General features: G+C 45.0%; 2 protein-coding genes across 4 annotated transcripts in view; both read right to left on the bottom strand.

Moving 5' to 3' along the window:
- Window positions 1–27,065: 27,065 nt before the first annotated feature.
- On the bottom strand, window positions 27,066–38,829 carry LOC133926650 (autophagy-related protein 2-like). Of its 3 annotated transcripts, XM_062372670.1 has the most exons (13): window positions 38,503–38,826; window positions 36,599–37,635; window positions 35,883–36,031; window positions 34,677–34,933; window positions 31,495–34,572; window positions 31,285–31,397; window positions 30,044–30,236; window positions 29,514–29,627; window positions 29,315–29,422; window positions 28,944–29,076; window positions 28,594–28,796; window positions 28,178–28,374; window positions 27,066–27,656 (listed from the first exon to the last, which is right to left on the bottom strand). In XM_062372670.1, the coding sequence occupies exons 1-13, from the start codon at window positions 38,689–38,691 to the stop codon at window positions 27,596–27,598; spliced, it is 5,832 nt and encodes a 1,943-aa protein (XP_062228654.1). In that variant the 5' UTR covers window positions 38,692–38,826; the 3' UTR covers window positions 27,066–27,595. The 3 variants fall into 3 exon arrangements, 2 of the variants coding, with proteins under 2 accessions (XP_062228654.1, XP_062228655.1); XR_009911135.1 differs by lacking the exons at window positions 27,066–27,656; window positions 28,178–28,374; window positions 28,594–28,796; window positions 28,944–29,076 and having other exon boundaries at window positions 30,044–30,160; window positions 31,339–31,397; window positions 38,503–38,828; XM_062372671.1 differs by lacking the exons at window positions 27,066–27,656; window positions 28,178–28,374; window positions 28,594–28,796; ... (2 more) ...; window positions 29,514–29,627; window positions 31,285–31,397 and having other exon boundaries at window positions 30,050–30,236; window positions 38,503–38,829.
- A 24,055-nt stretch (window positions 38,830–62,884) lies between these two features.
- LOC133926649 (probable flavin-containing monooxygenase 1) overlaps window positions 62,885–72,089 on the bottom strand; it is a 15,546-nt gene continuing 6,341 nt past the window's right edge. The window contains exons 2-4 of the mRNA XM_062372669.1: window positions 64,175–64,409; window positions 63,874–64,049; window positions 62,885–63,750 (exon numbers count right to left, since the gene is read on the bottom strand). Coding sequence (XP_062228653.1) covers window positions 63,022–63,750; window positions 63,874–64,049; window positions 64,175–64,409 — 1,140 coding nt within the window. The 3' untranslated portion in view covers window positions 62,885–63,021. The remainder of the gene's footprint in view (window positions 63,751–63,873; window positions 64,050–64,174; window positions 64,410–72,089) is intronic.

Here is a 72,089-nt window from a genome sequence, read left to right as displayed (position 1 = left end):
CCGACAACGGCCGGCGGTGGGCGGCACAAAGGAGGGAGGCCGGGGTGGCCAATCATCGGGCGCGAAGTCCGGGATGGAGGCCAGGTCCAGGGCGCGGGAGCCCGAGGACTAGGACCGGGCCGGCGGCGCAACAGCGGGCACCCGAGCAGACCCACCGCCGGAGGCAGGCTCCACGGCATCCCCTCAACGGCCCCGGGGGCTAAAGCCGTCTACCGAAGAGGAGAAAGGCGGATCCCGGGCCGAAGCCGTAGGGCTCAGACTTCAGAATCCCCGAGTCCCGGTGGCAGTACCGCGGACCGAAGTCCACATAAGCTCTTTCTTTGTCCCGACCATGTTTGCCCGGATGCTAGTTTGGGGTACTAGCCTTTTTGTTTTCAGGCCGCCGAAGGACCCCGCCGGAGGCCAGAGGCAGCCAGAGGAACCAAGGCCGGCTCCCGCTCCTAGGCCGAGCGTGCCCACGCTAGAGCCAAGCACGCCGGTGGACCTGGAGCCAGCGCCGTCCGAGCCCGCCTCGAGCACTCCGAGGCCGAAGCAAGTGGCCGCGGTGGAGGTGGTCGCGGCGAGGGTGGCGCCAGCATGGCAGTCGTCGGGGACCCCGAGCGCCTCTGTAGAGAGGGCTCGCAAGGGACCCAGCACCCGACCACCGTCAAGCCAGGCCCCGAAACCCCTACCGGATGTGCTCAGAAGCGCTCGAGAGGTTATCGGGCGGCTGGAAGTGGCCGTGGCAGCGGAGCGAGCCAAGCTCGACAGGGACCGCGCCGCCCTCATTGAAGAGATTGGCAGCTGGAAGAGGTCGACAAGCTCATGGAGGCCCGTATTGCCTCAGCCCGTGCAATCCACGAGAGGTCGATGCGCACGATGGCCGAGGAGCAGGAGGCGCTGGAGGAGGCACCCGACGAGGCTGTCGCGGCGTAGGAGAAGGCCAGCAGCATGGAGCGGCAGGCAACCGAACGCGACCAGGCCTAGCGGAGGCGGGACGCGGAGTTGCTCGCTCGGGAGCGGCTGGTCCTTGCTCGGGAGGAGGCGGTCGGCAAGCACGAGAAGTCCGTGCAATCCACCCAGGCAGACTTAGCCGGCCAGAACGATGAGTTTGAGCGTGGTCATGCTGAAATCCTTCGTCGGGAGGAGGAGGTCGCGATCCGTGAGACTGACGTCGAGATCACGACGATGGCTCAGGATGCCCGGGAGCAGCAGATTGCGCTGCGCGAGGTGGAGGCCGCCTTGGCATCGTCGGCCCTCACTGCCCAGGAGGAGTAGGCCGCCAAGTGGGAGGCCGACCTGGCCACCCGGGAACAGGCCGTCCCAGCCTTGGCCGAGCAGGTGAAGCGGGCACAAGCCGAGGCCCCAGCCACCAAGGGCGTCCTGACCAGCGTAGCCGAGGAGATCAGCCTTGAGGAGCGGCTGCAGATCGCGAGGACGAGCTCGAGACTGTCGTGGCCGAGCGGACCAACGTGAAGCTGATGATGCGAGATATCCTTCATCAAGGGCGTCAGCGTGGGCGAGCAAGGGCTAGACAAAGAGACAATCGGCCACCTCGCCCTCGGCTTCAAAGAGATCGCCCGGTGCCTTAAGGCTCTCCCGAGGGCTGTGCAGGAGTTGGCGTCCCGGGAAGGGTGTGCTCTGGCCCAGGCAGTGGCCGAGCACGTCCTCGCCTGCTACCACAGCCGAGACCCTACCTTCTCGCTGGAGCCGCTCCGGCAGGGAGTGGTCGAGGCCGAGGAAGCGGCCGCCCGGGAAGCTGTTCGGGACGTCGCCGCCGAGGTGGCAGTGTGCTTTACACGGGAGCCACCGCCGGAACCGAGCAGCGGCCGCAGCAGCGACGCGTCCTCGCCTCCGTCGGAGCCTGCCGATTAGATTAGATTTTTTGTTTTTTTGAATGTTGTAAATATGGGAGTGATCCCCTCTAGAATGGTTCTTTTTTTTGAAATATAATAGAAGCCTTTCTTCGGGATCGAAACTCCACTTGCTTGTCTTGATGCTTTTCTCTTTTCACTTGATGTCCCGAGAAGTACTTAGCCGGACCTAGCCCGACCTTCCTTCCCCGAGAGTGCAGTCACCCCGACCACTCATCGCACGAGTAGTGGGACCAACCGAGCGTTCAGTCCCTGAGCCCTCGCGAGTCCACAGCTACTAAGTCAAGAGACAAAGGCACGAACTTCCTTGCTCAGGAGATGAGTCAATCCAGCACGGAGCACGCCACGACCCATGAACACTTTTCCACTCTACGACCTCTCAAACAAGTAGGCCGGAGATATGTGTGGGCGGAAATGCGACCAAGAGTCCCCACGGTTTAGTGGTGTCTGGGGTAGGACTGACCAGACCGAGCACCGACAGCCCGCCCCTAGGGTCTACGCGGTCCCGACCACTCTTTGCTCAAGTGGTAGGATTACCCGAGAACCCTAGAGACTTGGTAGTGCCCGGGGTACTGCCAAGCCAGCCGAACACCACGGCCATCATAAAGCACTTCGTTCAGCCATCGCCGTTCATACGGTACACCTGACTACTGTCTGTTTTTGTCGTTCCGGAAAAAGCGAGCACGTGGGCAGGGTTTTGTGCGCGAGGAGACCATCTCGCCCAACAGATTAGAATGCGAGGGTCCCGAGGATAACTCGGGAACAATAGTTTACTGCGTAAGTAAGAATGTAAATTCATATGACTTTAGTCACTCACCGGACGGCTGTCAGCCTTTCGACCGACCGATCCAGGAGGGGTACGCGCTCCGAGCTCGGAGTACCCGGGAACTTGGTTCCCTCATACGGAATGCCCGAGCACTGGAAAGCGGGTGAGAAAGCCAGGGGCTAGGCGGTTCCGACCACTCATGCTCGAGTAGTGGGATTACCCGAGGTCCCCGTAGGCTCGAGCAGCGCCCTGGGCACTGAGGCCCTTGCGATCGGGCTGCTTTATTCTTGATTGTTGATCTGTAAGCTTAAGAAAATAGGAAAATACTTTTTGTTTGGTGCACTATGCCAGTGCGGTACTCATTATAGACTGCTCTCATTTTGACCCGAGACCTCTCGAATACCCGGAGCAGCGAAGTGTACAGACAGAGGCATAACCCAGAGGTCCAATGGTTCGGTGGCGCCCAGGGATAGGACTGCCCAGACCGAGCACCGACAGCCCGCCCCTGGGGTCTAGGCGGTCCTCACCACTTTTTGCTCAAGCGGTAGGATTACCCGAGAACCCCAGAGGCTCGGTGATGCTCGGGGCACTACCATGCGACCGGACACCACAGTCTACCACAACAGACTTAAGTCAGCAGCAGCTGCCTACGCGCATACCGACCGGGATTCATTTTTATCAATGGGAAAAATGAGAGAGCGTGTTTTTCTCACACAATCGAGCATCTCACCAAACATATTAAACATATGGATCCCAGAAAAAAGAACTCAAAAATAAGAGTGTACATTGACAATTTTGTACAGAAGTGGTAACTTACATGGTTGGTTGCAGCCCCCGGCCAACTTGGGCGGGGGGGACCCCCGGCCTGGTTGGCTCGAGCATAAACATGTCTGCCTAGGTATAGAATTTGTGCAGATACTCGATGTTCCATGCGTTTGGGAGCAGTTGCCCATCCTCCGTAGCCAGCCGGAATGAGCCTTGTCGCGGGACACCGATCACGGTAAAGGGGCCTTCCCACATAGGGGACAGTTTATTCTTTCCTTCGCGCGATTGAGCGCGTCGGAGAACTAGATCCCCAACCTCGAGTGACCGGGCCCGGATGTGGCTCTAATGATAACGCCGTAGGCTCTGCTGGTATCTAGCTGCTCGGACGGCGGCGTGTCGTCGGCGCTCCTCCAAGTAGTCGACGTCGTCGCGCCTTCGCTGTTCCTGTTCGCCTTCGGAGTAGGCATTCACCCGAGGGGAGCCAAGAGTGAGCTCGAAGGGGAGGACCGCCTAGGAGCCATAGACGAGGAAGAATGGAGTCTCCCTAGTGGCGCGGCTTGGCGTGGTCCGGTTGACCCATAACACAGCAGGCAGTTCGTTGATCCACCCTTTTCCATGCTTTGCGAGCACGTCGTAGGTCCGGGTTTTGAGCCCCTTCAGTATCTCAGCATTCGCACGCTCGACCTGCCCATTGCTCCGAGGATGAGCGACAGAGGCAAAGCAAAGCTTGATGCCGAGGTCCTCGCAGTAGTCCCCGAACAGGGCACTTGTGAATTGAGTGCCATTATCAGTGATGATTCTGTTCAGGACGCCGAAATGACTTGTGATACCGCGAATGAATTGAAGCGCCGTGTTCTTGGTAACCTTGATAACTGGGATTGCCTTCGGCCACTTGGTGAACTTGTCGATGGCGATGTAGAGGTACTCATGGCCCCCGATTGCTCGAGGGAATGGACCCAGGATGTCCAGCCCCCAGACCGCAAAGGGCCATGACAGGGGGATGGTATGGAGAGCCTGAGCTGGCTGGTGAATCTGATTTGCGTGGAACTGGCATGCCTTACAGCGCCGAACCAACTCGGAAGCGTCCTGGAGAGCTGTAGGCCAGTAGAAACCTTGCAGAAAGGCCTTCCCGACCAGTGTGCGGAACGATGCATGGCCACCGCACTCGCCGTCATGGATCTTAGTGAGGAGCTCACTACCTTCTGCCCGGGTGATGCATTTCAGGAGGACACCATCAGTGCTGCACCGATAGAGATCCCCATCTACTATGGCATAGCATTTGGACTGCCGTGCAATCCTCTCGGCAGAGGCATCATCCCCGGGAAGGATATTTTCTTTCAAGTACCCTTGGATCTCGTCGATCCACGAGGCATCTTGAGAACCACCAGCAAGCGCAGCGCACTCACCGGGCGGCAGCACCCTGACGGGACTTCCCACTAAGGGCGCCGCCTGGGTTCCATCAACTAGGCTCGAGGGTTCCCCTTCGTCCTGGTCGGCAAGCAGGACGGAAGGCCGTGTGAGCCTTTATTCAAAGGCTCCGGCAGGGACGAGCGCCCGGGAAGAGGCCAGGCGAGAGAGGTCATCGGCCATAGCGTTGTCGCGGTGAGATATGTACCGCAGCTCCAGGCCGTCAAAGTGCCTCTCCAGCCTCCTAACTTTCGCCACGTATGCCGCCATCTGAGGATCCGTGCACTGGTATTCTTTGGACACTTGGTTGACCACCAGTTGGGAGTCTCCCTTGACCAGCAGGCGACGAATCCCGAGGCCCACCGCGGCTCGGAGGCCAGCGATGAGGCCCTCATACTCCGCCATGTTGTTGGTTGCTCGGAAATGCAGCTGCACGACGTACCAGAGTACTTCACCCGTTGGGGAGGTGAGAACCACTCCAGCCCCCACGCCTTTCAGCGTGAGGGAGCCGTCAAAGTGCATCACCCAGTACCCGGGCGCATCGTGCCCGGGATATGCGGAGATTTCTGCATGGTCAATCTCGAGGACGGGCGTCCACTCTGCCACAAAGTCAGATAGGGTCTGGCTTTTGATTGCATGGCGGCTGACGAAGTGCAGATCAAACTCTACCAGCTCCACTGCCCACTTGATGATGCGCCCAGTGCCTTCTCGGTTCCGAAGGATCGGCCCTAGTGGATATGTTGTTACCACCAAGACCTTGTGCACCTGGAAGTAGTGGCATAGCTTCCTAGAAGCGACGAGCACGGCATAGAGCAGCTTCTGGGCTTGGGGATACCTTGTTTTGGCGTCTCGGAGGACTTCACTGATGAAGTACACCGGTCGCTGTATGCGGCGGGCCCGGATAGTGGCTTCACCCGAGGGCTTGTCATAGCCCCCGAGCTCAGCGCAGTGGTAGGGGCCGACCGAGCGCTCGGGCTCGACTCCCTGGTTGGGAGGAACCGAGTGCTCGGGCTCGACTCCCAGTCAGGAGGAGCTGCGTGCTCGGGCTCGACTCCCTAGTCGGGAGGAGCCGAGGTCTCGGGCTCGACTCCCTGCTCGGGAGGAGCCACGAGAACTGAAAGCTGCTCGGGGGCGGACAGGAGCTGGGACCCAGCACCTTGCCCCGAGCACTTGTCACGCTCCACCACCAGCACCATGCTCACGACCTGAGAAGTGGCCGAGACGTAGAGCAATAAAGGCTCGCCCTCGGAGGGGGCCACCAGCACGTGTGGTGAGGTGAGATACTTGTTTAAGTCCTGGAAGTCCTGCTCGGCCTCCGGTGTCCAGTCAAAGTAATCGGTCTTCTTCAGGAGTTTGAAGAGGGGGAGCCCTCGCTCCTCGAGCTTGGAGATAAAGTGCCCCAGGGCCGCCATGTAGCCAGCGTGACGCTGGACTTCCTTGAGTCGAGCCGGGGGTCGCATCTGCTCGATGGCCCGGATCTTCTCTGGGTTGGCCTCGATTCCTCGGCTAGAGACCAAAAAACCGAGGAGCTTGCTCGCAGGGACCCTGAAGACGCACTTCTCGGGGTTGATCTTCAAGCGGGTAGTGCAGAGACTGTAGAAAGTCTCGGCCAAATCTTTCAGCAAGGTGGTGCGGTCTCGAGACTTGACCACGAGATCATCGATGTAAGCCTCAACGTTGTGGTCAAACTGCGAATCAAGGGCAATTCGCACGGCACGCTGGAAAGATGATCCAACGTTGCACAAACCAAATGGCATTGACACATAACAATAAGTCCCCACCGGAGTGGTAAAAGAAGTTTTTTCCTCATCCTGTTTGGCCATGCGGATTTGGTGGTAACCCTAATTTGCATCAAAAAAACATAAAAGATCGCACCCCGCAGCGGCATCTACAATTTGATCTATGCGGGGTAAAGGAAAAGGATCTTTCGGACAAGCCTTGTTTAAGTCGGTGTAGTCGACACAAATACGGAGCTTGCCGTTGGCCTTCGGGACGATGACTGGGTTTGCCAGCCACTCTAGGTGGAGGACCTCTCTGATGAAGCCAGCATCAAGAAGCTTGCTGACTTGCTCCCGGATGAATTCCTGGTGCTCGGGCGCCTGCCGCTGGACCTTCTACTTCACCGGCCATGCGTCGGGGCGCACAACAAGGTGGTGCTCGATCACCTCCCTAGGGATCCCAGGCATATTGGACGGCTACCATGCAAACACATTGACGTTAGCCCAGAGGAAGGCGACGAGCGTGCTTTCCTATTTGCCGCCCAGGTCACCACTGATTCGGACGACCTGGGAAGTGTCTTCGCCCACCACGACCTCCTTCGTAGGAACGGAGGCGTCAGCGGCGAGTCGGGGTTTGGATGAAGAGGGTCTCGGGCCCCCTGGGTGTCCTTCGACCTCAGCCCGAGTAGAGACCAAGGCCGAGTAGAGCTGCTCAGCGCAGGAGACAGCGCTGCTGGTCTCGGCGGGCACGGAGATGGGGCCTGCAGGGCCCGGCACCTTAACCGTGAGGTAGGCATAGTGCGTGACCACCATGAACCGAGCGAGCGCCGGGCGCCCGAGGATTGCGTTGTAGGGGAGGGGGACTTCCGCGACATCAAAGATGACGTTCTCCGTCCGGGCAACTCGACCTGCCGTGCCCCGGTGTCACCCCGTAGAATGGAAGCGATGGCTTTAGGCGCCTGGAAGGCACCTGCAGCTTCTCAAATGCCTCCTTGGAAAGGAGTTTTAGGCCTGCACCCCTGTCGATCAGCACTCTGCTGACCTTTAGATTGCAGATGGTAGGGGACACTACCAGGGGTAGTCGCCCCACTCCTGCAATACTCGCGGGGTGGTCCGCCAGGCTGAACATGATCGGAGTGTCCGACCACTTCAAGGGTCTCGTGGCCTCAGTGCTCGGGGACGCTGAGCACACCTCGCGCCGCATGGTTTTAACGCAGTGGCGGGAGGATGGCGTGTACGCGCCTCCATCGATGAAGGCGACGGTGTGCTCGAGCTCCTGGAACTCGAGCTCTTGGTTCTCGGGGGCGGCTCCTTGTGCTCCTTCTGGCGCTGCTCGATAAGGCCTTTGACCGAGCGGCAGTCTGTGAGGTCATGCCACTCAGTCTGGTGGATCTCGCACCACTTTCCCGGCTCGGGCTTCGCGGGAGCGGGAGCCCTTGGGGGAGCAGGAGCCCTTGCGGGAGCGGGCCTTCTATCAGTAGCCGCCCGGCGCGCATCCGGGCCCCCCGCCTGCCTGCGGGCGAGGCCCTCCGCCAGTACAACCGGGGCAGCATCGCGCCTTCTTCCCTTTTTCTTTTCCTGCCTATCAAAGCGGGGAGAACCTGGTTGGTCGGTAGCGAGTTGCTCAGGGCGCGGGACATGCCACGCCCGAGCCTCCGCCGCCTTTGCGCACTTATTGGCCAACGCGAATAGCTCCACGGTGGTTTCGACCTCGTGCGTCCCTAGCTTCTCGAGCATCAGCTCGTCACGGACACCCTGCTGGAATGCAACGATGATGGTGTGGGGGGTTATCCGCAGGATGGTGTTGCGAACCTGGCTAAAGGGCTGTATGAAGCACCTCAGCGTCTCCCCCTCCTGCTGCTTCATGTCATGGAGGTCGCACTCCAGGCTGGGGTGCATGAAAGTGCCCTGAAAGTTAGCCACGAACTGGTGGCAGAGGTCATCCCAGGAGCCGATGGATCCTGGGGTTAAGTTCATAAGCTAAGAACGGGCAGAGCCCCTCAAGGCTACATGGAAATAATTGGCCATCACCTTTTCACTGCCGCTCGCCGCTTGGACGACGATGGTGTAAATCTGGAGGAACTCGATGGAGTCGATGGACCCGTCGTACTTCTACGGTAGTTCTGGCCTGAACTTCGTGGGCCAGTTGACCCGACGGAGCTCGCTGGTGAAGACGCGACATCCAGTGCCGTACCCTGCAGCGCGGGCAGCACCCTGGGGAGGTGAACGTTGACACGCTGGGGAACCCCGGTGGTCATGGGCCGGCATAGAGGAAGCCCTGTCCTCTGCTTCGGCCTCGTGCCGGGACTCCCGATGGCGCTCGAGGGTGACGCACGCATCTTCGGCAGCCCTCCGCTCATTGAGGTGTAAACGGAGGTCTTGAGCTCCGGTTGTGGCCAGGGGGCAGTGCTCCGTCTGGAGGCTCCCCGGCCGGTTCGGGAGCTTTCGGCCAGCACCTGCCGGTGAACCGTGCCCACCAGGGCGGCCACCTCCTGAAGCCAGCGGCCTTCTGGGGTTTCCCCTGCTGCCTGGACAGGCGGGTGCCTGAGGAGTGCTTGCGCAGCAAGCAACGCACTCCCAGGACTGGCGTCGCCAAAGGCGAGCCTGCACCGTAGCGGCGCCCAGCGCTGTCCGGACGTGGATCTCGCAGCAGGAGTGTCTACCACTTGCTGGGGGTTAGGAGGCCCACCTGCAATGGCGGCGGTGGCCCTGTTGGGCCTAGCACTATTGTCCCCACGAGAGGGGAGCGCCATACGGGTAGACCGTGGCTGCTGCAGTTGAGGAGCAGCAGAAACTGGGGCCTCCTGAGCGATGGGCTTCACTTATTCACTGGAGCTGGAGCCGGTGCGTTGGAGACGATGTCCACCTGCCATCTTTTCTGCAGGAAAACAAAACAGATTCAGGGATGCAACCCCCCCCCCCTACCTGGTGCGCCAGCTGTCGGAGGGTGAACTCCTCAAGCGGGGATCCGGAGGGACCCCCTTTGAGATTCGGCCGGGGGGATGATTCTAAACCCGCTTCGTAGGTGAAACAAATGGGAGTAAATGAGATGCAGGTGGAGTGGAATAATTGGATGTAGGAAGGAGTAAATGCTTAGGGGATTTTTAGACAGGTTCGGGCCGCACTGAGCGTAACACCCTACTCCTGTGTGTATGCTATAAATGCTCTGAGAGTGTCCCTCTAAGGATCTGTTGGGTTACAAGAATATTTGTCTAAGTCTAGAGCTTCATGCTCCTTGTTCTTCAGTTGATCTGTCTTCTGTGCTTCGGTGTTCGTCAAGGCTCCTAGACTTGTCCTCTGGTTGGTCCTCTGTTGTCTCGATCTCTCTTTCTCCGGGGAGCCCGCCCCGCTTATATACCCGCCGGGGCGGTAGCGTGCCCAGAAAGGATGGCGCGAGTTCCAAGGTGCCATAAATGGAAAGCAACCATCATGGGCTGCTGCGCGAGGTGACGGGGAGGGTTGAAAATGCGCCCCCGTCCGGACTTGTTCGTCATCATGCCGCTTTTCAACAGGCGCCATGGGGAGGGCCCACCGGCCTGGCGTGCCCGCCCAGTCAGAGCAAGCCTGCCACAGCAGGGCGGCAGGTGGGGTGCATCAAGCTCTGCGACGTTATCCCGAGGCGCGCTGGATGACACACGATGGGACCCGTGCATTAAATGTCCCCACGCCTCCCTGCCAGGCCGTGGCAGGGACTGACAGCAGGCGTGGAGGGAGCAGTTGGAAGTGACAAGCCACGCGCAATCTTAAATGCAGCATCGGGCCTCTCACCAGTTGACACCTCACCGCTGGGCCTCTATGGGGACCACCGGCGAAGGACTTCTCAGGCCCTCAGGGAACTGTGAGTGCTCGGGGGCTACTGTTTGCAGCCCCGAACATCTCTCCTGGATATGCCCTCTCTTGGTCCTCGGGGAACCGAGTGCTCGGGGCCACTATTCACGGCCCCGAGCACTCTCTCCCGGAACTGACTGTTCGGGTCCTCGGGGAACCGAGTGCTCGGGGGCCACTGTTTACGGCCCCGAGCACTCTCTCCCGGAACTGGCTGTTCAGGTCCTCGGGGAACCAAGTGCTCGGGGGCCACTGTTCACGGCCCCAAGCACTCTCTCCCGGAACTTGGCCTTTCTTGTCATCGGGGGAATTGGGTGCTCGGGGACCACTGGGCATGGCCCCGAGCACCCTCTTCTCGATACTTAGTCTTCTCGGGTCATCAGGGAACTTGGGTACTCCGGGACCACTGTTCATGGCCCCGAGCACCCTCTCCCGGAACTTGGTCTTCTTGAACCTCGGGGAGATATCCCCCGAGGGAGGGCGCCACGTGGCACTCTGCTGTTCTGGCCTTGGGACTCGGGGACCCCCGGTTCCTGTGTCACCGACAACCGCTCCTCCACCGTCCGATCTTAGATGTATGGCGTAGAATAGATAGTAGATACCTTTCGCCTTAGATAGATATCGGTCATTGTAACACCCTAATTTTTCCACCTTTAGAAATTTCTTAAAATTTGCTAGAATTTAATATGAGTTTAAATAATTAAAAAGAGCAAAATCCTATTTTATATAAAAGAAAAATATATTTGGCATAGGATATATGAATTAGGCAAATAGGATTTTTATTTGGCTTTTGATGGATTTTATTTGAAGAGGATTTGCTTTGAATTTGAATTTGAAATTCAATTTAGAAAAAAAAGAGAAAAGAATAACCTTCTCGGGATGCCCTTTTCTCCCCCCCCCGGCCCAAACCTTCTTTACGGCTGGCCCAGCACACCCCAGCCAGCCTGCTTACCCCCGCCTCCCTCCCGCCTGGGCCGCGCCCGATCGCCTCGGCCCATTCCCGCGAGCGCCGCCAGCCCGCCACGCCGAAGACGCCTTTGCTCCTGCCGCCTTTGCCATGCACCACCGACATGTGGGCCCGCGTCCCTGTCGTCTTCCTCACGAACTCTCGACCGAGTTCGACCCGAACGTGCTGCGCCGCCACCCTGGAGACCGAATCGAGTACGCCGACGCCCCTGGATGATCCGAGCCGCCTATATAAGCAGAACCCCTCTCCCGAACTCATCTCATCCACAATCCTCCAAGTCCCGCGCCGAATTCGCCGATCTCGAGCCCCACCGCCGCCATCGTCGCCGCCCTTCGGTTGAGCACACCGCCGAGTAGCCCTAGCGCCGTTGAGCTTCACCCGAGCAGCCTAGCAGAGCCGCAGCCGACGACCGAAGCTCTCCCTGCCGTCGTCTTGGCTCCTGTGCCGCCGAAGACCCCTTCCCGACGAGATCCTGAGGCCCTCCGCCGTCCCTTCCGTCGCCGACCGCCTTCCCGTGCCGCCAAGCCCGCGGTAAGCTTCAAAATGAATTCGCCGCCATCTCCTTTTATTCCCCAGCCAACCAGTCGTCCAGAGCCGTCCGATCTGAAACCTAGGGGCCCGATTAGGTCTAAAACTCACCCTTTCGGCTACCAATCACACATCGCCACCTGTCCACTTTAATTTAGTCAGTGTTTGTGCCACACCAGCTGCCACCTCGCTTTGCCAAATCAGCCGATCTGTTTATGTGTCAACCCAGTCACCATGCCACATCGGCAAGTCTGCCCAGTCACCGCCCAGTCAGCAGCCACGCCACGTCATCTAGCCACCTCAGCTGCCACCTAGCCTCTCTGCTGATGTGTCATCCCTGTCACCGTGCCACGTCAGCCAAAGCAGCCCAGTCAATATTTCAAGTTTTTCCAGTACAAAAATAAATCTAATAAATCCTGGAAATTGGTAATTTTTGCAGAAAGACCCCTAGAATTTTTTGTAATAACAAAAGAGCCCTATATTTTTACAGTTAAGTCCCTATACTTTTCCATAATTACAATTAGGCCCCCTATTTTTATAAAAAGGTCCCTAAACTTTTTGTTTAATTCAAAATAAGCCCTTTTCTTTTTCAGATTAAACCTTAGATTTGTTTTAGCCCTAACTTTTTCTCCCCCTCAGGGTCCCGCACTAGAGAGGAGTCCCAATAGTATGGTCTTTCCATAGGTAGTCTTATTCATGTTAGAACCAAGCGTCGATGTAATCGTTAAGGATAATAATATTGTTAGTGTGAGCTTTCTTATGGTACTAAGTGTGCAAGTTGGAGTTTTTGTTTGAGTGCTGATGTGTGCTGTGGAATGCTTTGGCACTTTGTCCACAGACGCATCTTTATTCCTATATAATATAATATAGATGGGTTTCTTTAGTTAAATTATTTTTCCAGACTTGCTTATCTACTCATGTTCCCTTCTTCAACCCTAATCAGATGGTTAACACAATGAGGAGTATTAATACTCAATAAGAGAACAACAACAACCAGAATCCACCTTCGCCCCCTCGAACAACCTTGGAACAACAGATGGCTATGCAAACTCAGATCTTACAAGCTCTAGCTCAAACCATGGTGCATATGCAGCAGCAACAGTCAAACCATGTTCCTCAACCGTATCAACCATCAAGCCTTGGAGAATTCAAAAGAACTCAACCCCCAGTCTTCAGTCATGCAGTGGAACCTATGGATGCAGATGATTGGCTGAAGGATATAGAAAGGAAGCTACATGTTGCTCAGTGCAACGATAGGGGGATGGTTCTCTACGCCTCACGTCAACTCGCGGGTCAAGCCTTAGACTGGTGGGAAGCATACTGCGCTACACATGAAAATCCAGAATCTATGACATGGATGGAGTTTAAATCTAGTTTCTGCCCCCATCACCTGTCATCTGGAGATGTCCGTCTGAAGAAGAAGGAATTCATTAGCCTGAAACAAGGACCAATGACTGTAAGGGAGTACATGACCAAGTTTACTCAACTGTCCAGGTATGCTCCCAACGAAGTGGACACAGAGGAAAAGAAGCAGGAACGTTTTCGGGTCTGAATGATGCCATAGAATATGCTCTAATTCCACAAGAGTTTCCCAATTTCCATGCAATGGTGAACAAAGCTCTAATGGTTGAGCACAAGCTCCGCCAGCTGGATGAGAAGAAGAGGAAGATGTCTTTCCAAGGACAAGGAAGCAACACACGATCTCGTGGAGCAACACAGATGTCTCCGTAAGGCCCTATGTTTCGTTCTAACATTCAGTACCGGACTCAGTCGCAAATCCCTGTTCAGCGCTCCAACTATCAGACGCCCCGATCAACCCCACCAGCTACTCCTCAAGCTAAGAACAGCCCAGCAACTCCTGGCCCAAACAAAGAATGTTTTTATTGTGGAGAGGAAGGGCACTATGTGAATAAATGCCCTAAAAAGGTGCAAGATCTGGCCAGAACCAACAACACCCCAAGGTCAACTCCAGCCTCAGCCCAGTCACGCAGTGGAAGTCAGAACCCCGGTCAGAACAATCGTAGACAACACAATTTTGTTCATGGGAAAGTCAACCATTTCACAGCAGAGGAAGCTATTGATGCTCAGGATGTGGTGTACGGTATGTTCCTCATTAACTCCCGACCTGCATCTGTTTTTTTTTATTCTGGAGCTTTGCATTCCTTTATAACCATTCATTATGTTGCAAAACATGGGTTGCCTATGGTTATGATGAAGAATAATATGTTTATTAGCTCTCCTGGAGGGAAATTGAAGGCAAAATATATATGTCTTAAGATGAGACTTAGCATAAGGGGGGTAGACTCCCTAGCGAATCTCATAGTCTTGGAAACCAATGGCATAGATGTTATCCTTGGAATGGATTGGTTAGCCAAGTTCAACGGAATTATAGAATGTGCCAGAAGGGCAGCTCACATAACTAATGGAGAAGGTACCAAAGTTGAGTTCGTAGCTACTGTACCAGCAGCAGAGGATCGATCTCTCAATTCGCTTGAACGAACATCCATTGATCAGATCAGGGTAGTTTGTGAGTTTCCCGATGTCTTCCCCGATGAATTGCCAGGTATGCCACCTGATCGAGAAGTTGAGTTTGTCTTGAGTTGGTACCTGGTACAGCCCCTATAGCAAAAAGGTCATATAGAATGTCGGCTAACGACCTAGTTGAGTTAAAGAAGCAAATCCAAGAACAGTTAAGTAAAGGTTTTATTAGACCAAGTACCTCACCTTGGGGAGCCCCATTTCTTTTCGTGGATAAGAAGGATTGTAGCCGAAGGATGTGTGTAGATTACAGAGCGCTCAATGAGGTAACCATTAAGAACAAGTACCCGTTGCCCCGGATTGAGGATTTGTTTGATCAGATGAGAGGAACCATAGTGTTCTCCAAGATTGATCTAAGGTCTGGATACTATCAGTTGAAGATTCGACCGTCAGATGTACCAAAGACTGCCTTCAGTACCCGATATGGGCTATACGAGTATACTGTTATGTCATTCGGCTTAACCAATGCCCCAGCCTACTTCATGAATCTCATGAACAAGGTATTTATGGATTATTTGGACAAGTTTGTATTGGTGTTCATTGATGATATTCTAATTTTCTCTAGAAGTGAAGAAGAACATGAAGAACATTTGAGAATTGTGCTGCAGACACTCAGAGAACATCAGATGTATGCCAAGCTTAGCAAGTGTGATTTTTGGTTAGATCAAGTCACATTTCTTGGCCATATCTTAACTGCTGGAGGTGTAGCAGTAGATCCCAGTAAAGTAAAGGATGTATTGAATTGGTTACTACCTACCAATGTGTCAGAGATCAGGAGTTTTCTTGGACTAGTAGGATACTATCGTCGTTTTATAGAAGGGTTCTCTAGGATAGCCCGACCTCTTACCTCTTTGCTTCAGAAAAATGTGGTTTTTAAGTGGAGCCCTGCTTGTCAAGCATGTTTTGAAGAATTGAAGAAGAGATTGACTACGACCCCAGTGCTAGTTCTACCCGACATTAGCAAGAACTTCGATATCTACTGTGATGCTTCACGATAAGGACTTGGATGTGTTCTCATGAAAGAAGATCGAGTCGTGACCTATGCGTCAAGACAATTAAGGAAGCATGAAGAGCAGTACCCTACACATGATTTAGAATTAGCAGTTGTGGTTCATGCATTGAAGCTTTGGAGGCATTATCTCATCAGAAAACGATGTGAAATATACACGGATCATAAGAGGTTAAAATATATTTTCACTCAACCAGATCTAAACCTTCGTCAGCGCAGATGGTTGGAGTTAATTAAGGACTATGATGTGGGGATTCACTACCATCCAGAAAAAGCAAATGTTGTAGCCGATGCTTTGAGCCGGAAGGGTTACAGCAATTCGGTGATGGTTCAAGATAGTCAACCTGGGTTATGGAAAGAGTTTGAGAAGCTCAACCTTGGATTTGTGGAAGATATGGAAACAACCACCATGGAAATAGATTGCACTCTTGAACAAGAAATTCGGAAAAGTCAACTGGAGGACGAGAAGCTCAAAGAAATTAGACAGCTTATTAAGAAGGATACAGCTCCAGGTTTTATGGAAGATAGTCAAGGTACTATATGGTTCAAAAAGAGAATTTGCGTACCTAACCGGGAGGATATTAAAAGGATGATTCTGAGAGAAGCTCACGAATCAGCATATTCTATTAATCCTAGAAGTACCAAGATGTATCATGATCTTAAGGATCGTTATTGGTGGTATGGAATGAAAAGAGAAGTTGCAGAATACGTAGCCCTGTGTGATACTTGCCAGAAAATCAAAGCAGAACATCAGAGACCAGCAGGATTACTGCAACCCTTGAAGATACCTGAATGGAAATGGGAGGAGATTGGTATGGATTTCATTGTCAGATTGCCCCGTACCCAGAATGGATATGATTCTATATGGGTTGTAATTGATCGTTTAACTAAGGTCGCCCATTTTATTCCAGTAAAGACTACATATAGTGGAGCTAGACTAGCAGAGTTGTATATGTCGAGAATAGTATATTTGCATGGAGTACCAAAGAAGATTGTTTCGGATAGAGGAACTCAGTTTACCTCCAAGTTTTGGCAGAAGCTACATGAGTCTATGGACACAAAGTTGAATTTTAGTTCTTCCTATCACCCTCAAACAGATGGTCAGACAGAAAGGGTAAATCAGATACTAGAGGATATGCTGAGAGTGTGTGCTCTAAAGTATGGTAAGATTTGGGACAAAAGTCTGTCATATGCAAAGTTCTCATATAACAACAGTTATCAGACAAGCCTCCAAATGTCCCCATTTGAAGCCTTGTATGGAAGGAAATGTAGAACACCGCTGTTATGGAATGAGACAGGAGAAAGTCAGGTTTTTGGTCCAGAGGTTCTACGAGATGCAGAAAAGCAAGTTTAGATAATTCGAGAAAATCTGAGGATTGCACAATCCAGACAGAAAAGTTATGCTGATAACAGGCGAAGAGAATTGGTTTTCGAAATTGGAGATTTCGTCTATCTTAAGGTTTCGCCTATAAGAGGTCTTCGTAGGTTTAAGGTTAAAGGAAAGTTATCACCAAGATTCATTGGACCCTTCAAGATATTGGATAAGAGAGGAGAAGTAGCTTATCAGTTGGAATTACCACCTCAACTGTCAGATGTGCATGATGTCTTTCATGTTTCCCAGTTGAAGAAGTGTCTTCGAGTGCCGGAGGAACAATTACCAATGGAGGAACTGGATGTTCAGGAAGATCTCTCCTATACAGAGTATCCTGAGAAGATTCTTGAGAGATCGGAAAGAGTAACCAGAACCAAGATAATACCAATGTGCAAAGTGCAATGGAGTCACCACTCGGAAGATGAAGCAACTTGGGAAAGAGAAGAAGATCTGAAGGCGGAGTTTCCTCATCTCTTCTCTACTCCATGTGAATCTCGAGGGCGAGATTCATTCCAAGGGGGGTAGGTTTGTAACACCCTAATTTTTCCACCTTTAGAAATTTCTTAAAATTTGCTAGAATTTAATATGAGTTTAAATAATTAAAAAGAGTAAAATCCTATTTTATATAAAAGAAAAAAAATATTTGACATAGGATATAATTGATTATTATGCATTCATGCTGAATTAGGCAAATAGGATTTTTATTTGGCTTTTGATGGATTTTATTTGAAGAGGATTTGCTTTGAATTTGAATTTGAAATTGAATGTAGAAAAAAAAGAGAAAAGAATAACCTTCTCGGGCTGCCCTTTCCTTCCCCCCCCCCCTCGGCCCAAACCTTCCTTTTGGCCTGGCCCAGCACACCCCAGCCGGCCTGCTTAGCCCCGCCTCCCTCCCGCCTGGGCCGCGCCCGACCGCCTCGGCCCATTCCCGCGCGCGCTGCTAGCCCGCCGTGCCAAAGACTCCTTTACTCCTGCCGCCTTCGCCGTGCGCCACCGACATGGGGGCCCGCGTCCCTGTCGTCTTCCTCGCGGACTCTCGACCAAATCCGACCCGAACGCGCTGCGCCGCCGCCCTGGAAACCGAATCGAGTACGCCGACGCCCCTGGATGACCCGAGCCGCCTATATAAGCAAAACCCCTCTCCCGAACTCATCTCATCCCAAATCCGTCGAGTCCCGAGCCGAATTCGCCGATGTCGAGCCCCACCGCCGCTATTGTCCCCGCCCTTCGGTTGAGCACGCCGCTGAGCAGCCCTAGCGCCATTGAGCTTCACCCGAGCAGCCTAGCAGAGCCGCGGCCGACCACCGAAGCTCTCCCCGCCGTAACCTTGGCTCCTGCGCCGCCGGAGACCCCTTCCCGACGAGATCCCGAGGCCCTCCGCCGTCCCTTCCGTTGCCGACCGCCTTCCCGTGCCGCCAAGCCCGCGGTAAGCTTCAAAATGGATTCCCTACGCTCTCCTAGTTCTGTTCCACCGCTTGCCGTCACCGCCGGCAGATCGGAGCGTCGTCTGACGTGTACTCTGGCCGTCCGCCGTCGTGAGCCCTAGGTCGCCGCCATCTCCTTTTCTTCCCCAGCCAACCAGTCGTCCAGAGCCGTCCGATCTGAAACCTAGGGGCCAGATTAGATCTAAAACTCACCCTTTCGGCCACTAATCACACACCGCCACCTGTCCACTTTAATCTAGTCAACGTTTGTGCCACACCAGCTGCCACCTCGCTTTGCCAAATCAGCCAATCTGTTTATGTGTCAACCCAGTCACCATGCCACATCGGCAAGTCTGCCCAGTCACCACCCAGTCAGCAGCCACGCCACGTCATCTAGCCACCTCAGCTGCCACCTAGCCTCTCTCCTGATGTGTCATCCCTGTCACCATGCCACGTCAGCCAAAGCAGCTCAGTCAATATTTCAAGCTTTTCCAGTACAAAAATAAATCTAATAAATCCTAGAAATTGGTAATTTTGCAGAAAGATCCCTAGACTTTTCTGTAATAACAAAAGAGCCCTATCTTTTTATAGTTAAGTCCCTATACTTTTCCATAATTACAATTAGGTCCCTATTTTTACAAAAAGGTCCCTAAACTTTCCGTTTAATTCAAAATAAGCCCTTTTCTTTCTCAGATTAAACCCTAGATTTGTTTTAGCCCTAACTTTTTCGTTGTAGCTCCGTTTTAAGCGATTCTTGCACCGATAGATTCATTTTTCAGTGCTCTTTCTTTCTAGACAGATTTTATCTCGTTGTTCTTTTGATTTGTGCTCTGTTTTTAGTGTATCTTGTTTTTTTGTTTGTCAATTATTATGCGATTAGCCGACAACACCCCGGATCAATTTGAGGAACATCAAGACCAGGAGCAAGAATACACTGAGCAGCAGCAAGGAGAAGGCAAGTGTCCTTGATCATATTGAACCTATATTTTTAAATGTTTTGGTTTTAATAAACTGCATGCAATGTCTGTAAATATGATGGGTAGTCACCTATGTTATGGTTTTCTCTAGATTTTCCCTTATCATCCCTTGGAACCTAGATGGTTTATGGTTAGGTGTCTTTTATGGGTAGATTGCTTAGCCATGCTTTTGGGATGTTGAGAAGTGTCATAATCTTGACTAATGAACAAATACAACAATGGTCGTTAATGTGTTAATAGTCTAGCAACATGGAACCTTAGGCCTTGAGCAAAGTGGTTTTGATGGTTATCATGGTTATGATGTTGGTTTAGTGTTTGCTCAAGTAACCTAAGTAAGGACCGGTTCGTGGAGCGACAACCCAAGAAGCAACGTACCAACCACGAGGTTGATATGGGTAAGGTGTGACATACTGATTAGAGTCTATCCAGTGTGTGTTGGGTCAGCACAAAAGGGGGCTTCTGGATAGGAGCTTAGCTTGCGTAAAGCCTGGCGGTGAAACCTAGTGGGCAGACACATACTGGATTAGTCTCTGGTTAGTGGAAAGTGTCATACAGTGATTCTTGGCGGCACACCACTAGCGTGTGTTAAGTGTCTTGCAAACACGGTAACATGGAATTCACCGACTCATGGGAAAAGATAGACAACCTCTACAGAGTGTAAAACTGTTATAACAGTCGTGCTCACGGATATGAGAGACTTGATCCTCACATGATTAGAGGGTGATGGTTATGGTTCTGGTACAGGGAGTACTAGTTGGTTATGGTTTTGGTACAGGGAGTATTAGATGGTTTTGGATAAAGTACAGGGAGTACTACACGGTTATGGTGTGCAAGGTGGGGAGCCTTGTATGCCGGATGCTGAACTGTTTGGGTTACATTCATTTAATAACTGCTTAATGTTTTTGAGTCCAAATGTGTTTTCATTACTCGCATTTACGCAAATATACCATGTGTTAGCCTATTCTTGATATAAGCCTACATGTCATTACTTTTTCACACTTGCTGAGTACTCTATGTGCTCACCCTTGCTTTCTCCTACAAAAATAATATGCTGCTCAGTGGAAGATTTTGAGGATTTCCAAGACGACAATCTGGTGTTCTAAGGAGCGTGTCTTTCAGTCGGTGCCTATGGAGTGCTTGGTCGCCGATGTTTTCGTCCCGCTGCCGTCGTTTAGATGCTGTCGTTTAGTTTAATTTTTGAGGTTGTTTAGGTGAAGTCTTTATTCTGTAAAAAGTGAACGTTTATTTAATAAAAGTATTGTTTTTACTACTTCGCCTATGACGCCCTTATGTGTGTTAAACTTTCTAGGCACACATAAGCCGTACTTGGTTTTGTCTGTTAAAACCGGGTGTGATAGTCATCCGATTGAAATCGTGCGCGTAGGATTTAATTAGTTTCGCGCCGAGTCAGCAATCCTAGTCAGCATCCACGTAGGCGTTTTTGTCCTACGTGGCAGTCCAGTCGGCATTTTTCCACCGAGTCAGCAACCCATTCATCCAGTGACGTCAGGGATTACGCAATAAACCTAATTTTCCTTTAGAAAAATAATTCACGATAATCTGAATATTTCGAAAATAGGTTTTTTATGTTTAGAAAAATCCAAAAATTAGAAAATGCTTTATATAAATGTTTAATATGTTTTTAATAGGTTTTAATTCTATTTTAATTCTAAAAAACAGTTTTAAGGTTAGAATAAATGTTTTTATTTTGGAAAATAGTTTATAAAATATATATTAATTTTGATAATGTTTTAAGCATGTTTTTTTAGTAAAATAAATTCTTTTAACATGTTTTGTTGCATATAAATTAGCTTTATTTCCAGAAAAATGCAAATAAATTCTATAAAATTACTTTAATCAATTTTATGCTATAAAACAATTCTAGAAAATTTTGAATACATTTTTTTGGCCTTTTAAAAATTAGGTTTAATTCCAGAAAATTTTGTCATTTTAGTCGCTTAGAATCGTTTAGCCATAGTTTTCGCTTCGTTGCTCTTATTTGGACGGTTCTTGCGTCCAAATCTTCCTAAAATCGTGATATAGCTTGTTCTAGTGTTTTTTTATGTGTTTGCTTTGCTTAGTGTTTGTTCTTAGTGGTGCTTGTTTGCTCTCTTGTAGAGGAGTTCGTTCTGAAGGCGTTTGAGAGTATCCAGGATCAGGATTTCGGGGATTTCGAGCAACTCAACAGAGAAGGCAAGTGTCCTTGAGCATTTTGCGCCTATTTTTTTATAAATTTTTGTTTTACGAATTGCATGCTCGTCAAACATGATATCTCATTGTTAGGGTTTACTAGTTTTCCTCAATCTTCCTTGTAGCCATAGATTGGCTTTTATGTTATGGGTAGAATGTGCTTAGTTGTGTTGGCTCATGGGTAGCATAGGAAAATTATGTTTTGGATAATAATGATGAACTTTGGTAAATGCGCTTAGTCTAATATAGTAGTGTCTGGGCAAGTTTGGCATGATTGTTGGCCTATCGATGTGTTCTAGGAAAGAATGTTGGATTTTTGGATAATTGGTTATTTCCCTATGTTGGATGATTGCGGTCTTGCCCAAACCATGTTAAGGACCGGTTCGTGGAGCGACCACCCATGAAAACAGTACAACCACAAGTGTGGTATGGGACTGGCCTAGCTTAGTAATTCGCTATTCTCTCAGCATGGTAAAGATCATTTGATGGTATGAGGACGGAAGGGTGTACTTCCTGGAACTGTAAGGCGCTAGAGGGGGTTTCTGGGGTAGAGGGTGTGCTCCACTTATGTAGGACAGTGAAACCTTAGCGGGTCAACACATGCTGAGAGAGGCATTGGAAAGGCTTTGCAGTGGAATCCTGGCCATACACTTCGGAAGTGTGTAAGTGTTTGATCAACAAGGGCAAAAAGGAGGACACGTCTTGTGGGTAAAGTGTACGACCTCTGCAAAGTGAAAACTGATATATCAGCTATGCTCATGGTCATGAGCGGTATGGACTCCTCACATGATTAGTCGGGTGGTTCACGGGTTGGTTTTGGGTTGGATCTGGTGGATCACAGTGGTGGGAACAGTGATTCCAGTTAGCTTTGTGTACAGGTGGTTAGAACCTCGGTTTTGGAGCAAAGTGGTCGGAACCTTGGCTCTTGTCTTAAAGAATTATTTACATAGCAACAGGTTACTTCTATAACTGTTTTACTACTAAAATAGTATTTATGCAAATAAACCCTTGAGTTAAACCTATCTTAACGTTTGGTCCACATATCATATTTTTCCCACATATACTCACACTTGCTCTCTCCCCCATAATCTTGTTGCTGCTCAGAAGGTGAAGTCTACGAGGAATTCCCAGAAGATGGAGCTGAGTTCTAAGCATGTGACTTTTCGGTCGATTGCCTGTGGAGTTGGATGTCGTGCTAAGTTTATTTCCACTCCTTTTAATCTTCTTTTGGACCCTTGGGTCATTAATGTAATAAAGTAACATTGTAATATTAGATATTGTGTCTGCTACTCACTTATGACGTCACTACGTGTATGTAACTTGATCCTATCATACATATAGTTTACATTCGGTTTGGTCTGAAAACCGGGTGTGACAATACAAAAGCTCCATGCCAACCTTAAGCCATTGGAATTATTACATGTGGATTTATTTGGACCAACCATATATGTAAGTATTGGAGGTAATAGCTATTGTCTTGTCGTTGTTGATGATTTTTCTATATATACTTATTTATTCCTTTTACATGATAAGACTATTGTATTTAACACTTTTAGAAGTTTTGCTAAGAGGGACAAAAAATAAATTTGAGTTCAAGGTTAAGAAAGTGAGAAGTGATAATGGCTTCGATTTTATGAACACAAAGGTTGATAATTTTTGTGAAGAGAAGGGAATCAAGTATGAATTCTCAGCCATGTATACTCCGGAGCAAAATGGAGTAGTTGAAAGGAAAAATTAGACTCTAATTGATATGACAAGATCAATACTTTTGGAATATAATGTTTCGGACAATTTTTGGGCTGAAACTATTAATACCGATTGCCATTCATTAAATAGATTTATATAGTCATCGATTATTGAAGATGATTCCATATAAGCTTCTTATTGGAAGAAAACCAATATCTCATATTTTCAGGTATTTACATGCAAATGCTACATTCTAAAGAAATATACTTGTTTATCAAAATTCCAAAGAAAATGTGATGTAGGATTCTTACTTGGTTATTCCTCAAATAGCAAAGCTTATCGTGTCTACAACCAAAATTCCAGTCTGGTTGCAGAGACACATGATGTTGAATTTGATGAAACTTATGGATCTCAAGAAGAGCCAGAGAATTTGGATGATGTAGGTAATGAGGGCTTGAGAAGAGCTATTAAGAACATGTCAAAAGGTGATATCAAGCCAAAAGATGAAGGTGAACAAGAGGATGATCCATCTACCTCAATTCGGGTCATTCCATCTACTTCCACTACAGAAAAAAAAGGTGGGCGCCGGTCACCACCTCGTCGCCGACGTCTCCGTGACTCCAGCCTGCGCGCACCGCCTCCGTGCTTCCTCTCCCTCTCTATAATTAGAAGGCTCGTCTCTCTCTCTCTCTCTCTCTCTCTCTCTCTCTCTCTCTCTCTCCCTCTTTCTCCATTTTCCTCACCACAGCACTGCCGCCATCACCATTGTCGCTGCTGTGACCTCTTCGCCACCCATTTGCCGTCGACGTGCTGCTAGAGAGCACCGGGGGGCCTTCACCGTCCTTGTGCCGCTGTCCAATCGCCGGGAGCCCGATGGGAGCCTGTCTGCGCCAATAGCCGAGAAGCAGCGCCGCCACCTCTTCGACGAGTCACCGGCCGCCGTCCCGCTTCTCATCGTTTTTTAGCACAGTGAGCACCCCAAGCCCCTAGCACCCCCTCCTAGATAGCGTGTAGGTGTCCCCGTGCTCTCCCTTAGCTGTTTGTCGTGCGACGCCATGCATAGCTTCCGCCACCGTGCTTGCGCTCACCGACGTGTTTCTGCTCGGTATTGTGGTCCGGCCATCGTGCCGTGATGCTTAGAGGCACCGCGACCTCTTTTCTTTGCAGGATTGGCCCCTCCCCGTACAAGGGAGGTGTTGTCCAATTGCGTCGCGCTGCTGTCTCTTCTCTAGCGGCGATCTAGTGTCGTTCTCGTCCTTGGCCGCCGTCGAGATGCTCCCTGCCAAGTTTGTCGTATCACGTAGAAGGTTGGCATCCGCTCGTCGTCGTGAAGCTCCGGCGAAAACCAAACCCTAGCGACCTTCCGGCGCTGAAATCCCTCACCGTTGGTAGATTCCCCCCCTTTCACCGCCACGCGCCCGCGCGAGCGTGCAGCCGGGCCGTCACCCGCGCGCGCGTGGAAATCTGCCTCGGGCCTTGGCTCAGCCTGGCTTGGCCCAGTGGCCGGCCTCGCCGACCCAGCCACCAGACGGGCCGCTTGGTAGGCCGGCCTGCCTCTGAGGCCCGTTACCTAGCCAGCCCAAAACCCGAGCGTGCCTGCACAGTGCGAGCCCAGCACTGTGCAGCCCGGCTCGTCCAAACCCAAACCCACCCATCCAGACCCATTTAGGCTCGGATCTAGCCCATTCGGCCCAAACCTGTAATATTCATGTGGGTCGCATCGGTCACTATTCATGGGTGCCAGATTACTGTTCAGTGGGCCCCACCTATGGGTCCCACCCATGAACAGTGCCATTTATTAATTTCCCGATTTAAATTCTGATTAAATCTTCCGGGAGCCATAACTTCTTCGTTCTAGCTCCGATTTCGGCGATTCTTTCGCCAAAATTCATCTAAAATTGAGATCTACTCGTCTATAATGCTATGGTATCCATTATAGCTCAATTGTCTTTCCATTTGGTGTTAATTGATTCTTCTTTAGTATCACCATTATTGGTCGTAGTGCGATTTCATGGAAACAAGAGTTCTGCGAGTGTTACGCAGGAAGCATCAGGAGTGAGGAGGATCCCGATTACAATCAAGACTTCGAAGAAAATTTTAGAGAAGGCAAGTCATATCTTCTTGATCATATTGAACCTATGTTTTCAAATAATATACATGATCAACTAAAACCGAACTTATCATCGCATGTGCTATGTATTACGCTTTTACAAACTACTTGCAATAATTAATCCTATCAAACACATGTCATATCTTAAATATTATGATCCAAAATACATATCACCCTAGAATTACCTATCGTTATCTATATTAACGTCGGACGACGCATTGATTTCTAGCATGCTTAGGATTGAATACGTCTTCTCGGAGATGTCGCTTTTGAAACACCTCTCCTCGGAGACAAGATTTACTATTATCAATGACAACTCGTATACCATGAATCTTCGATGGTTGTGAATTCCTTAATGGGTGTGAAATCCTTGATGTCGTGTGAGATATGGAGGGTGATGTGTAAAAATGGGTGAAAACCGTTCTGGCGCGGGCAAGTAGAGTAGTTCTCTAAGGAGGATGCTCTTAGGGGCTTGAGTTACATGATGGTATTCATTGCCCATGAAGATGCCTAGCCCAGCCGCTTAAGGACCGAGTCTTACGCCATCATGCTTAGCCACCCCCGTGCAACCATGCGTCTTGTATGGGTAGGACTTGACCTTTTTTCACTAGACTGAGTTGGGCATCATACAAGGAGGCTGAGAGCAATGAGCAGCCAAGGGTCCATCTATCCCGCTGTTTGGAGGTTTCAGGGACCGACTTAGGCTTAAAAAGGGATGCTGGCCTTTGGAACATGCAGCTCTGGGACTTAGCGTGTCTCGTGGAAAAACCCGGCAGGAAAGGTGTTTGGAGAGTTTCGGTATGATTCGCTCCTCCGCTTGCAACGGTTGGAGGCTGAGCATATCACGTGGGTAAAACTGTACAACCTCTGCAGAGTGTAGATCTATTCGAATAGCCGTGTCCATGGTTATGGATATGGTCACGCTTGAATAGACTCGGGGTGCGTGAGTTTTGATGAGTGAGTGTGTGGACTAGATGTCCGTGTGATGAGGTTCCTGGCTCACTCCGCCACAAGCTGTGTGGTACTAGAGGTACACCAGAAGTGATAAAAGGGACTGCGGAGTGAGGTATAGCCCCTCCAAGGACCGAGAAACCCCAGATACAGCTCGTTGCAGATTTTTGAACTAGCTAAAATGTTTTGAAGTCGATCGTAGTTGATACAATTGGTAATCTGCATAAGCTGCTTTACACTTAAATCTAAATCGTAAAGCTTATCCTTAATAAACCCTCTATGCATCTATCAACACCTTGAAGTAGTATAGGGCTTGTTGAGTACCTTCCGTACTCACTCTTGCTGTCATTCAAATGAAGATCCCAATGCTGACTTCGCTGCAGGTGAAGTTGGGGATGAAAAATAGTTTCCGAAGTCGTGTTCGCACCCTCGCTGCTTGTGGCTTGGGCTATTGCTTCTGTTGTGTGTTTTGCTGGCTGCTAGACCAGACTTGTAATATTCAGTATAGATTGTAAGCTTATTGTATCCAAAACCTTACTATTTACATACAAAGTTGACTGTAATACTACAACTGTTACACTATACGTATTAGCTAGTAATCTAGGGATCGATACAGGAGACACAGGAGATTCCGGTAACAGAGGTCTTACAGTGCCAGATCTGTGGGAGTCGAGCACAAGGACAGACGCCAGATGCTAAGCAACGATAGCTGCACGTGCGTGTATGCGGGTGAGGAGAGGAGGATAAAAAGCTTGCGTGAGATCAAACTGTCAGCGCAAGTCAAAGATAGAACGAGTAGCAGAAGAAAACTGACAGATGAGCGAAGGGCAAACTTAAAAATTCACCACAAACTTTTTAAGTAGTAAAGATTTATCGAGATGATGGCACAGGCCATGGATGACACATTTGTTTTCTTTTCGTTTTTATTTTTTTAAAGGAAAAAGAGGTGACAAAGCAATTACTCTGACACACACAAGCCTGTCGTTCAGCTCATTGCAACAGCTCAAAATATGATACGAATATTTACACTTGCAAAGCTTGAGAACTTATTGTCAGCGGTTTCGCAAGCTAACATGCACACAACCGAAGCAAATGATATATACTATATATATTTACATCAGCACAACTCACAGAGCAACCAAATTATGTACAGCGGAGCCAGTCCTGACGACCCCAGGTCATCTTCCTAAGCTAAGCGAAGTGGTTACAAAACTTCCACCACCGGCCTGGGGTGGATTATAACCGTTGTGTGTGTTAATTTACATGATGTCTGTCCTACCAGCTGTACACCTGCACAGACGGATCAAAACCTCCGTAAGAACACGGTAAATGATGCTGCTGGTTCAAACAGGTAGGATTTCTGACTGATTGGGAGTCTCGCACTGTACACGATTGACCATCGCCATTGGATGAGATTGCAACACAGGTGCTCAACCGGAGGGAGACGATGTATGTCATGCAAAAGAATGAAGGACCAGTGAGTGATCCCGCCTCTTCTTCTCATGAAGCCTACGATTTAGAAGGTCCGTGGTATTTGTACATAGATTCTTTCTTGTGCTCAGGATCAAGGCTGCAAATGTGAGAAGAAGTTTAGCTAATAGAAATTAGCAGCACAGGACATGTTACTTGAATTAATTCAAGACAGACCATAATGGATTCTTCCCAACTAATGTTTCAAGATCACTGAATTTAGCCAGATTACTACTCTGCAAGACCCCAGGCTGCTAAACCATAACTCCTGGAGTTACCCAGAAAAATGAGCATATATCGAGATAAGGAGCACCTTGAGCTCCTTGTCAAATTGTTTTTGATAAAAAAAATAATTTATTCGAAAGAGCAACTAGTTTGATTAGTGTAGAAATATATGGATATATGGTTAATCCTGCACTTCTACAAAACATCAAAACTATTCCTGAACTTTGTTGATTCAGTGACTAAACAATCCAGTTCTGTTAACTTCGTTACTTTAGCACAAAAAAATCAACGTTGAGTTGAAGACAGACATTAACCAATTTACTCCAATATGATCATGCACTGACTCTGTATCTTTATACTGTTTTAACTGAGATTTGAGATTGAGCAAAGATTGACCTGTTCCTCAGCCCAAGAAGTGCATAATGTACAGCACGAGCAGATGCCGATACTGGTGCTACTGCAGCAGCTGGTGCCCCACAGATTGCCGTGGCCAGGGCTGATCCGGCACCAGCCCCACGATTATAAACTTTAATAGGATTCCCAATCAAAGCAGAGGTAGTCCTTCCGAGCCCATCAGTTAAACTTTCATACGCCTGCACAAAGTTTCAGCTAATATTAATAACAATAGGCACCTCTGGGCTACATACTGTACATGTTCAGATATTCATGGGAATCAATTTCAGAGTTTGTTCCAAGCTACAAGTATATAGTGGCCTCTAAGTGATGCAAAGAGTTAAACACCACATCCCAAAGAAAAATAGCTGTACGTACTGAAGATTCAAATTGTCATGCAATGCAGAGGAATCCAGTACCTGTTTTATCCCTTGTTGCGCACTTTCAGGCTGGTTAGCTCTTATGTTATCTTTTGTTCTGTTTGCTTCACATGAGGCTAAAGGTGGTGGAACAGCTGAAAGGGCACGTTCCGTCTTCACAAGCATATCATGAGCTCCCGCAGCCAAATGGACACCAAGCCCTACAGCTTCAATGGAGACACTTCTTATAAAAGCAACAGCACCTGTCAAACAAGATGTCATGAGAACCGTCATCGTTTGTGGTAATAGAAGATGAGTGTCATCGTCAAGTGTTTCACAGTACCATCACATAATCACAGTTCCAACACAAATATTAGCCAATATATTTTATACACTATTATCAGTCTTACCTCTTTGCATTCCCTTGAGCAACTTTCGGTCCTTCTTGTAGCTTTTGATTGGCAAAGAAACCAACTTCTTAGTCCCTGAACTGACAGCAACTAATGATCTTATTGGAGGAAGCCCTTTTAACAATTTATGGACCTAAACAAACAACACAGGTTTCAATTCAGGCCACAATATGATTTTATTTACAAGTCGATGCAGATTTAATATTGTCTCCTTATTTGCACTTATATATGTGTGTCCACACATGGAGCAGTGCAAATTTCAACTCTTTCTTTTCTGACGCTGCATGCATTAAGTTTTTACTTGTTCGGTGTTTGTGCATGCAAAAAGCATACATCTCCAAAAGTACAGGTGCGCATGGGGAGACAAGGACCTGATTTTTTGAAATGTCCTCCAGCCACTCCGCAGCTACTGTCTCACATATGCTGTTCCATCCGTAAACGCCCATTGCTGAAACATGCTTAAGCCTCAAATCAATTCCCTGGAGGGAGACATTTCAAGTCAGGGTCATATATCGATAATCAGCAGAAGATTTCTTGCTTCAGAAATATATTTTCTTCATAAAGAATTACCTTCCATGGAAGAATGTTGAGAAGCTCTGCATAGTTTCCTTTGCCTAGTGCAATTGGATCAAACTGACGTGGTATATAATTAATGTGCAGAACAAGAGGCTTTACATCAAATTTCTGGCATCAGAGAGAAAAATCAGATCACAATATTGTAACTAAACACAAACAGGCTTGCAGTACCAGAAGAAATATTAAATAAGGGGGATGAAATTTATGATTGATAATTGGCTCATGAATGAAAAAAAATACATAATCTTTTAGACTTTTTAGTGTAACACCTGAGGCCCAAAGTTTGCTATGCAAGATTAGCAACTTGCTTGGGCTTTTGTCCTCACTTCACCGAAAACGGTTAATTTAACTACTACTTTTGGGACATGATTTTATGCTAGTGCTACTCACACATGCGCCGCATGGGCAGGAAGCAAATTGGACCAGAGTGTTACAGTGAGTGCAAGTAATTATCATGTGAATCATATCAAGTCCCATGAGGCCATGAGTGGACAAAAGAAAAGTGTTGATAAACTTGAAAATACCTGAAAGAAAGGAAGTAATGCCTCATCCACAATTGTATTGCTTCCATAGCTTGTGCTCTCCACATCACCAGCCTCATTTTTGCAATGCAGATGAGGGTTGTTGTTACATGGATCATTCTGGAAGAAATTGATTAGGAAGTTAAGTTGCCCTTGATCAAGATGTAACTGTAGAGGTAAAATCTCGAGATATAGCCTGCAAAAATTAGGATAATGCAAAAGAAGATGATTAATTGTATCAAGAAAGCATTAAAAAATGTGAAAGGGGGACATCTGAAACTTGACAGTCTTTTTTAATAATCTAAAGGCTGCCATTACATTGCGATATTAGTTTGATTGAGCTGTCCCCATTCGATGCAAAATTTATTCAGGAGTTTCATAATCATATGTACAGAGCAACCCCCAATATTGATTCAAACCAAATAAAAAATTCACCTGATCATATCCAGTTAATACATTACAAAAACTACTCTTTGACTGAAACTAACTACTCCAGATAAGATATTTTGGGCATGCTTGGATGCATAGGTTTGGTTCCCTTGCCTAAAGTTCTTCTAGGCCAGGTGACCAAGGATCTCCTTGCTTTGGCTCTGCTCCACAAGCAAGGTTTTTCTTGCCCAACCTTACTCACTAGCAAGTTCAGGCAAGGTCGGGCAAAAAAACGGCGGTTCATCCCTCAGATTTGTTGGATTTGATTTGGTTGGTGGCTAGTTGTTTTGGTTAGATTCTAGTATGGTCGGCTCTCTTAAATAATAACCATGGCATATTATTTCAGAATAAGCAATAAAGAAGTCCCCAAGGCCCCTTACGCCCTCCAACACCTGGACCCTCCCCTCCTCCCTCTTGTCTCCTATAACATGGCAGGCAGGGTGCCACCGTGGCACCTGGAGGGCGATGCTTCAAGCATCAACCTCCAGTGAGTCACGACTACACCCTCTGATGCCTAGGCTCTACCACATATGTTCATCATGATACAAAAAGACAAATTAGAGAAGTACATTTTGTCTTATTCCAGCACTGATCTGCAACCACTGCTTAGGTTCTTTAACTACGATCTACCTGATCAAAGAATGTCTTCCTGTCGGTATGGATGATATAGATAACCTATCCTTGCAGTTCTCTTTATTTTTTTAATCCATTGAGTAGGGGGAACTTGGTATGGATTAACAGAAAAAAGCAAAGTATCTTCTCCATGAGATTAAATGATTAATTCAGTCTGTATGTCCAAAAGTAACTTCATTTACCTATAATCTTCCAAAGGAGCCTGTGGCTCGGGCCTTACAGACTCCAGTTCTAACCTGAATGCACTGGAGCAAGATTCTCTTGGGTAATCCTTTGAGTTGTAACATCCAAGAACCTTTTTTAATAACGAGAAGAAATTTTTTTAAAAAAAGAACATTAGCCATGGGACTAAATCAAGTTTGTAACAATCATGTGGAGATGAACAGGCATACCGTTTTCCATGGAGCATGCAAACTTTGATCACAAAGATTTAAGTCCTGAGCAGAAATAGATAGCTTAGAAATAGAAACATCCCCATCTGGAAACATATCAAGTTGGATGCTGAGCCCTGTCATGATAAATTCTAAACAAGAACTCCTATCTCTTCCATTTGTGCGTAGGCAGCTACTCGCATCTTTCTGTGGTAATAACCAGTCATCTCCAGCATACATCCGCCACTTAACATCTATATCATGAATAAGAACCTTTCCTTTCAGATTACAAGATTCATCAGGATTCAGGCTCGAAACAGCAGGACTCCCTTCTTGTCGAAGTACTTGCTCTCCTTGTTTGTTGTTATTTTTCAAAACATGGTTCTCAACTATTGTCAAGGGAACATTGTTATACCACCCACCATTTTCATTCTCCAGGGTTTTACGAGCATCACCACCAGACGTATATTGATGCACTTCATTACATAGAGTTGATGATGATGGATGTTGAAGTTCAGGCATATAATAAGAATCAATAATTTGATCAGGGCAGTTCTGTTTTAGTGGTATTTGAGTAATATTGGCTTCCGGAGTAACTAACGATGATTTAAGAAAAATGTGCGGAGAAGTAGCCATATTCAGCTCAAACCCATCATCCATTTCACTGCTACTAAATGAATGATGGCAATTGCTCTCCCAAAAATCATTGTTCATGTAGCCCTCTGTGTAAAAAGCATTCTCAATTATATCATCAAGCAGTCCATCTGACCGGCACTCTCCAGAGTCTGCCAAATTTTCCAAACTGCTCTCTGGCTTGTCAGAGGCTATGTTTTGCTTGTTTGCCTGTTGGACACTATTCCACCTAGATTGTAGATGAACTAAAGCATCCCGCATATCCGGACCATATAGCTGCTGGAGTTGGGATCCCAAACGAGCAAGACCATATGTTGTATCACGACAAGTACCAATATCAAATTGGGAATCAAATATTTCCAACTTCCAAAAGGAAGAATCAATTCTTAGAGAAGCTTCAATGAATGTGTTATGGGCAATCTTGGCATAACCTGCTCGGCGAAGGTAATCTACATCATAACCGCAAGTGACATCTTTTGAGCTGGATGATCCACAAATGAGAAGCCCAAGATCACGCAACTGAATATCAAAATCAGTAGCGGCAGCGTCTGATACAGATTTGTTATGAAGTTTAAATGATGATGCAGCTAAAAGGCATGAGAAAAACTTGCAGTCCACTGTTTCAGCATTGAGAGCCGAATTTTTTAAGTGAGGTTCATAGCTCACAGCAACATCAACCAACTCAAGAAAGAATGATGATGAATAAGGTTCACCAGCCTGAGAACTCTTTACTGTGTCACTATCATCTGACCGTTCAGTTCCATCTGAACCTGAACTGAACAGCAGGCATATTGCATTGATCCAATCCATACGGCCACCAGGTGCCACAATTGTCCCAGAACGAACATCAACAGAAGTGTAATTTTCTTGTAGCTTTGGGTTCCTGATGTGGATCACGGAACAGCCAGCAGTCCCAGTAGACAATACATTGGTCCCTTCACCATCACCCCGCCTGCAGGCAGAGTCCTTACAAGCAACTAAAAGAAAATATTTGCCTTCTTCACAGCTTCTAACATCCTTACCACTCATAGAACCCCAAAGCTCACCTTCACAATGATTCACCCAAAGAAAACTGGCATTGTTGACTCCTCCAACATTTGAAAAGGATAAAACAGAAAAATCCGAAACAGACAACTTAAAAGAATTCCAGGAACCTTCTAGTTCTGCCTGTAACAAAGGACCAACTTTCACAGTTTCATCCAATTCAGTGCAAATTTCCAAGATGCTGCATTCAAAAATAACAGATGTTTGAATGGAAATTTCATTGATTGGAACAGATTTGCCCTTGCCATTATCAGAAATGCTCATTTCTCCATCTGATACCCCATCAAGGACATGATCTAGCAGCTTATTTAGTAGCTCACAATCCTTTTTACTGAGTTGCACTGAAACACAAGAAAGTTGAACATGCAATAAGAGCTCAGTGCTCTTAAGGAGTTCCTGGCGTATACTAGATCCTGACTCTTCAAGATCTTGTGAAGTTGTAGAAGAGGAAACACCAGCCCATTTGCTGTTCTGTTTTTTAGTATTCTTTTGATCATGCAGCTTAGGTAAACTCCATGCTTTGTTCACCATCTCAGGGTCAGTTACAGGATATTTTCTCCAGATCACTACGACGCCGAAGTCATTATAATTGGCTCCAGTAACAGAAAAAATCTTTATAGTAGAGAAAGTTTGACTACTCAAAGAACAGATTCTACCATCCAACACATTACTGGCAGGTTTAACCAAATAGATGTCGAAGTTCCCTGTAGCCAAATGGATTGAAGCATATGGCGTGCCTTGATGAACCTCATCAAGCATTTCATTTCGAGGTTGAGATGGAGTTTCTCTCATGTTCAGACATGACGAGTGGTCGATAACCAGGAACTTATCCAGGATGGATGGGTGGCTTAAATCCCACGAAAAATCAGACGGAAAGCAAAGGATGATTCTTGCCGGTGACAGGGATATCTGAACCTTTAGGCTTCCAGTTGAGAACACATTTGTGCTAGTAGTCAATCTGCTTCCTTTTTCATTACCATGCGTATGAATTTTATGCTCTCCGTGCAACAAACCAGACTCAATTTTACTGATAAAATTCAATAGCATGTATATTGTATGGAAGTGCACCCAGAAAATCAGAGGAGCCAAACAGATCGACAGAGAAGTTGAGCTTACTAAGTTGCCATCTTGATCTGCGGTATTGACATCATAATGAAATGTGCACTTGCCAAAAGTTTTTAGCAATTCAACTTTAGTGAGTTCACTTGAATTATTGCCACAGAGTTCAGAGGTTTCCACCCAGTAATCACCAGCAGCAAACAGGCATTGAGGGAGGGCAGCTTGAACTTCTTGGCACAAGTTATTATTCAAGAAAAGGCTACCAAGGTGTGAATGGTCTGAATCATTGTGTCCTGCACGGTAGTATTCATCAAGCTTCATATGGGCAATTGATGCCTTGAACCTTAAATTTTTGGGATATGTCTGCAGACATCAAAAAGAAAAATATTCAGCATCATGCTTAATGACACTACAATGATGCATGAACTAAGAATATGTGCTACTGTACCAGTACGAACAAAAAATACCTGCAGATCAAGATGAATGTTTTGAAACTTGGCTTCGAGATGGTGCATATTTAAGCTGGAAGCAGTAGAAGGAGATATAATTGATTTCCCAAAATGTGCAGATGAAAAGCAGCTCGAAAACATTTCGGAATTTCTCATATCATCTAGCATACTGACAGGAACACTGGAATTGTCAATATCCATGCCATCATCACTGAACAAAAGAAGAACAGATACCTCCACAATGGAAGCCTGTAAGGTCTTCTCGATTGGTTGTTCTGTTAGGAAATGAGAAGTAAATTAATTAAAAATCATATATATGGAAGATCTGATAATTTAAGCAGGAAAAGGTAAAACAAGAACTTGGTTTGACAACAGAAATACATGCTACAACTTTCTTCATGCTTGTGGTACTAACCAATGGCCATAGCAAGAAGATGTTAGTCTTAAGTCACGTTTGTTGCTATTCATAATACGAAAGTGTAGTGAATACCAGAAGCGGGTGAACTTAGAACTTGGTATAAATATGTTGTTTTTGAAAGCCGGTATTTTTTGCTTTGAGAGCAAACCCTTGAGTAAAGGTGGGCTTTCAGTCTATTTCAATCAATCAGTTCACTCAATTCAGTTAGTTAAAATCTGGTTTTCAATTTACAACACTAGTTTGAAAAGGCAAAATACTTACTTTAACAACACCCTCAATTTAACCAGTGGTCACCAAAAAAATGTTGTTTTGGTGTACATGGTAAACGAATTCTATGTTTGACCACAATATCACCATACATGTTTAGATTATAGCATGTACTACCATACATGTTCAGATTATAGCATGTACAGATTTGTCTCAACAAATAGTTTCATGATATCATAATTTTATTTGGTTTTAAACATGTACGTCGATAGAAATTGATAGTCAAAGATGTCTTTTGGAGACCATGTCCCTGTCCAAAATGTCACCTTATATCATATATTTTCTTAGTAGTGAAACATCATCCTATTTAATATGGATAGGTTCAAGAGTAAAAGGAATGGCAGCCCAAGGAGCTACATTATCCATTCATAACCAAATCCGCAAAAAAGTATCAGAAGAAGGAAAAAAACAAGAGAAAAACAAGTAGGATAAGAACCACAAATTCCTAACGGCATACCATGCTTCTAGCAAGAAGAGAGGATAATATGGTATAACCAATAGAAAATTGAAAGTCGTACACCAAAAGTTCAAATGAATACCTTTAGGAACTTGATCAGATCCAGAAGCTAAAGTAGATGCAAAACTTATGGCATTGAATACTGAACATGTCCAGTCCCATATACCACTATTTCCTAAATTAGACTGGGAGTTCCTCAATTCCTCGAAACATTCAAAGAATTGATCGATGCTGTCCAAAATAACAAGAGATTAGTAAAGCAATTAGACATGTTCAAATCCTTTTTAAAGTAACCTGCTTCCTCAAGAATGTAAAAAAACAAACAAAGTTAGCAAATAGCAAGAAATTCTTATGAAAGAATAACTTAAACTGTTAAAGCAAAGGGAAAATTATGCTAAGGACAAAAAAGAGGATTAGCGACCCTGAAAACTCCAGGCTACATGCCAAAGGTGCAGAGAAATATTCTAGCAAGTGATGCCAATGGCCCTCTTCAAGTTGCACTTTTGATGAATACAGAACTTCTAAAAGGTGAAGTGAAGAACAATTCTGGAAAGAATATAGCAGTAAGTACATGCTGCAATGGCCACTAAATGAAAACGAATGGAAGCAAAAGCTGGTTATAACCGGAAAGCATAAGCAGAACAATGGGAATAATTATGAAAATCCTACAGCTGATTTAATATTCACAAAAGAAAATAAAATTGTGGCATAGAAATATCAATTTTTGACAATGATATGGCAAAAGCAATGTCGAGGTGATCTACAACAGTTGTCGTTAAATATTGTGCAGAAACAAACCTTTCGTCACAATCTGAACCAGGGTCACCTTGATCCTCATGGGCAACAGGCTCCATCCAGTCTGTTATCACATGTGCCCTTGTAAGGAAAGAATCCTGAAATTTATCTTGCCTGCTTTGAGAAAATACGCTCTGTGCTAAATGTTCCCTGCTAACAATAACAGAATCTGAATCTGGTTTCAGAGAGCTTGATGCAGATGAACACAAGGCAGATCTGGAGGAGTTTATAGACATATTTGCAGTATTATTGGCACAATTCTGTTCATCTACTGGCTTGCTTTGCAGAGAATCCCACACATTCATGATCCACCGGATACTGCTGATCTGTAATCGTAATTCCAATGAATCAACAGATACATCTGCATCAATTTTCTCAAGGTTCAAGCATCCATTACTCCATGGGATGCTTAAGTTCAGCTTCCCCGAGAATCCACCAATGGGACCTGTCAAGACTGCAGTAGTACTATGGTCTGCTGAAATGGCAGCTGTGCTTCTATCTGGATCATTCTGAAGCAGTGCATCGACGTCATCCATCTTCAAAAACTCAATGACCGCCTTATGGAAAGTTACAAAATTATTTAGTTTAACAAGACCATCTGTCGAAAGAAGAGTTCCAAATTCTGCCTCTTTAATTCGGAAAACCAGAGATCGATTAGTTCCCGAGACCCTGTTATCCAAACTGGTATGAGGATCAAATACAACATAAACATTTTTTAACTTGATATTAAAGCTTGTCAGAAACCATTTGACGGCATTGGCTATTCTCTTGACACCTTCATCCACATCTCGAGATACAGAAGTGGAACGCTGATTACTATCAGATTCATTTCTTTGGGTCTTGAGCGATGTCTGTGTGTCACTGGTACTACCAGAGACAGGGCATTCAGTATCTACAGGAGCAACTTCACTTGCAACAGATGGAGCAAGCACAAGCTCCAATTCTTCCACAACAATCTCACAACTCTTGACTGGTAGAGGGAATCTAACTAGGAGGGATTTTATCGATCCTTCTTTCAGCATGATAGCAGATCCTGACAACTGAAATAGTAAAGAAAATTAACTGAAATTTCATCTTAAGACAGGAACCAAACAATTTAAATTCACAGGTTTCACAAATTTGTTTTCTTTGCATCCCACATAAGAGAGGACTGCAGTACGCTAAGTACAACAATGAATCAAGTTAGAAGAAAGGAGTGAATATCTTGAAGCTACACAAACAGCACCTAACTTCATACCCTAATTGGGCGCATACAAAGCTTGACTCTTTCTGCTAACTTGATATTAACACTAGCCACACTTAGAATTTACAATATTACACACTTTCTGTTCTAACAAATTTCAAGTTACTCTGCCTTAAATAAATGAACTACAAATGAGCACTAAGATGCATAACCCCTTATGCTCCTCCCAAACCCTAATACTCCAGCTGGGCCATACACGAAGCTATAAACTGAGCTCACAAACCCCTACTAAACTAAATATGAGACCAAAAAGTACATTGAATCAAAATCGACACCCGGAGTCGCCAGTCTCCACACCAAAGTAAAACATTACAGCTAAATGTCTTCCTCCACCCGTCCTTCACTCTGCCACAAAAAATTGGCAAATCCTCGCCTGAATACTAACCACAATTCGAGCCTACTCCAAGGCCAATCGCGATCAAAACCAAATAAAACTAAATTCAGCCGGCAATCAAATCAGCGATTCCTCGGCTCACCGCAAAGGTCTCGCCTTTTCCATGAGAATTCGATCACCCCCCACCCCAAACATGCGGGCGCCAATCGCTTCAGCATCATCATCACAAAACCCAGCCCGCCGCGCCCAATGGAAAACAGACAGCACCGCCCCAACTCACAGGCTGCGGGAATCGATAAGAAGGGGGGGGGGGGGGCACCAGGCACGCACCTTGCTGTTGATGAATTCGGCGTTGAGCGCGAGGTCGTTGAGCTGGAGCGTGCCGCGGGTGAGCTGGAGGTCGAACTGATCGAGGTCGAGGTCGCCGAGGATCAGATCCCCTAGCCGCTTCTTCAGCAGCGACTTGCACAGACGCTTCAGCAGCGTGTCCAGCCGCATACCAGACAGCAGCCCCATCATCTCCCCTCCGCCGCGGCGGCGGTCGGCGGGGAGGGGTCGCCGACTCGCCGGGTAGAGGTGGACAGCAGAAGGAAGCGAGAGCAGTTCTGGGGTTGCTTGGGTCGTTTTTTACGAAGTAGACCCTGCGTGGGGCGAGTTGTTGCGTACGGCCGCCGGGAAAAGGTAGTAATTGCTCCCGCCGCCCGGGTTGTTCCACTGGCCGGTGGGACCGGCCGAGTTGGGCTGCAGGGAGGGTTACAGTTCAGCCTGTTTCGTTTGCGCCGAGCAGTTTGTTTTCGCTATAACTAGATGAAATCAGACAGGATAAATCACCTGATCGTTTTTTTATATTTTTTCTGGTTTTTTTTATTTTTAGGACTTACGTGAAAACCGAGTCAAAACTGTTTTGTTATTTTTCTGACCATATTATCGGTATCTTATTTTTAATCGGGAATTTCTCGTTGTGATTCTTGTTTTTCTAATGAGTTCAAACTTCACAAATCACAATGTAACCTATAGGCTAAGTCTAGTCGGGCAGCCTAAATTTCACCTCAACATTCTCGGGATTATGTCTATTTGTGACTTAGTGAATTTTTATGACTGTGTAGTTTTAAGTACTCGAGTTATACATCATGATTACTTTTCAGTTGAGACTTATATTATTAAATAGTCTATGTGTGTATGGTATGAATTAATTTAGATTGTGTAAATTAATTATGTGTCGTATCGATGTTTGAAGTCATAGTTTTACAGGTTGATGTTCCCAATTTGAATTATCGGTTCCTGATCGATACCGACGTGTTTCTATTCGGATTGGTTCGTTTTCGATATCTCGACATTTCTGAGTTCGTACCCATTTATGGTTTCCCATATTTGAGAGCAAATGTGAAACTGAAAATAGTGAGTGGGTTTTCCGACCATTCATATCTGTTTTATCTCTATTTATAACTGGATCGGTTTTGAAGAGCTTTTTTTTAAGGCCATCTCCAACCATTCTCCCTTCATTTCGTTCCCTTCCTGATTTTCTTCCTCGTTCACATTTTCTTTATTTTTTTTCATCTCTAATAGCTTTCCTTCGAAGGAATACGCGAAGGGAAAGAAAAGAGAATCATAAGTTGAAAGGAATGGTCTTGGGAATCCCTCCGTAAAGAGAAACTATTGCAGTGTTGAAGGGAACGAAAATCCTTTCGCGAAGCGAATCCGTTGAAGATGGTCTAAGAAAATGATATTTTTAAGAGCTCATAAAAAAGATACTTAGTGGATAACTATTTGTTGTTTTAAAGGGTTGTTTGAGGGGATTATTGCGTTCAATACCTACACAAGTCAAATCCAGACCATATTTGTAAAAACTAGATGAGCTTTTAAGGAGGGACTGGATACATCAACGAACTTTCATTTAGAAATGTCAATAATTAAATGGAAGGTCTCACACTTTAGTTGATGGTGTTCTAACGGTCCATTGACAAGAGGTTAGGTTTTGAGGGTTGGCGGTGAAGAGGTTAGGTTGTGGGGATTAGGTGTGCATCAGGCGTAGAGGGAAGGCTTTGGGCGGCAGGGCAAACCAATGGTGGCAGTGGACAGTACACTGCCAATCGTGGTGGTGGAGGATCAACGACGGGAGAGACCAATCAGCAGCACATCGAAGACATGTTAATGTAGTAGGGATGGGCCGGGGACCAGTGGTATGTGGTGCTGGTGGCGAGGAAGGCCAAGTAGAAGCTCATCGGAGATGGTTTAACGTAGTAGGGATGACCGTCATGGATTTAGCGACTCCACCACAAAGACGAGAGTATGAGGGTGGGGTTAGGGAGCTAGCCAACATCGTAGTGAAGAAGACTGATGTGAGGAAGAAGAAAGAAGAGAGCCATGTGATGTTGATCCATCTTCTAACATTGATTGGTTGAATTTTGTTTTCAGACGATTAAGGAGGATAGGCGCTCATAAATAAACTATGATAAGTAGGGTGGCCACAATGGAACACTCTTGCAGTAATGAAAATCACGTAATTTGCCCTATTTATCATCAGGGCAGATCTCGCTTGATTAAAGGGCATTCAGTTGAATGCCCAAAATTTTTAGTAAATAATTAAGCATATATATGTGTATTTAATATATGTATAGGTATGTAATTAATTTGCTGTATATGGCTAGGTTCACTTGCACTTGCTCAGTTTTATGATATGAACTTCTCAAATAAGTATTTGATATCTCTTAGTTACCGACTCAAACTTTTTATTGAAGATATATATATAGATAAAAGGTTTAGAAAGGTGAAAAATCTTAGGAGCTTTCAGTCATGCTTGTTAAAAGACATAAGAGTATCATGTATCCTATTATATATAAGCTTCTCAAGTTTGTGTTAGAAACTTCTTAAGTTAGTATTAGTTTTTTCATGGCAACTGGTGGTATTGAGAGGATACTTTTAGCAATAAATTATGCAAAGAATAAGCTAAGAAAAATAATAGAGGACTAATTATTGAATGACTGTTTAGTTACATTCATTGGACGCTAGTTTTTCAGGCAAGTCATGAGATCCTGATGCTGCACATCCAATCTATGAAGTGTGCGCAGTTATTGTGTAATTTGTATAACTATTTGCGTTTGTCTCTAATATAAATACTTTATATTATATTATAGAGTTTAATATTATGAATCTTTTCTTTTCCATTAAATACTTTATGTGTACTGTTAAAGTTTGAATGCCCAATCCAAAACTCTTGGTACCACTGTTTATCATCATCAAGTGTTGTACTCCACATATTTCAAGTTATAGGTTGGAGTACTCCATTAAAGATAGCGAATATTTTTCCTTTTATTGTTTTAAAAAGCATTATCAGAATTCAGAACAAATATTATCATAAACCTAATTCTCATAATAAAAAGGGAGCGATATTACCAGGGGAGTTGTCCAATAAGAAACCTTCTGAGGGTGCAAACAAAACAATGGTGGGTCACTTTTTACGCAAGGGATAGAAAGAAAGGGAATCCGAAAGAAAGGTGGTGAGGTGGACAGGATACCGTGCAGGCGAAGAATTGTGCGCAACAGGGACGGGGGCCGCCGTTTCCCTTCTCGAGTCAGGATGGCGTACGCCTCCTCTCGTCGGCCGCAGGGTGTGGGCCCCGGCGCATGGTCCACCAAATGGGCCCATCGGAATATTTGATTTGGCCTTGTGTTGTTTTGAACTTTTTTAAATAATTATATTTTGTTGAAAAATTGTAAAAATAATAATAAAATTGATATTTGTAGAAATATGTACCTGTCAGCATGTGAAGTACAGACTAGAGATTTGTTGGCACTTCACGTGTCAATATACTACGTTGCAGTGAGCCTTATGGCCTGTCACCATCTCTATCCATTATTAATGACTCTACTATTAGTATAAGTTTTGAGCTGATCCGTCATTACTATTTTTAGTTGTCATTAATAATCTCTCATTAGTAACATATCTTGATCGGATCCTAACCTGGATCAAATTGTAAAAATAATAATAAAATCGATATTTGTAGAAATAGGTATCTGTCGGCACGTGGAGTACTGACTAGAGATTTTTTGGCACTCTGCGGCCAACATGCTACATGGCAGTGGGCCTTAGGGCCTGTCCGCATTCGCGTTACGACAGATGTTGTGTCCCGCAGACGATATTCAAATAAAAATTCATAACTTTTTTATATTACTTTGGATGGAGATAATTTGTATAAAAAGTTGTACATATCGATGATATCTATAACTTTGTAATTGAACATTTTTCTATTAAATTTGTTTAAGATAGACATACCTAAAAAAATGGCTAGAAATTCTAATCTAGTTTTTCAAATTTATAGTCATTGTTTGGACATCTAAATGAATTTAATAAAAAGTATTCAACTATAAAGTTATATATATCATTGATAGGCATATTTTTTATACAAAGATCATCTTTATCCGATATCATATGAAAAGGTTATGAATTTTTCTTTGAATATCATTTATGAATAAGACTTGTCACCAAAAGGAGTGCCAACAAACTCTAAGGCCTATTATCACGTAACATGTCGACACGCGGAGTACCGGCAGATATATTTCTACAAATATCAGGTTTTTGATATTATTTTAATTTTCTAATAAAATAATATTTTTTTAAAAAATTATGTTGTTTTCCCATGCCAGCCCAGCCGAGTAGTCCGGAGGCATGTAAAAAGTCATTGAATGTTCATCCTAAAATTAGGATGTGGATGAAAACACGACTATATATTACTCTATTAGAATATGTACGATATTGCCACCTCAACTATATGAAACATAGGCATTGTCGTAGTATCTAAAATCCTAGGCGGGGGAGAAAGAGAGAGTGGTGTTTAAGAAAAAAATGGAGAGAGTGTAGCTGTGTAGAGGCATGTAGAGGTAGTGAACTCAAAAGTCCCGCGGAGTTGCATAGAATAACCAATATTGGAGAGGTTGTTTTTAGTATTATCTCTAGATTACGTGGAGTTTTCAAGACAACAACATTCTACGGGATCTTCACTGAAAAATGGTTAAAATAAACCTAAAGACTAAATTTCGAGAGTACATGCTCTTATCGCGCAACATGCACGCTTAGATCGGTTGAACATTTAGTATCAGAGGTCCAGTGCTGTTGCATGTATAGAAAGTGAAAGATGATAAAATTGCTGATGTTATTCACATGTAACTCTATTTTAAAATTTTAAAAAACTATAGTTTTCAAACCGAGCATCTAAATTAAAATCCGATCGCACCATTGTGTTTCATGCAATAAGAGCTTCAAAACTAGACTTCAGTTGAGTATATTTTGATGATATTTTTTTCTAACATCAACTTTGTATAAAAAAGTGCTTCTGTGTGCATTATAATTTGCTTATGATTTTTAAAAACTTGATCATGACTATACAAAAAATTGCTTATTCGTCAAAATATTTTTCTCAAATCTGTACCCAGTTATGCTAATTTTGCTTTTCAAATTCACATAATTTGCTTTTCTGAATTGCTTGTAATTTGGAACTAATATGTTTTTTATGAGTTTACACGGATTTGAGTCTTTCAAATTGAAACAATTTGCTTTCTGGATTTTCTGAACTGCTTGGGTGCACCTCTCTTCTTTGCTGCTATGTCCTGCTAGTCTTTGTTAGGATTACTAAAAATAGAAAAGATGGTTAGATGAAATGCTTTTTCACAGTATATGAAATGCTTTTCTATAGTATATAAAATACTTTTTCAATATATATGATTTTTTCCTGTGGACAGACAAATTCGTTTTTTCTCAGGTATTATCGCGGGTGTGCTCTGCGTGTGTCATGCTAATTTGTCCTAATTAGGAAAATAATTAATTAAATATTTTCTTAATTAAAGGTGTGCATGCTATCCACTTATAGCATGGACAGTCAGTATTTAGTCGTGTCCTAAAATGAAACCCACCCGTAGTGTAGATGTGGATGAGGTCGGGGATATGGAGGGCGACGAGAATATATAATTATTACATATGTTTAACATATCTTTAAAAGGATATGTGAGGATTGTTTGTATCTTATTAGATACAGGAATGATCCTACACAATTCGAGTCGAATATATCTAAAGTATCTAAGTAGAATCATACTCTAGATTCCCCAATTATATAAGGCAGAGAGAGGGTATGTTCCAGATAAAAAAAAACCACCAAACCATCGATTCTCACATTAAGCCACTAGTCGCGCCTTCAGATCTTCGCGAAACCCTACAAGACTAGTTTATTAGAAGACCAATATTCATTAAAGATCCAAGCAGAAGCAATCCCCTATAATTAATTAGGTCTTGAGCTGTAGACACAACCAAATTCGTCTATTTCTTAGCGTATTTTGTGATTAAAAATAATCAATACAAAATATGACGTAGGGCTATTATCTAACTAAAAAGTTGCACTTATATAAACTTTGTATCGCTCTATACGATATACTTAGACGACTAACGTATAACCCTATCCTTTCATATCATAAAATAAACTTGCAACCGAGTATCAAATCCTGAACATAGGGCGGTGGCACGATGGTGCGAAGCAGAGCATGCAGACGTAGGCGCACAGTGGCGCGGAGCCCGTAATCACCGGCGATCTGTAGATTGGTGATTGCGGGGAGTGAGCGATGGTCTGCACATCCTCCCATCAAAATATTTGTCATCATCATCATATTTTCTCCATCTCTTTGTTGCTGCTTCATTTCTATTTGAACCAGGATATTTCCTCCTTCAATCTAAGAAGCACAAGTTGCTGAAAATAAAAAATAATAATTACAGTTTAGATTTTTATAAAGACTTCTAAAGCACAGCTAAACCATTCATTATGTTTTCACGTGCATAGCATGTGCAGCTTACTAAGTAACTGTCAAAAGGTAAAACAGAGCGTGTTTACCTCGTTAGTTACAGTCACACGTGACCAAATAAGTATTTTTACCAAATATCCATCTTATTTTGGTTCACAACGATGGACAGCATGTTGAACCAGAATTAACTATACAAAATTGTTATTTATCTGTCGACAGATTTAAAAGATAAAAATCTATCGAATTTTCATACCATCGGATTCACGTGAAGATTCATGCACCCTTCTTCTATAGAAGCTTCTCTACCTCTTTGGCGAGATATTCTTCTCCGGTGAAGTTAGGGTTTTAGGTCGGGGTTCAGGGATGAGAGAGGTGCACTCTTCTTCACCATGGCCCGGCTATAAAGGGATGACCAAGAAGGTCACGAGGGTGGGTGACAAGGCGGTGGGGCGCTGTTAGACGCGGATGGTGGAGGACCTTTGGTTAGGGGTGGAGGTGGCGATACAGGAATCGTTGGTCAGGGTAGTGCTGTCTAAATGGGTTTGTGAAAATGCATCTATGCCCCCTATATGGGTTTTGGCTAATTGAAGACAAACAATTAAGGGACTAACGTGTTTATTGAGGTTATGAATAGGTTATAGTCCCGATGGAGAAGTTAAACGACAATGACGTCCTAAAAAAAAAGAGAAGCGGCATGTAGTTACTCAATAGGTTTTAATTCGCTTTATTTTTGAATTTGAGTTTAGGAATGTCGTTCTATCAAGAGCGATGCGTATTGATAGTTTTGATGGTGACTTAGTGCTCATGATATCTTTTTAGAATCAAAAATTGAGCGACACAATAATCTGCAGACACCGGGAAAGTTCTGTTTTGTCTGAATTCGGAGACTCTAGGTTGGACCGGATACTCTGGATTCTGGACAACAGCTCAGAATCTCCGGGTCGAGCTTCGAGTCAGACTCTCGGGATAGGTTTAATGTTTAACCCGGAGTTTCCGGGTTGGCCCAGATACTCAGGGTCACCGGAGTCTCCGAACTTTACTCTTACAGAGGGTCTCGATTAGAGCCTAAATGTTTAACCCGGAGCCTCCAGGTTGACCCGGATACTCCAGGTTCTGTGTTCATCCGAACCCTCCGGGTAGGGTTCCGACCAGGCTAGTGGTTGTGCGTTGTGTGCCAACCTGGAGTCTTCGGGTTGACCCGGATACTCCAGGTCAGTTCAAAAAGCACAATAACGACTAGTTTTTGAGAGGATGGTATAAATACCCCCTCACCCTATCCTTCATTTGCTGCTAAACAACTCGTGGACAAACTCATTTATAGCCATTCAATAGCCCTCATAACTCCTGTAAAGCCTTAAATCTTTGAACATTTGAAGAGTGTGGTTGGAAGAGTGAGACTAAAGAGCTAGTGAGCTGAAATCCAATCTTAAGCACTTGAGTTCATCGCCAAGCTGTCGATCCACGTTCTTTACTCTTGGAGCCTTGAGCTCCTAGACGGGCGTTGTCCTGAGAGCACCCAAGTTTGTGGAGCGCCCCGAAAAGTTTGTATTACCCTAACGATTTGAGTAAGAAACCCTAACTTGATCTTGGTGGTTGCTTAGGTGAGGAAAGGGTTGAAAGAGATCCGGCTCTTTGTGAGCTCCTCAACGGAGATGTAGGCACTTCTTTGTGGAGTGGCCGAATTTCAGGATACAAATTCTTATCTCCTTTATTTTTTGCACATTTTCTTGTTTTAGTTGATTTTTGGGCAATTTGCCCTGATCTACTTGCTTGTGAGCGTTTAGTTGCAAGCTGTTGATCAATAGGTCTTTAGACATCTATTAGAACATGTGGTAACTCATAGGCTAAATTAGGTTTTCTAGTTCTTAGTTTTTTTTATTTCCTGATCAGGCCTGAGTATCCAGGTTCACTCGGAGTATCCGGGTCTGTATAACCCAAAGTCTCTGGATTTACCCGGAGTATCCGTACCCTTTAATGCGCTGTGAAGTTTTAAATTTCAGGAAACGCCTATTCACCCTCCTCTAGACGACATCTCATACATTCAATTGGTATCATAGCCTAACCTCTTTCAAGGCTTCACCGCTTGGAGGATTAGAAGATGTCGGCATCCGAGGAAAAGAGCTCGAAGAGTCCAAAGGATGACATTTTGACATCGGGCAACGAGGGAAGGGAGTAGCAATTGAATTCAATTAAGATAAATTGAATGCATCTAATTCTTATATATCTGTGCCATCCGGGTGCGCACTGTATTTTGATGGTACACATTATGCCGCTTGGAGACACAAAATGAAATTGCATTTAATTTCTCTTCATCAAAGTATTTGGAAGATTGTTTGCACAGGTTGCGATTTGCCGGATGAAGCTAAAGGGCTCACTCCTGAACAAGAGCAAGGCATTCACCGCAATGCACAAGCTGCAAGTGTATTGCTTAGCGCCTTGAGCTCTGAGGAGATCAATAAGGTGGACAGGCTTGAGGAGGCTAAAACAATATGTGACATACTCCAAGTCGCACATGAAGGAACCACAAACATGAGAGAGTCTAAGATAGAGTTTCTTGAGGGAAAATTAGGAAGATTTGTGATGGATGATGATGAAACCCCTCAAGCAATATATGATTGCATGATGGTGTTGGTGAACAAAAATAGAGGCATTGGAAGTGAAGAGCTAGATGATCACAAGGTTGCGAGAAGATTGCTAAGAGCCTTTGCACCACGAAACCCCACCTTGGGGACTCTTATCTGAGAAATATTAGGGCATTTGCAAATACCTCCCTGATTTTTTATTTTTTGCAAGGATGCCACTAGAATGACAGTTTTAATGGTATTTTTGCATTTTTTTTCTAGTGGTAAGCTTGCAATAACACCAGGAGTAGTGATTTCTTTGCAATTATCTCAATAAGATATTACAAGAGGCTTACACCAAGCGATGTGCTCGGAAGAATCCTTGCTCATAAGCTTATGGAGGAGGAAGCAAATGAAGTAAAAAATCTTGTTAAGCAAAGCTCCACCTCCAAGAACAAAGAAGTAGCATTCTAGGTAAGCAAGAGCAAGCAAGTTGAATGATCAAGCTCAAGTGAAGATGAGAGCTTGGATGATGAAGAAATAGCCTTCTTTGTAAGAAAATTCAAGAAATTCATAAAGAAGGGTGGCTCTGGCAAGTACAAGAGAGATATGCCCATGAGAAGAACATGCATGAGGGATTACCATGAGTGTGGTGAAGTTGGTCATTTCATCGTTGATTGTCTAAACAAGAAGAACAGCAAAGATAAGGATGAGAAAAAGAACAATACCTTCAAGAAGGACAAGTACAAGATCCACAAGAAGAAGTACTCGTGTCAAGCTTACATCAGCGAGGAGTGGGACTCCAACTTTGATGATGAAGGAGTCGCCACTATTGCCATTCGCTCTTCTATACCAACAAAATCACTTTTTGGTGATATGAGCGACGACGATGACACTCCCAAGTGTTTCATGGCAAAAGTGCGTAAGGTAAAATCGCAATTCAAGCTCCTAGATAGTGATAGTGATTGTGAAAGCATGCTTAAAGGTCTTAGTAAAAATACCATGTCTAAAATAAAAGAACTAATGGAAACAATAGAGAGTCAAGAGGAGATCCTTGAGAAGCAAGATGTCTTTCTCATCCTTGAAAATGAGGGAAACTTTGAACTTGAGGAGCTCCTTGCTAAAAAGAGGAAGAAGGTTGAGGTGACCAAGCAACTAAGCTTGGCCAATGAATCTGTTGCTAGTCTTGAGAGTAGAAATGTTACACTTTAAGAGAATTTTAAATATTTGGATGAATCTCATAAAACTATTGAAGTGCAATTTGATGCTCTTAAGAGTAGCACTCTCACCTCTAATGATGCAACCTTACTCTCTAGTGCTTCCCCTAGTAATGGTTGCTCTCGTTGTTACAATATTAATATAAATACTTGTGCTACTAATGTTCAATCTTTGCAAGTGTTGAAAAAAGAAAATAAGAGGCTAAACACCTTGGTTAAGTATGGGTGCATTAAGACATACAAATCCAAAGATACACTATACAAAATCATTGAGACCAAGGACAATAGGCAAAAGAGAGGTCTTGAATTTGATATGTATACAAGCAAGCAAAGTGGGGGTGTGGTGATTAATGGCAAAGAGTGACTCAAGTTCATCAAGGGAAGCAAGCAAAATAGTCTCACCGCACAAGCCAAACAATCCAAATGCCATGCACCTCAATCTATATTTTACACATCTTATGTGTTTAAGAGGAATCACTGTGGTAAAGTGGTTATTCTATATGTTGGTACTTGCACAAAAGATTGAGTGGTGAAAAGAAATGTGTGGGTACCAAAAGTGCTTGTGACTAACATGAAATGACTCGAACAAATTTGGGTACCTAAAACAAAGGCTTAAATTTTTTTTAGGCATACTCCTTTAGTGGATCAAGTTAGGTGCTAGATAGTGGATGCACATATCATATGACCGGAGAGGAGGAGATGTTCTCATCATTTGAAGAAAATGAAGGATCTCATGAAAATATTATTTTTTTATGATGGGAAAGGAGAGATAATTGGTTTAGATAAAATTTCCATTTACAATGATCATTCTATCTCAAATATTTGTTAGTTAAATCCCTGGTTATAACTTTCTGAGATAGGCTATAATTGTCTTTTTACTAATGAGGGTGTGACCATCTCTAGAAGGGATGACACCTCAATAGCCTTCACCAGTAAGTGGAAAGGTAAACTTTATCTTGTTGGTTTTTCAATGGATGAAGTGAGATCTAAAACTTGCTTGATTGCTAAGTCTAGCATGTGTTAGCTATGACATCGCCGACTAGTCCATGTTGGAATGAGGAATTTGTCTAAACTTCTAAATAGGGAACACATCCTTAGACTAATAAATATTTCTTTTGAGAAAGATAGAATTTGTAGTGCATGTCAAGCGGGAAAGCAAATTGGAGCTCCTCACCCTGCCAAGAATGTGACGACGACCATAAGGTCATTGGAACTCCTTTATATGAATTTATTCGTACCAATAGAATATATACGTATTGGCGGTAACAAATATGGTTTGATTATTATTGATGACTAGTCTCATTTCACTTGGGTATTCTTTTTGCATGACAAAACTGAAACATAAGCTATACTCAAGAAATTTGTGAGAAGAGCTCAAAACGAATTTGATGTGAAGATCAAGAGGGTGAGAAGTGACAATGAAAGCGAATTCAAGAATACACAAGTTAAAGAATTCCTTGATAAAGAATAGATCAAGCATGAGTTCTCGGCACCTTACTCCCCTCAACAAAATAGGGTTATCAAGAGAAAGCATATGACTCTTATAAAGTCAGCAAGGACAATACTTGATGAATACAAGATTTCGGATCAATTTTGGGTATATGTCGTCAACACCACATGTCATGTCATCAACCGGTTGTATCTCCACAAGATCTTGAAGAAGACCGCTTATGAGCTTCTAACCGGTAACAAGCCTAATATTTCATACTTCAGAGTTTTTGGTGGAAAATGCTTTATTCTAAATAAGAAAGTAAGAAGTTCCAAATTTGCTTCTAAATTAGATGAATGTTTCTTGCTTGGTTATGAATCAAATGCCTACTCATACCGTGTTTTCAACAAAACCACCGGTTGTGTTGAACTTGCGCGTGACATGATATTTGATGAATCTAACGGCTCCCAAGTGGAGCAAGTTGATCCCAATATTTAAGGAGATGAATAAATTCCAAACAAGGTGATAAAGAAGATGGCACTATGTGAAATTAAGCCTCAAGATCCCCAAAAACTACAAATAGCCAATAATGATCAAGTTCATCCATCTTCATCAACTCAAGTGGAGCCATCTACATCAACTCAAGATCAAGACCAAGGTTAAGATCAAGATCAAACTCATGATGACTCTTACAAATTCCTCAATGATAATGAAGTGGAAGATATTCAACCCCAATCCCAAGTACCACACTCAAGAGTTCATCAAAGTATCCAAAGAGATCACTCCATCGACAACATATTTGGTGATATACAAAAGGGAGTAACCACTCATTCTAGAATTGTAATTTTTTGTGAATATTCCTCTTTGGAGCCTTTGAAGGTAGATGATGCATTTGGAGATCTGGATTGGGTGATGGCTATGCAAGAAGAGCTCAACAACTTCAAGAGAAAAAAAAGTATGGTCATTGGTGGAAAGATTCAATCAAAACGTGATTGACAGCAAATGGGTCTTCCGCAATAAGCAAGATGAGAACATGATCGTGATAAAGAACAAGGCAATGTTGGTTGCTCAAGGCTTCACACAAAATCAAAGGTTTGAATTTTGGTGAGACTTATGCTCCCGTAGCTAGGCTTGAGTCTAGTCAAATATTAGTTGCCTATGCAACTTACCATGATTTCAAGGTATATCAAATGGATGTGAAGAGCGTTTTTCTTAATGGACCAATCTCCGCATTGGTTTATGTAGAGCAACCACCCGGATTTGAATATCCTAAGTATCCTCATCATGTGTATAAACTCCATAAGGTGTTCTATGTGCTTAGGCAAGCACATAGAGCATGGTATGAATGTCTTACGAATTTTCTTATAAAAAAAGCTTTGAAATAGACAAAGCTGATTCTACTCTTTTCACTAAAAATATTGATAATGATTTATTTGTTTATCAAATATATGTCGATGATATTATATCTGGTTCTACTAACAAAATGTTTTGTGAAGAGTTTAGTAGGATTATGACTAGGAGGTTTGAAATGTCAATGATGGGAGAGTTGAAGTTCTTTCTAATATTTTAAATCAAAAAACTCAAGGAAGGGACCTTCATATGTCAAATCAAGTACATTAAAGATATGCTCAAGGAGTTTGATATGGAGAATGCGAAGTCTATCAAGACTCCCAAGCAAGCCAATGGACATCTCAACCTCAATGAAGAAGGGAAGGGCGTGGATCAAAAGGTATATCGCTTCATGATAAGATCTTTGATTTACCTTTGTGCATCTAGACCTGATATTATGCTTAGTGTGTGCATGTCTGCAAGATTTCAAGCCGCTCCAAAAAAGTGTCATTTAGTGGCCGTTAAGAGAGTTCTTTGATATTTGGTTTATACTCCTTACCTTGGCTTATGGTATCCTAAAGGTTCATCTTTTGAACTCATTGGCTATTCGGATTCTTATTATGTGGTTGCAAAGTGGATAGGAAGAGCACCTGAGGGACTTACCCATGCCCATACGTCGAGGAGCATCGCGACAAGCTCCTCCGGTTTAGCCAAGGAGCATCGCGACGAGCTCCTCCGCCAATTGCCCATGCCCATACGCCTTCTGTGTGTGGCGGAGTTGGCCCTCATGGATCTCCCTGGGTGCGAGCAGAGTTGGCACTCATGGATCTCCCTGGGTGCGAGTAGCAAAGACACTGCGATGCTGGCGAGCTGAACCAGCCACAGCACCAGGCCACCACTCGCGTGTGCCGTTCCCGCATGCAACTGCCACTCGCGTGCGTGCTACTGACGAGCATGCCGCACGTGCCGCGCTGCCGTCATACTCGTCGCGCCACTGGCCCACGCCGCCACGTCCTCCGTCGCCCGCACGCGAATCGTCCTGGCCGCATAGGGTGTCCTTCCGTCGCCGTGCGGGCTCCCGTCCCGCAGCTCCACCACGTCGCACGCAGCTCGCACCTTAAACTTCCACTAGAGATCCCTCCACCCCGGCCGGCTTTCCATGCCCTCTTGCGCTTCCGGTGAGCCCCATCTCTGCCAACCACCTTCCCCGGCTCACTCCCTCCCTTTGGCTGATTCCCTCTAGCTTCGCCCCTCTCCGGCACCCCTCTCCCCTCCAAAGATGCTGACGAGAGAGGGGAAATGGGTGAGGCGGGAGGCCAAGGGTAGAAGTGTCCTTTCACCACCCCCTCTCTCTCCTCTCAAGCTAGAAAAGATTATTTTAATCCGGGCGGTCTGTTGTGGACCAAGCCATGTTTTTGCGGTGCGACTGGGACAAAAATGAGGAGTGCAGTGTGGTGTGGACCAAATCACGTTTTATCAGTGTCTCAGGGACAAAAATCCCTATTCAAATGCAGTACACATCAATGTTAAGTGGTAGATCTGCTCTTGCAATGAAGCAGTATAGCTCTTTTTGAGCATTGGCAGAATCATACTCCCAATGACAAACAGAGTTGTTAGAGTTGTATTTCAGCACCGTCTGCTTCATGACTGCTCCACTCATTCACTTGCAAATTCTGGGGTGCCTCATCAAGTGTCATGTTCCACCTAATAAATTTACAGATAATTCATGTTTGCAAATATAACACCTAGCATACCATACACTTACCCGTCTTTCTCTCTTAAAATCCTTTCGAAGTCTTGCAAACTTTGAAAGTAGCGGCTCTTGATCTTTTAGACCCGATATTTACTAATGTGTGTGCACTTGTAAATCCTGACGACGGAGTTGCTGGTGCATGTGAACCAGTTGGAGGTTCACTGCCAGGTCATTCTTCACCTGCAGCACTGCTATTAAAGGGGTCGTAGTCCCCTACAAGTCATTGAAGAAAAAAAATCATGATCAATGGCCGTATTATCATGATCATGAACACTGGTGTCCATGATCAATGTTGAGTTGTACTAAAAAAATTAAATATTTGGAGTTAGAAATAATCAAATAATAAAATAAAGAATAGAATAAACAAGAAATAATAGTTATAAAAAAATCACGAAGATTTTTTCAAAACACCAAGATGACGGTGTTGAAATTTCTCAAATTTTTGCAACAATTCAAACTAATTTTGCTGAATTATCACAAATTATCAAGAACTTTGAGACAAAAATGAGAGTAGAATATAAGAGAGCAAATATTGTTAATGGTGTGGAATGGAAGGGAAGGGTGTTGCTTTATTTATATGTGAAAATAGTGATTTTTACAAAAAAACAAATTGGAGTCCAAACAGTCATAAAATGGCTAGAAAATTAAAAAATAATAGGTTAACTGGTTGCCGGGCACAACCCATTCAATCCATTAACCTGGGCGTGCCCCTCGTGCCGCCCTTATCTTGCCAGGCCAGCCTCAGGCGCCAACGGCTAGTGGTCGGGCCAAGCCTACTGGGCAGGTTGTGCCATGCCTGGGCTGGTCGTGCCTCAACGTGCCTAGCTGGGGCCGCTAGCGTGCCGGGCCAAGCCATGCCCGTACCATCCTGAGCCTGTGGCCACACCATCACAACTGGGTCGTACCATGCCAGCACGATGTGCCACGCGCTTGGCCCAGGCACGGCCCATATCCGTGTGTGCCGGCCTAAGTTAGCACGGGTCATGTTGTGCCTAGACCATACCTACAGTGACAGGCCTGGAGCCGGCCCAATAGACACGGCCTATTAAGCTATCTTTAGTTGAGGATGGAGGTGGTAGTGAGGAGCTCAATGAAGGGCCGCATTGATGCTGAGGACAACGACGAGGAGGCAGTGAGGGGGGGGGGGAGACACATGGTGGGGACAGGGCTGGTGGTGGTGGAGGTGTGTGGTGGAATGAGTGGGGGTTGGGGATAGAGTTCTTTTATATGACATATTTTTGGATGGAGATCTAGTTGGGAAACGGGCAGGCTATGCTAGCCTAAAAGAAATTTTTTCTACTGCATTCACTCAAGAAATCTTGCTAGTAGGAGATCATAGATCGTTACCGCTCGACGCGCAGTGCAGCGGAAGAAGAGTTGGACTAGACTGGTCCAACGTCGTGTGCGTCAAACTCCTTGACTAGCTTCTTGATCAGATCCGCGACCAGCCTCGCACAGGTGGTCACACTCCTCGACCAACTCCGAGCAAGTGGTGGTGCTCCTCGACCAACTCCGAGCAAGTGGTCGTGCTCCTCGACCAACTCATCATGGTTGGCGACCAGTCCCAAACACGTCGCATTCAACTCGCCGAGAAGTCCAGCACCATAATAGCAGTAGCGCCTCTATGATATCCACACATACTGGGCAGAAACACTGAGCGCAGATGTGCTAGCACCGCACATGTGGCTGGGGTTTTGGAAGATCGTGTGGAAGGCTGTGGCTAGGGTTTCGAAGTGGCTCAACCCAGCACACCCTACCCACGCCTCTCCTTATATAGAGCTCGCCAATGGACTCTCACGTTGAAAGCCCTTTAGGACTTTAACTTCTTATAGATCACAATCCAATCAAAAACCCATAGATGAATCCAATTCTCATGTTTTGTTCTAACCTATTAAGTGTGTGACCCGTTAGGTTTATGTACAAACGGCTACGACTCGGAAACCCTTTCCAAACCGAAATCAATAGCGGTCTCTAGTAGGACATGTTGACTCCCAAGTATACACAAAAGATCATATCGGCTGAACCTTGATATATATGTGCACCGATTCGTTCGCCTCATGATACCAGTCAAGCTCAAGGTGAGATACGTGTCACCTTTGTGATAGCTCGACCATTCACTTGATCAAGTAGTAGATTCATCATGATTAACTCTTTAATTATATTGGCATGGTCATGTGCTCTCTCAATCCAACTACTTCGAGGGGCCTAGAGATATCTCTCCTGTTATCAAAGATGGGCTAATTCCATCTTGATCGCTCATACCCTTGACATATTTCATGATAAACCCGAAAACTACCTTTATGACTATCTAGTTACAAAATAGCATTTGACAGCTTCAAAGTATGTGATGATACATTCTGGGAATCAATGATGATCTCAGGTCTAAGGATCCTGTAGGTACACCATTTGAGATAACAACTGATGGCATATTATAAATAATAATCCCAACAGTATCTCAAGGTGGGTCTATCCAGCATCATATTCTCTAACATAAATATCCATATTATTGATCTGGTATCTCTATACCTATGATCCATGAAATGTTTTCATCAATCAATACATGTGCTGATTTTATGTATCATCGCAATGATATGCGACCAAGGATCAACTAAGAATAACATCATGATATAAACAAAGAGTTTTATGAACAAGTCATATATTTGCCAATCAACATAAACGTTAGTCATTCTTGGAATAACACATTATCCGGTAGTACATGAATATAGACAAGTGATACAATCATCTCTATGATTGCCTCTAGGACATATCACCTTCAATCTTCCACTTGCACTAAAGTCAATCATGTAAGTATATAATAGCCATAGCTCTCATGTGCGCCTCATGGTTGAGCCGTGGGAGTGGCTTTGTCAACGGATCAGAAAAAATTAAATACGTGTGCACCTTGCATATCTTCACGTCACCCCGATCTAAAATCTCCCGAATAAGGTGATAGCGCTGTAGTATGTGCATGAACTTCTGATATGACCTAGGTTCTTTGGCTTGCACAATGGCTCCACTATTGTCACAATAGAGATCCATTGGACTAAAAGCACTAGGCACCACACCTAACTCAAAACAAACTTTCTGATCCAAACAACATCCTTTGCAACTTCAAAAGCTACAATATACTCAGCCTCCGTCGTGGAATCGACCACCATTTCTTGCTTAGAACTCTTCCAACTCACTGCTCCTCCATTGAGGCAAAACACAAAACCATATTGCGATCTTGAATCGTCCTTGTCGGTTTGGAAGCTTTCATCGGTGTAACCATTTACAATGAGCTCTTCCTCACGTCCATAGACTAGGAACATACTCATAGTTCTTCTCAAGTATTTGAGAATATTCTTTACTGTTACCTAGTGAGCTTTACTCGAGTTTGATTGGTATCTACTTGTAACACTTAGAGCATAGGTGACATCTGGGCGTGTACAAAGCATGACATACATGATGGATCTAATAGCGGAAGAATACGGGATCGCACTCATCCTCTCGAGCTCATCGGAGGTCGAAGGACACTGACTCTTGCTGAGAGTGATGCCATGTGACATTGGCAAGAAACCTTTTTTGGAATCCTGCATATTGAACCTTTTCAATACCTTGTCAATGTATGTACTTTGGCTTAATCCAACCAGCTTTCTTGACCTATCTCTATAGATCCTTATGCCCAATATGTATGCTGCCTCTCCTAGATCTTTCATTGAAAAACTCTTTTGCAACAAAGATTTGACTGCATCAAGCATTGGAATATCATTCTTGATCAATAATATGTCATCTACATATAAGACAAAAAACAAAAGTGTACTCCCACTAGCCTTTTTGTAAACACAAGGCTCTTCTTCATTCTTAATGAAACTAAACCCTTTGACCACTTCATCCAAACGAAGATTCCAACTCCGAGAAGTTTGCTTCAACTCATAGATGGACTTTTGTAGGTTGTATATCTTCTTAGCATTTTTCGGATCGACAAAACCTTTAGGTTGTGTCATGTACACATCCTCACTTAGGTTTTCATTAAGGAAAGCCGTTTTGACATCCATCTGCCATATCTCATAGTCATAATATGCGGCAATTGCTAGGATGATCCGGATAGACTTTAGCATTACGACGAGCAAAAATGTTTCATCATAATCAACACCTTGAATCTGCCTGAAACCTTTTGCCATCAATCGTGCCTTATAGATATGAACATTTCCATTGACGTCTATCTTTTTCTTAAAACCCATTTGCACTCACTTGCTTTGACACCATCAGGTGAATCAACCAAGTTCCATACTTGATTATCGTGCTTGGATTCTATTTCGGATCTCATGGACCCAAGCCATCTCTCAGAGTCCGGTCCCACCATCGCTTCCGAGTAAGTCTTAGGTTCATAATTGTCTAACAATAATATATTGCATTGCTCCATTGTTAGGAACATAAACCTCTCAGGTGCGTGACTGATCCTTTCCAATTGTCGTGGGGCTGGTCTCTCTGTAACATGTTCTATAATATCCAATTATGGTTTAGTAGGAGCTGAAATACTTTTTGACGGTTCCCGAATCTCTTCGAGTTGCACCATTCTCCCACTGATATTCCTTGAGAGAAACTCTTTGTCCAGAAAAACACCATTTCAGGCGACAAACACTTTGCCTTCTTACTGGTTATAAAAGTAATATCCTTTGGTTTCACTAGGATACCCCACAAAGAAGCATTTATCGGATTTGGGAGTGAGCTTATCTGACATCAAACGTTTTACATAGGCCTCACAACCCCAGATCTTACGGAAAGACAACCCGGGATGCTTTCCGATCCATATCTCATATGATGTCTTATCTATAGCTTTAGATGGAATCCTATATAAAGTGAACGTAGCAATTTCTAGAGCGTATCCCCAGAAGGATAATGGAAGATCAGATTGGCTCATCATGGACCAGACCATGTCCAACAAAGTTCCCCCGTTTGGACACTCCATTCCATTGAAGCATCCCCGGTGGAGTCAATTGTGGAGCAATTCCACATTGCTTTCGATGATCACGAAACTCATGGCTCAAATATTCACCTCCATGATTAGATCACAGAAATTTAATTGTCTTGCCAAGTTGATTTTGTGCTTCATTATGAAACTCCTTGAACTTTTCAAAGGACTCAGAATTGTGCCTCATTAGGTAGATGTAACCATATCTACTAATGTTATCAGTAAAAGTAATAAAGTACTGAAGACCACCTCTAGTGATAGAGCTCATTGGTCCACATACATCAGTATGTACAAGGGCCAACAACTCACTCGACCTCTCTCTTTGATGGGTGAAAGGCGCCTTAGTCATCTTGCCAAGTAAACAAAATTTGCATGTATCAAATGATTCAAAATCAAATGAATCAAGAAGACCATCTTTATGGAGCCTCTGCATGAGTTTCTCATTTATATACCTAAGTGATAATGCTAAGTAAAAGTGGACTTCAAATCATTAAGCCAAAGCTTGTTCGTTTTAATATTATAGATAGGGACATCCTCAAGATCTAGAATATACAATCTATTCATCAATGGACAATTACCATAGAGCATACCATTCAAATAAATCGAATAACACTTGTTCTTTATTATGAAATCATATCTATCTTCTTCCAAACATAAAGAAGAGATAATGTTTTTGCATACGGCAGGAATATAATAACAATTATTTAATTCCAAAACTAATCCTGAGGGTAGCGATAAGGAATAAACACCGACAGCCAATGTAGTAACTTTTGCACTATTGCCGACACGAGCATCCATCTCGCCTCTCTCACACTTCCTAGTCCTTTTCAGTACTTGCAACGATTTGCAAGTATGTATCATCGATCCGGTATCAAATACCCATGAATCTTTAGGACGAGTAGCAATATTAATTTCAATAACATTTATACCTGAAGTGGAAGACTTACTTCCCTTCTTCTTCTTGAGTTCTTCCAAGTATAGCTTGCAGTTCCTCTGCCAATGGCCAGGCTTATGGCAGTGGTGGCAAGCATTATAAGTAGTAGGGCCAACCTTGGACTTTTCAACAGGCTTAGTCTTTGAGCTCGAGATCTAATCTTATGCTTTTGCCTTGGCCTTGCGTTTTCTCTTCTTGTTATCCTTCTAAACCATCATCACATGACTAGAGTTTTTCTTAATGCTTTCCTCAGTAGTCTTAAGCATCACATGCAATTCGGCCATGCTCTTCTCTATGCTATTCATATGAAAAATCAAAGTGAACGGCTCAAAGCTCGCAGGGAGCGACTGGAGAATCACATCAGTGGCCAACTCAGGACTAAGGGGAAAACCAAGTTTTTCTAGGCCCTCAATATAACCAATCATCTTGATTACATAGGCACTAACTGCACTGCCTTCTGTCAACTTGCACACAAACAAGGACTTGGAGGTGTTGAACCTCTCGGCCCTAGCTTGTTCTTAAACATGCCTCGGAGTCCCACAATCATATTATAAGCATCCGCGTTCTTATATTGCTTCTGAAGCTTAGAGGACATGGTGGCAAGTATGAGACAACTAACATCGAGTGAATCATTGGTATGCTTCTTATAAGCCCTCCGATCCGCAGCAGATGCATTATCAGCTAGTTCATCAGGATAGGGAACCTCTAGAACATAATTTTTTTCTCTTGTTTGAGAATAATTCTCAGATTTCTATACCAATCAATAAAGTTTGTTCCAGATAGTTTTTCTTTTTCAATAATCGAACGCAAATTAAAATTGGAATCGACGTTAACAGTAGGTGCCATAATCTACAATAGAAATAAATATGCAAAGTTTAGCACTATATTTATGTAATCTTTCGTTAAACAATTTAACAAAAGATACTCCCATTATATGTTTTGAAATTGTTTCCCTCTAACGACATATAGTGGAACAAGATCCATATTCAACTAGGTTCTAGTGAGCTTTGGCATCACTGCTAGAAACTTAGATGACATAGGTAAGCAACATCTTGCTAATCACATTCCTATGTGACTCTTGTTTGTCGGGTGGCATCAAATACCCCGGTCCCAACACTATGAATAAAGCCCTAAAACATTTTGATAGCTTTGTTAAGTAAACTAATACTATGCGTGTGGATGTCCGACATCCACCCTAACTGGTTAAGATAAAAGATGGTACCATGCTTTAGCAGACCTACCAAATAATGATCAAAACCTAAGTAGGTGCAGCGATTGGAAGGACATCAATTATTCTTAATTTTTCTGAGGGAAACTATTCCATCATGTAAACATATTCATCTCATAGAAAACATGAATAAAAAGCATGATAGGAACATAAATAAGCATCACAGGCAATCATTGTGACATAGTATGTCCCCTTCACATGGTGATCTCTATTGCCATGGTCCATGTCCTCCGATTCATCATGCTTCGAGTCTTCATAGTTATGTATTAGTCTATTACACCTAATAGGACTAGACAAAATTACATTAGAATATGAAGCATCACATGTCGGCACGCATGCCGTTATACAATAATATAACAGCCTTGGATTGCAATTAACCATGACACGTAGATCATAAAAATTACAAACATGCATCACATACATAATGAGGCCATACTAGTCACAACATTATCTGCAAAAAACGAGTTAAGCATGGAATCGAATCTAATGTTGCAATGTTAACATGTTATCTTTATAAGCCCTAGGGGTCCTGCTAGCTGGTTAGCGGGTGGGGGTTGAGGGGAAGCCACCCCCATAGGTTTCAAGGCAGCGCCCTGAAAACCTCTCAGAAATTCATAGATCGTATCTATGAAATCGCTATGAAAATCTCATCGGATTGATCATATCAAGCCGATTCCGAGTCATTCACAATGCCTTAATTTTCATTGGATCAATTATATTGATCATCGCGTGTGGTTTTCTGGAAACGACGACAACACGTACAACCTCGATCTGCTGTTCTCCCGACCACTAAGCGGCGCGCGCTGTCAACCCCGATGGTGATTCCAGCTCGTAGGGGCAAGTCACACGCGCGGCCAGGTGGGAGACCGAGCTAATCTTTTTGGTGGTATGGTTCCATCGACTCGTACCTCATCTGATCCCAATTACACAAAACCGTATAGCGATCGATCCATCATATGAACCGATCACTAAAATAATAGATCCAATCTATTACTACAATATATCACATATATGTGGTCGACCCAGACCAAAAACTATGCAAGATTGCTCCGATACCATTGTTTGGAAACGGGCAGGCTATGCTACCTAAAACAAAAAAATTTCTACCGCATCCACCCAGAAAATCATGCTAGTAGGAGATCATAGATCGTTACCGCTTGACGTGTAGTGTACCCCTTAGCCCTTTCACTAGTGGTTACTCTCGATCCGAAGCACCCCTTTTCCATTCAAACTCCTTAAGCAGCTTCTCAATCATATCTGCGACCAGCCCCGCGCAGGTGGTCATGCTCCTCGACCAACTCCGAGCAGGTGGTAGTGCTCCTCGACCAACTCCGAGCAGGTGGTCGTGCTCCTCGACCAACTCGTCACGGTTGGCGACCAGTCCTGAACACGTTGTGTTCAACTCGTTGAGAAGATCAGCACGACAATAGCAGCAGCGCCTCTATGGTATCTATACGTACTGAGCAAAAACGTCGAGCACCGGTGTGCTCGCACTGCACACGCGGCTAGGGTTTTGGAAGATCGTGTGAAAGGCTGTGGCTAGGGTTTCGAAGTGGCTCAACCCAGTACACCCTACCCACGCCTCTTCTTATATAGAGCTTGCCAATGAACTCCCACATTGAAAGCTATTTATGACTCTAACTTCTTATAGATCACAATCCAATCAAAAACCCATATACAAATTCAATTCGCATGTTTTGTTCCAACCCATTAAGTGTGTGACCTGTTAGGTTCATGCACAAATGACTACGACTCAGAAACTCTTTCCAAACCGAAATCAATAGCGGACCCTAGCAAGACATGTTGACTCCCGAGTATACATAAAAGATCATACCGGCTGAACCTTGATATACACATGCATCGATCCCTTCACCTCACGATACCAGGCAAGCTCAAGGCGAGATACGTGCCATCCTTATGATAGTTCGATCATTCACTCGATCAAGTAGTTGATTCATCATAATTAATATAATCATATTGGCATAGCCATACACTTTCTTAATCCAACTACCTCGAGGGGCCCAGAGATATCTCTGTCGTTATCAAAGATGGGTAAATTCTATCTTGATCGCTCATACCCCACGACATATTTCATTATAAACCCAAAAACTAACTTTATGACTACACAATTACGGAATAGCGTTTGACAACATCAAAATATGTAACTACACATTCTTGAATTAACGACGATCTCAGATCTAAGGATCCTACAGGTACAACAATTGAGATAACAACTGATAGCACATTATATATGTCAAGGTGATTCTATCTAAAATCATGTTCTCTAATATAAATATTCACACTATTGATCTGGTATCTTTATATCTATGATTTTTGAAACATGATTATCAATTAATACATGTGCTGATCTTTTGTATCATCACAATGATATACGACCAGGAATTGACTAAGAATAACATCATGATATAAATAAAGAGTTTAATAAATAAATCACATACTTATCAATCAATATAAACTATAGTCATTTTTAGAATAACATATTATTCATATAAATATAGATATATGATATAATTATCACTATAATTACCTCTAAAATATATCACATCTAGATCTAACGGGTCAAAAAAGACATATTTTTGCTCAATCTTTCAACAGATGACAAAGTGCTGACGGATTCCCCGAACCGAGCTCTCTCTGCTTTCACTGGATGCCAGCGTAGTCCGCGGGGCCATACGGCTGCAACCACTCTGCGAGGAGCCCGTCCTTCCTCCTCGCGCTATACCCCATGTCCCGGCACAGCTGGTCGTGGTACCACGTCGTGACGGTGTGGATGCACGACTTGAGGAAGAAGTCGCCGCTGCGCTGCCTCGCCCACCGCCCCCACTGTGCCCACTCCGCCACGCTCCGCTCCATGTCCTGGACGCTGGGCAGGCGGACGGCGCCGTCGAGCAGGTGCGCCACCCACTTGGCCATCATCTCGTACGGGTATATGCTCGCCCCGCTCTCCGCGTACCCGACGACCGCCAACTGCGGGATCCGCGGGTGCACGCAGTGCCTGTAGAGAGGGAGGACGGCGTCGTCCGAGCAAGCCCCTGCCGCGACGATCTCGCTGAACCAGGGCGACGCGAACACGTCCTGCAGCGGCCGGTCGGCGTCGAAGCCGGTGGCGAGGATGACCACGTCGGCAACGACGAGCTTGCCGGTGTCACCACCGTCCAGCACCAGGCCCTCGTCGCAGAAGCTGAAGGAGTCGCACCTCCTGAGCACGACGCTGCCATCGTCCACCCTGTCGTAGAACCTGTCAGGGAGTGTGCCTAACCGCCAACCCAGGCTCGATCGCGCGAGGCTGTAGTCAGGCACCATCCCGTGCTTTCGCATCGGGATGCGCGTTTTGTAGTAGGTCTCGGCCAGCTTCAATAGCAGCCATCTCTGGAGAAACAAATGTGGTTAGGTGACATAGGTCTCGTATAGTCGTATGGAACAGAATAGTTGGATTCTCGCGTTCCAAACAGGGCCTCGATCGGGTATGAATATGGTGGCCTCAAGTCTTACCAGTGGAGTCAACATGGTGGCGAGAAGGCTCAGAGCAAATCCCTCTCCGGGCTTGCGAACCATGAGCTCGGCCAACCGGGTCGAGGTCACCGTCACGGATTTTACGCGCTGGGCAACCTGGGGATCCACCATCCAATGGGCGCTCCTGTAAATCATTGTGCATGGGTGCCTGGTACCTGACAGACACAATGCTCAGAGAATGCACGGACGTAAGCTTCTTAGCCTGCTCATGATTTTTGAGGATGTCATATGCAAAAACGTATTGCAAAACCAAATTAGCAGGCATCTCGTTCGACCTCACCGTTGGCCTCGGCGCACTGTGCGACGGTGTCCATGGCTGACTTGCCCGCACCGACCACGGCGACGCGCTTGCCTCTGACAAGCTCGGCGGCGTCCGCGTGCGCCATGCTTGAGTAGTCCATGGAGTGGAGCACTCGCCCGTGGAACACTTCGGGGCCTCTCCCTTGCGGAAACGTGGGGATCTTTGCGACGCCATACCTCCCGACACACAGGATAAGGAAATCAAACCTGTACGTCTGTCTAACATGGGATCAAATTGAGGCTTTCTCTTTCCCTGAGATATATTGGCGATTCGATTCCCAACTTTCTCGCCATATTAGTGCTAGGGTGAACGTGTCTCCTCTAGGCGAGTTCTTTTTAAAAGGGATCAAGATTGCTAAGAGTTGCAAAGTGCTAAGATAGATGTTATTACTACAGAAAAATATTATCAGTGTCAATTCATAATTAGTATTATTGTCGGTTTTCGAATCAGCATTGCAAACTCGGTAGTGATAATCAGCCTCCAGATCGAGTTTTTTCAGGACTAAAAAACTAAAAAAAATCTCACCTACACCACCCACATTCTATATGGGCATGGTCGCACAAAGATATAAGTCATACGATTTTCATATGAACTATGTGCGTGTGGTTCGTAGGAGTCAAATCAGTAACCTCTCACCTTACATGAAACATCTTTACCATCTCATCTATCACTGATTGATAAGAGTAATATGATATTTTTTTTCTTTTGACACTTCTTATCCAAAGATTTTGATAATTATTTAGGCATCAAAATGTTCAAATGAAAAATTGTCAACTATAAAGTTATAGATATCATCAAGAGCTACAGCTTTTTTTATAAATATTTTTCATCCAACTACATATGAATTTTCTATTATTTTTTTAATATCTAACTAAAAGCATGCAAGCCGATACTTGTTTTCTACTGCTTCAATGTGAACCAAATTAAGCATTGCGTATATTACCATTCACTATATAATTACAATCATTAGACATGATTATTTGCCTAAGTTATATTTTTATATTATTGTGTTGGTAGCTAAGTCACCAAACCAGGAAAAGTCTCCGACCAAGAGAAAGAGCCGAAGACAGCGAGATGCTACACGTGTTTATGGGGAGATATATAGTCTCATTCGTGCATGGCATTAGTTACATGCCAACCTATTTATAGCCCGTACTTAACAACTTTATACCATAATTTACAGTATTACCCCTCTAACTGCCACATTTCCAGCATATTCGAGGGTATTTTGGTATCATTAAGTACATTTGCACATTTATAATGATACCTCAGATCGCTACATGGGCTTCGACGGACGCTGCACCTTCACCTAAGCCCCCATAAGGCCAATCGCACATAGGCCTTAAGGGCATCTTCGATCAGTCTTGATGCTGCATCCTGAGTCACCCTTTAGTCTCCGTCGGAAGGTCCACCAGAGACTTCGCATGTGCTGTTACTCAGCGTCACAGGTTGACCTTCAGTCTTCGTCTAATGGCCCGCCAAAGGCTTCGCTTACACTGATACTTGGCACCGCGGGTCGACCTTCAGTTTCCGTCTGAAGGCTCGCCAGAGCCTTTTCCTGCACTTCCTGAAACACAATTGCATTATTCGTCATTATACGACCACCAGTGGACTTCGACTCACCATCTGAAGGGGCACGTGAGACCATTCCCCAACAGTAGCCCCCTACAGGTAAGGTTCATCTTCGATGGGCCGAACCTATGAATCAAATGATATAGCTGAATGCCGTCCCCTTCGGCCTGTCGAAGACCCCTGGAGGCTCATTTTACCTTTTAGCAGATAGCCCTGTCATGTTGTTCATCATCATTATTTTTTCATGGGGATATGATCATTCTGCCCCCACACAACGGTCAGGGCTCGATGACGCTAAATGTCTTCGCCTCATGCTGAACCATCTTTTACGGCAAAGGTTCAATTTCCAACGCGCCTCGTTTCAACCGCTATTAACCCTGTTTTTCACCACTATAAATACGCTCCACCTGACGCTTCAATTTTACCGCTTGAATCTGCTGAAGCTGTAGCTCTCGTAAGAAGACTCTTGCAGTCACCTTTCTTTCCGAAGCCCAGTGACAATGGCTCCAAGAGGAAAGACAAATAGCTTGAAGACCTATTGGATTGAAAAATATAAGGTTGACGAAGAAATTTTGGTTGGACTAGTAAAAGAGAGTTTTATTAGCGATATTTCAAAGGTTAGGCTTCTGAAGGGCCAAGAGACTCCGGAGGCCGAAGATGACGAAGCCATTGTCTTCATCGACTACTTATGAGTGGGGCTTCATCTTCCTTGCGATGAGATGGCGCCGAAGGTTCTAAAGCTGTTTGAAATCTACCTCCACCAGCTGACACCGAACGCCATCGTTCGGCTCAGCCTCTTCTCCTGGGCGGCGAGTTTCAAAGGAACGAAGGCATCGGCCAAGGCCTTCGCCGCAGCCCACAGGTTCCATCACCAACTGAAGCTGGTTTTCATGTCTATCGTGCAAAGCAAAGCCCATTATGGTTGCTTGAACTTTACTTATCGCGCCATCCTGGCCACGCCAGTCGTGGCATACATAAGCAAATGGCCGAAGGACTGGACACAGTGGTAGTTCTACCACAAGGTGGACCGAGAGGAGTTTCTCGTGTCCAAGTGCGAAGAGGTGAAGGGGAATTGCGCACCCGATGTATAGCTGAAGGCTTCTCAAAGGGAGGCATTTGAAGCCTTCACCAGGTGCGCGAAGCATCTGACCACATGCAATCTCGTTGATGAGTTCGTGACGTTCAGGGTATGACCCCTTAGCCACGGCTGGACCATCCCGAAATTAGGTGACAAAGTGCCAGAGGGACTCTACCATCCCCAGCCTGACTTTTGAGGTTTCACATGTATCTTTTATCATGTACTTAAATGCACTTTGGCTCTATGCCATTTCCTTACATTGTATGCTTTGTGGCAGACTTGACGGTTGCCGAAGTGGAGACTAAAGCCATGCTTCTTCTTGGAAAATTTACCCAGGGCGAAGCCCAGCTCTGCGCCGACCAGGGGCTCGATCGGTGACTTAATTGGATTTTCGAGTTACAAGGCCTTGCCTATAAGGACAGGCTGAAGGTGACCATGCTCTCATTAGGTCAGGGCGAAGGAGAGGGCTCCCCAAACGTTGAGGCCAGTGGAGAATCTGCTGCAGACAGCCAAAAAAAAGCGGAAAATCGCAAACCATCGCCGCGAGGGGGCAAAAAGAAGAAGGCACTTGCCCTGAAGAATAGACCTCGCGAAGTGGCCGTCGATGACCTGGGCGAGGAAGTGACCCCCGAAGGCTCACTGGCAATTCAAACTGTGCCCCTTCGACAAGAGCCTCCGAAGGGCACACAGGATCTTCCCTCTTCCTCACCGAATCCCATCTTTTCTGCACGTGTGGACCTTGCCACGCTAATTCTTGGGGACAAAGAGGATGAACCTTCGGATCCATGCATTACCGTCGAGCCAGGGGGGAGGGAAGCTAAGGAAGCTGAAGGAGCAAAAAAGGTCGAAGAAGCAGGAGCTGAATCGGCCTCTACCTCTTCATCTTTGAGTTCTTCCTCTAAGGACAGTTCGTCCGAAGGCCACATAGTCACATAGACTGAAGAGGAAAATACCTCGCCACCCATGCCTCACCGTGGCGGAAAGGGGCTTATGAGTCATAGCGGCTTACTTGACGCGAAGGCTATTGACACCGAAGCCTTCAAGATTTCTTCATATGAGCCAAGCTCGAGGGAGGTCAATGACACAAAGAAGATGTTTGGCAACTTCGTTCTCCCCGAGCTTGAGATTTCTCTGGTGCGAAAGCCCGCTGTTGAGCTCATCGATGCCTCCGACGTGGCAATTACAAAGGTATTTTGTATTGTCCTTCAACTTTTCTTCGCTTACTCGTTCTCATTCATCTGCGTTATCGCAGGCTATGCTTATTTCACGAGCTCAGCACAAGCAAGCGGAACATTTTGAGGCCCGCGAAAAAAAAGTGGAGACGCAAAGGACCCTGTTTCATGTCCAAGCGGAGAAGGCCGAAGCCCAAAAAAGGGAGTTCACGCAACGAGCGAAGGAGGATGATCTGCACTCGCAATAGCTTAAAAAAGAAGTGAGCTCCCTTCGCTCTGGCAAACAAAGTGCAGATGAAGAGGTCACCTACCTTCGCCAGAATCTAACGGCGTTCAAAGCTCAAGTCTCGGAGCTGCAAGCCCTCTGCAACGCTGAAAAAGCTAAAGTGCAGCGACTGCGCGAAGAACTGGATGAGGCGAAGGCGCTATCCGACGATGCCCTCATTATGCTAGAAGAACTGGAGCCAAAGGTTGTTGAGCCTGCGAAGCAATTAGCAATACTTTCGATGGAATCGGTGCTTCGACCACGCCTCCAACGCTTAACCTTGTCGGGCTAGTGGCATTGTTGGATGGATCTGCGTAACCAGTGGTAGCCTTTTAGGCCTAGCTGTACGGTGACTGCTGCGCTATGGTCTCAGCCAGAAGTTTAGTCCAGTCAATTGAGATGACTGGTTGTGACCATCATACTGCGCTTCAAAAATTAACCTTCTACAATCCTTCGGACATGTCAACTTCGGTTGTGTCGAGGGCATTGAAGGCCACTGCGCGATTGTTCATCGCCAACTACTGATGTAAACATGGCCACGAGCTCGCCCTCCGGGAGGCAGAAATCAACCGCCAATGAGTACATTTTTATTTATTTTTTATTTTTTAGCTCTACTTTTGAGATTTTTGCCACCTGCGTATTCATGGACCCTTTGTTATGCAGGCAAAAGTGAAAGATGACCCTTCCGCCAGAGCGACGACCAAGGTGGCCGAAGAAAATGAGAAGGTGTGAAGAGTGTGCGAAGTGTTGTTTTGGGTTTTGAACGTTTGGTTACCAAGTAAAATATATTGTAATATATATGCTTTTATTATTGTTAAATGTTTTCACTATCTTCGCTCCCTACACAGGTCCTCCCTTCGGGCACTACGCAGGTAGCCAAAGATGCAGTTCTCATCACTGTGATGCGGGACAAATTTTTTTATGTCTTGGTCTTGCTGGGACTCCTTCCACCGTCACCACCTAGCTATTGATTTTGGAGGTACTGAGAGCGAAGTGTAGGTCCTATGATGTAAGGAATGCCAACTCCAAAGCATTCTGAAAGTCGTTTAGCCCTTCGGTTTTAGAGACCCGAAATGCTAAGCGTGAGGCCCACAGGATTGCGCGTGGAGACTTCGAGCCTCAACATATGTTCGTCGACCTGAAGCCTGAGTCGAAAGACAATAATCATGGATTCCTGCCCTGTCAGTTTCAATTTTGCTACCACCAAGGGCCTTCGCAAATAGTGCGACATGTCGAAGGCAAGAGCGCTTCGCCTACATCTTCGTCTACCACTTCTTCATCTAATTATATTGGATTCCCATTGGATCCAACGCTGCCTTTTCATGCCAATCAAAGCATAGCCTTTCAATTTGGCTTTAGCCAATGGTATAAAGATTTTGAAGATCCTTACGTTGATGAATTTGTGGGATAAAGTCGTTAACGTTGAAACGATTATTATCTTTAGCCATTATATATTGAGCTTATCGACTCGGTCTTTCATCGATTTGGATCTTCAGTCGTATCGTGTCCGAATCGTGATCCGGAAAATGCTATCTCCCTTGACTTTGAAGTCGTAGGGACCTTCGGCTGAACCGCACGCGAAGCGTCATTTGAAAAATGCCATCCCCCCTCCCCGACTTTGAAGCCGTTGGAACCTTCGGCAGAACCGCGCGAAGCGTCATTTGGAAAACACTATCCCCCCGACTTTGAAGCCATAGGGATCTTTGACAGAACTGCGCGCGAAGCGCCATTTGAAAAATGCCCCCCTTGACTTTGAAGCCGTCGGGATCTTCGGTAGCACCGCACGCGAAGCATAATTTGTTGACGACTACTTCTAACATTGCCTTGATAAATTTACCTTTCATTTAATCGTGTATTCGCACTCGAAGGCCTAGTATCTACGGCCGATTCCTCAAGGGCAATGTATCTCCCTTCTTGGTTTCGCTTTGTAATTGCTATTAATCATAAATGCGATTGCACATTTTGTGGCGATGGTTGTCCATGCTTCGACTTTTATGTCATCGAATTTTCATTTTGTTTTGTAGACATTGTTCATGTTTCAGGATTAACGTTAGGCTTCTTTGTTCGCTGCCTTTTTTTTGTTTCCGAAGGTATCTTGTGCCTTCGGCGCAGGGGCAGACACTCTTAGCCCCTATCTTTGAGTCGAGAGGTGCGCCACCTTCTTTTAAGGCTGAGCAACACTTTGGCTTTTTCTTCCGAATGTATGTTTTATCTTTAGTGCGAGGGCAAGCACTCTTAGCCCCAGACCTATAGTCAATAGGTGTGCCGCCTTCTTAGAGGTCGAGCAGCACTTCGGCTTTTTCTCCCGAATGTATGTTTTGCCTTCGGTGTGGGAGCAGACACTCTTAGCCCCGACTTTTAGTCGAGAGGTGCATCATCTTCTTTGAGGTTAAGCAGCACTTCGGCTTTTTTTTCCGAAGGTATGTTTTGCCTTTGGTGCGGGGGCAAGTACTCTTAGCCCCCAACTTTTAGTTGATAGGTGCGCCGCCTTCTTAGAGGTCAAGCAACACTTTTGCTTTTTCTCCCGAAGGTATGTTTTGCATTCAGTGCGGGGGCAGACATTCTTAGCCCGCGATTTTTAGTCGAGAGGTGTGCCGCCTTCTTTGAGGTGAAGCAGCACTTCGGCTTTTTCTCCCAAAGGTATGTTTTGCCTTCGGTGCGGGGGCAGACACTCTTAGCTCCCGACTTTTAGTCGAGAGGTGCGCCATATTCTTTGAGTTTAAGCAGCACTTTGACTTTCTTTTCCCGAAGGTATGTTTTGCCTTCGGTGTGGAGGAATGCACTCTTAGCCCCCGACTTTTAATCGAGAGGTGCGCCGCCTTCTTTGAGGTCAAGCAGCACTTCGGCTTTTGCTCAAGAAGGTATGTTTTGCCTTCGGTGCGGGGACAGGCACTCTTAGCCCCCGACTTTTTGTTGAGAGGTGCGCCATCTTCTTTGAGGTTAAATAGCACTTTGATATTTTTTTAGCATTACACAGATATTCATGTGTATAACTGAATCATAATTACTTTGCCATAAGGGTGAAGATGCTGCAAAAAGATAGATACTTTAAAATACGGACAACTTCAAAGCGACTAATAAACTTCGAACTTTTGCTGCGGGTTTACGCCCGTCTAAAGTCGAAAGGTGCGATGTCTTTCTTTGACATTCCATACCTTGACTTTTATGGCAAGTTCTCAGCCCGCCTCTGTTGATTGGTGTGCTTCATTTTTTCAAAGGTCTGCAACACTTCGATGATGAATTATACATAAATTCAGCAAAAGTACACGTTTTTTGGGGGGTAATTCCATATATATCATAGGGTTTACAAAGGTCACTACCTCGTTAAAAACCTCACGCCCTGACCAAGGGTTCCCCTTTTGAGGAAAAGAGTACAACACCCGTATATTATTTTATTGAATTGCAGAAAGAAAATTACATAAATGTTGCATTGATTCATGTACTTCGCCCACCAATGCGAATACATCTTCTATGGTTACTACACATAAAACTTGCGAAGGTTGTCGGTATTTCAAGTGTGTGGAAGCTCTTCCCCTTGACAGTAGCCAGGTGATAAGACCCGGGCCTTAACGACCTCTTCACCAAGAAAGGTCCGTCCCACCTACTTTGCAATTTTCCCATAGTCGAAGTATTGGTGAGCCTCCACAGTACCAAGTCTCCAGGAGCGAACTCCTTCGGGGACACTTTCTTGTCTCTCCATCTCCTATTTTCCTCTTGATATCTGGTCAGGTTTTCGATGGCCTGCATTCTTACCTCCTCTAGTGCATCTTTTGATATTGATACTTCGTTTTGGGCTGATTTAGCCAT

This window comes from Phragmites australis, chromosome 8 (assembly GCF_958298935.1).
Source record: "Phragmites australis chromosome 8, lpPhrAust1.1, whole genome shotgun sequence".
Taxonomy (NCBI): Eukaryota; Viridiplantae; Streptophyta; class Magnoliopsida; order Poales; family Poaceae; genus Phragmites; species Phragmites australis.
This window is presented reverse-complemented; position numbering and strand designations above follow the sequence as displayed.

Excerpts from the sequence above, each read along its gene's own strand:
- LOC133926650 (XM_062372670.1), bottom strand. The coding sequence starts at position 38,691 with ATGATGGGGCTGCTGTCTGGTATGCGGCTGGACACGCTGCTGAAGCGT. Across the intron at positions 28,375-28,593 it reads CGCAACAAGGGATAAAACAG|GCGTATGAAAGTTTAACTGA; the intron begins GTACTGGATTCC and ends AACTTTGTGCAG. Across the intron at positions 27,657-28,177 it reads CTTCTTGGGCTGAGGAACAG|CCTTGATCCTGAGCACAAGA; the intron begins GTCAATCTTTGC and ends TCACATTTGCAG.